Source organism: Battus philenor, unplaced genomic scaffold (assembly GCF_028537555.1).
Source record: "Battus philenor isolate CCGP_79_NKW_IND1 unplaced genomic scaffold, ilBatPhil1.0.hap1 SCAF_27, whole genome shotgun sequence".
Lineage (NCBI taxonomy): Eukaryota > Metazoa > Arthropoda > Insecta > Lepidoptera > Papilionidae > Battus > Battus philenor.
The window spans coordinates 3,515,109-3,587,197 of NW_027181690.1; the positions used below are offsets into that span (position 1 = coordinate 3,515,109).

Genomic DNA, 72,089 nt, shown 5'->3' on the forward strand with positions numbered 1-72,089 from the left:
ACTTAAACACACTAACTGATATGGACACAACAATTTTTTAATAATCAAGTTATTTAATTATTAATTTACTAAGCCGTATATTAATCAAATAATATTTATTTATTAAAAACACGATGCGAACTTGCCATATGTTGTGTCGCAATGCGACAAAATTCATCGATATCGTAGAAGCGCAGTTGGCACGTCACTAGCCTATCCGTTGCTTTCGTCGTTGGGTCGAAGCGGACCAAGATTATTCTTCAAGCAGCCACGAAAGTACGTGGTGCGAGCGGAGCAGAAAAAATCTTAGTGTTAAGTAATTTATTAAGTTCATATACAAAATGAGGGAAATTGTACACATCCAGGCTGGCCAGTGCGGTAACCAGATCGGCGCTAAGGTAATCACCGTTCATCTTTTGTTTTATTTAACCGTTTTTCTTTTCACGCCCGTCTGGGAATTTGCGGCCGGCATCTTGTGACGCCAGAGAGCCACAACGAAACACTCGCCGGATTTAAACCATTTTAAGTTCTCTTTTGTTATTTTAACACTAATACTTTTGCGTTTTAATTTTGGCATAACTATCGTACATCGACAAAATACTCTTGTGATGTATTATGTTAATTTTGGTTAATTTTAATGTTCAAAACTTTTTTACTGTTTAAAAAAAGCATGTTATTTAAATATTTTACATTGTTTAATGTGAAATAAATGTATTTTAGTTAACAAAGAATGTGGCGTTGCCGGCCCCGCCTAGTTATCGATCGAACGAGACTCTTCTCGTACCGCTTAGTTCCACGTGTTTTGTCGCCATTTGCCAATCCGCGGACCTAATTTCACATTTCCGTCCGCATTTTTGTAATGTGAATATGGCGTTAGTTTAATATCCCGTTCCCAATTATCCTACTCTACACCACTACAGGAATTCTATATTAATTACTTAACCAATGTTTCTATCGCACTATGTTATTATAAAATTATGAATGTTAAAACTTTGTTAAAATGACCGTTATACCATGGCCTTCGATATTTAAATCAAAGACCCACCGGCTGGCGTCCCCTGATAAGGGCCGACCAATCACAAGCCGTGTTCTGTAACGTTCGAAATTCGAATAGAGGGAAAAACATAATCAAATAGGGCCGTATGGGGAAGACGCCGCGGTAAAAAAAAAACGTCTTTGTTACTTCAATGATTCATAACCGAAAGTTCATTTTGAATAGCATTGCTATATAGCGATGTTACTTTGAATTAATATCGCAATTTAATTGGCTCCTATGGCCATGAAAGAAAAATAGTTAAAAATTTTTCGTGGTTATGTCGACATAGTTGATAACTTTTTAGACTCATTATTTTATGAAATCAAAGTATACGCCGCAACATATAATATCGTTTAAAAACTTAAGAATTTTTATTCAAAACGCACAACATTTTACGTATCTAACATCGTATCAATCAAAGCTAATACCATAACATGCGCAAATTATTTTGCGTCTTTACGATGTTAACCTAACCTGTATTTACGTGGAGGCATCATTATAAATTTATGAAAAAGGATCAAGATTTAAAGTTTTTATATTAACAAGTAGAAAGCTTTGTTAATGGTAAAAAAAGAATTGGCTCTACTTTTTTTAAAAGTAAACATCTTAAAATTTAAAATAAATCATCATTCATGTTGTACAACTTGTTGTGTAACTTTTTACATCAATTTTTTACTTTTTCTAGCTTCTTTAATCGAGATTACAAGTGATAGGATAAATTTATCCGTTGAATCGTAAATTATCTAAAACCGTCCGATTGAAACGTTTTTCAATGAATAATCTGACGTTACTTATATTTGCATTTTTTACAAAGTTTTAACGATTTGGTTCTTGTACGTTCGTATTTTGAAATATGAAAAAAAAAATATTGATTTTATAAGTAATGTACATTATATTAATAACATGAATCGTAAATTATCTCAAACCGTCCGACTGTAACCTTTTTCATAGAACAAGCTAAACTTGTATAAAGTTATAACTCAAAGATGAAAAATTACATATGTTCGTATTTTGAAATTTAAAAAGAGAAATAATACTGCGATTATAGAAATATGTAGGTTATATTAATAACATTGAATAGTAAATTATCTGAAACAAACTGATGTTTTTCAAAGAACATGCTATGCTTATTTATATTTTCAATTTGTACAAAGTTTTAACGCATAAAAATTTTATGCTTTCGTATTTTGTAGTTTTAAAAGAGGTGGCAAATTTTATACGTTCGTAATTTGAAATTTGAAACGGGAAAAATAACTGCGTTCATAGAAGTATGTAGATTATGTTAATAACATTGGAGAGGAAGGAAGAGTTGCCGACGAGTGAGGTTCAATGACCGCAATTTTCTTCCGCATTGGCTAAAATAAGCCCGTGTTATACTCGGAAACTGGACGTTTTATGACGAAACCTCTGAAGCTTTACGACTGACAGTCGTTTATCGTCGGCGAAATGTGGGGTATTTGTAAACTATTTTGAACGTCTGACAGCGAGTGTACCACCTGGACCTGTAAAAACTTTTCATCTAGTTTTAAATTAAATGCACATTATCGCGGGATGCAGAATCTGAAATTTATAATAGCGGTAGAATTGTACGTAGCATATTTGAAAGCAATGAATATACAACCACACATTAAAAAAAGTAATTTTGATGAATGCTAAAAATAACGGCTAGTTGCGTTAATTAAAAAAAAAATGACCATATTAAAAATTATGTATATCTATCTGAGTATTGAAGTCGCTGGCACCACAATGGACTTGAAATGAAACTTTCTAAAATTTAACATGAGCTTACGCTTTCACTTTCAAGAAACGGGATCCACAATTATCTTGAGATAATGCTTTCAAGGCATTCAAAGTTCTTTTTTATAGACATGAGTTATTATAAAGGAAATTTATTGATCCAAATAGAAAAATAATAAATTTTGTCTAAGATATACAATTTTTTTAATTGAAAAGGTATTTTTCTCAAATATAAGAAAAATTTTCTCTTTAAAATGATCAATTTAAGTCTAGAAGCATATCGATCCAATAGTCCATTGTATTGGATATTGAATTTTGCAATATGGATATTGAATTTTAAAATATACGTACTTTTGCAATAAAGGAAGATAATTAAAAAAGTGTTCTCTATTTTGATTATCTTCGTCGGTCGGTTGTATTAAAATTTTTTAATCATTATTATTACCATAGGATGTTCACTATTGGACACGGGCCTCCGCTATAAGATATAATAAAACTGTTTGCAAGCGATTTTCATCCAGCTTTTTCCGACGACTTTAATAAGATTTGTACAATGGTTTCGCTGCGATTGGTTCTACTACTACAACTACTGCCACTAAACATACTTTTCAAAAAGCGTAGTTTAAACAAAGGCCTTGGCTAGATGATGGCTTTATAATACTATATAATTAATTTTTAATTTGTTCACACGCCGACGTCACGATAAAATTAATATGTAATCACACTTTTACTCTTCAAATTTAATGTTATATAACATACAAGTTCACCGTTGTTCATTCCTGTTTACTTTTTTGTGGAATCTTATAATAAAAAGATTCAGACAATTTTTAGTTGCACGAGAGTAATAAAAACCGAAAACATGTCATGGTACGCCTCTCCAAGCTTTTATTTGTGTCGTGGTCCTTCAGACGAAAACATGGTTAAACAATTTTTAGATTTCATCGACCCTCATTGAACCTTAACATCTCTTCAGATATCTACCGAATATTGCGATTTTACTTGCTTACACAAATGCATATAATTGTTGCCAGAAATTACACCTATGTATGCGACTACGCGCTTCAAGAAAAAAAAAACTAATGGTATTTTACATTCTAAATTACATGTTCTCACATTACATTACGACAACGTTGTGATCCAAGAAACCAGCCGCGACAAATGGTCGTTAACCACAAAGTAGTTTTGGATTACGTTCACTATACACTTTTGTCGGTAAAATAAAATGTATATACACCACATTACAAATACAATAAAGGCCGTTAGAAATTTCAAAACTGAAAAATAATATAATATGACCTAAATACACTTAATGCTTCAATCTGGAACTTGCAAATGTCCTAAATTATATGCCACTCTTTTCATACAAACCTAAACATGTATAGATAGCACACATTCCAGATGGCTTTGCAAACATATGTCGAAGATCAACACACAAACGATTCTGTATGTCTAGACATCAATTAGCAATAAGTTTTACAGGTCATAAGTCTAGTAAACCTAAAGCAGAGGTATGACTATCTCCGGGTTTGGCTCAGAGCCAGAGGTTGAAACGGTTCGCGATGAAACGAGACGATTTGACGCGAATCACGTTCGTGCAATCCAAAATGTTTCTCACTAAATCCTACTCGGTTATAAAGAATGCAGTCGTTGATTATTTTTGGATTTATTAATAATTCTCTGAATAATTTCCTTTTTCGAAAAGCATTCAGATGATAGCGACACATTCCACTTATAAAGTATAATAAAATAATATTAATATGTTATTGAGTAACGTAAAATCTGACGAATAATTATTAGTTAAGCTAAATTTATTTTATTTATTTTAACTATAATAGAAACTTTTTTACTTTAAATTTCTTATGCTATCAATTTCTCAAAATTTTGGCGTATTTTATGCTTATATGCATGCATCTATGTCTAAATAATTTAAAGTGTAATGAACAGTTAAAAAGTTAAAACGTAGTCGTAAAGTTAGTGTGATTGTAAAGATTCGCTCTGACACTGTACACAAAGCGCTACAGTAACCATTTGTGTCGACATTGGATAATAAAATTACCTTCCATATTTTATTTTACAATAAGTAATAAAACTAAGGAAATCTCAATAAAAATCTATTGAGATTTCCTTAGTTTTAGATAGTAAATGACGGCTATTAATAAAAATGAAGATAAATTACGAAGAAAATTAAAATCATACTTGATCGTCAGATACAACTCGTCGGCAACGAAACGCGACAATGATCAGTATTGTGTGCGGGGGTATCTTGCATCGATAAAATTTATCGCGACTTCGACCAATTAATTGCTGCTAAAAGATAGCATCGTGGTACAAAAATAGCGGAGAAATAATTGAACTATTGCAACCATCCTTTAAAATTGACGTCGACACAATATAATATTTAATGAAGCATACAGGACTTCGCCATCTGCTGACAATACCATTCTTGGTTAAAGATCGACGAATTGTCGCGAACAGTATGACAGACGAGTTTCTGAATGCGGACCCTTATATGGCGCTGTTATGTACAGCAAGACTGGCACGTGCCGATTGTTATTCACACCACTCTAAAAGGTGCATGAATCATTGACGCGGATCGATAGCGAATAGGGGACTTAAATATGCAAATGTTCATGTTTTCGATAACTGTAGCTAAGGTTACCACTATGATTCATGTGTTAGTGACACATGTACGTAATTTAAAACCAGTGTTCTGGAAAGGTCTTGCGTTTGTACTAACCTGTACTTCTTTTTGCAGTTCTGGGAGATCATCTCTGACGAGCATGGCATCGACCCCACCGGCGCCTACCATGGCGACTCGGACCTGCAGTTGGAGCGCATCAACGTTTACTACAACGAGGCCTCCGGCGGCAAGTACGTGCCTCGCGCCATCCTAGTGGACCTGGAGCCCGGCACCATGGACTCTGTGCGCTCCGGACCCTTCGGGCAGATCTTCCGCCCCGACAACTTCGTGTTTGGCCAGTCCGGTGCTGGTAACAACTGGGCCAAGGGACACTACACCGAAGGCGCTGAACTCGTAGACTCTGTCCTGGATGTCGTTCGCAAAGAGGCGGAGTCCTGCGATTGCCTCCAAGGCTTCCAACTCACACACTCCCTCGGCGGTGGCACCGGCTCCGGCATGGGAACCCTCCTTATTTCTAAAATCAGAGAAGAATACCCCGACAGGATCATGAACACATACTCAGTCGTACCCTCACCCAAAGTGTCAGACACAGTAGTAGAACCATACAACGCCACTCTCTCAGTCCACCAGCTAGTAGAAAACACAGACGAAACCTACTGTATCGACAACGAGGCTCTGTACGACATCTGCTTCCGCACGCTCAAGCTGTCCACACCCACGTACGGCGACCTCAACCACCTTGTGTCGCTCACCATGTCCGGCGTCACCACCTGCCTTAGGTTCCCCGGTCAGCTGAATGCGGACCTCCGCAAGCTGGCTGTGAACATGGTGCCATTCCCTCGTCTGCACTTCTTCATGCCTGGGTTCGCGCCGCTCACCTCACGCGGCAGCCAGCAGTACCGCGCTCTCACCGTGCCCGAGCTCACGCAGCAAATGTTCGACGCCAAGAACATGATGGCTGCCTGCGACCCGCGCCACGGCCGCTACCTCACCGTCGCCGCCATCTTCCGTGGCCGCATGTCCATGAAGGAGGTCGACGAACAGATGCTCAACATCCAGAACAAGAACTCGTCCTACTTTGTGGAATGGATCCCCAACAACGTGAAGACAGCCGTGTGCGACATCCCACCCAGAGGCCTCAAGATGGCGGCCACCTTCATCGGCAACTCCACCGCTATCCAGGAACTGTTCAAGCGCATCTCGGAGCAGTTCACCGCCATGTTCAGGCGCAAGGCCTTCTTGCATTGGTACACCGGCGAGGGCATGGACGAGATGGAGTTCACGGAGGCCGAGAGCAACATGAACGACCTGGTGTCAGAGTACCAGCAATACCAGGAGGCCACCGCCGACGAGGACGCAGAGTTCGATGAAGAGCAGGAGCAGGAGATCGAAGACAACTAAACACCTCTCCCCGCCCGCGTCACCACCACCCCTCCCTGTTACCCTCCCTAACCCCACGAACGCCAGCATTGTTTGCTTCTGTAGTTTTGTACATGTTCGTAAGTTCGGATCGTATCTCGCCGTGCCGAGCGCGCGGCGTCGCGTAGTGTATACATTCCCAGTATTTTCCTTGTTCGAAGGGCGCCCTCTCGGATGTTTACGGAAGTAAACAGTCAACCCCACGACGCGGCCCCTTCGCCCCACCACCCAACACCCCGGTGCTGTGGACTCGCTGATGACACAAAAGGAAAAAGATCTTTTGTTTGATAAGGCTGAACTTGATTTTTTTAATACCTAAGTTTAATTTTTATTCTTCGTGAACACCAGTGATACGAATTTTTATTTTTTTTTAGTTGGCTTTTTTCGGACAGAGCCCAACTTAATGTCGTACAATTTTTGGAAGTCGATCAATCTTTTTAATTATTATATTCTAGCTGGTCAATAATAAAATTTGAAGATTTTATGTTTTGATGTTTTATTTTTATCATCCAACAAAGTCGTTTCTAATTCGTATCGACATAAGTAACAGATATAAGTTTAGAACAAAAATAAACGCTTCGTTGTCCCATTTCCTTGAAGCAAATTACAATATTAATTTAAAAAGACGAGTTGCCTATAAATTTGTGTCCCTTTTTCGACAGGAATTAAGATATGTCAATTAATCTAAAGTTAACGTGACATTTACAGTATCCGGTTTTTAATTGCATTATGTACAAGAAATGACAGTGAAAGGCTTTTTAATGTTTTAGCTATAATGCACAAAGCTAGATTTAAGAAGCCATGAACTAGCATTTCCAATTAGTTGTTTTTTTTTAAATCCCATTAGAGCAAGCTTTGGTAAACTGACTTCGGTGTGGTTTTTTGATTAATTTTGAATGCCTTAGTAAACAAAAAAATATTCGTGCCATTTTGGTATTTCAATGTATCGAGAAAAATCGACTATTTATTTGAGACAAGCTAGGGAAAGTACCTACGTAAATGTATCCCAAAAATATTGGTATTTAATTATTTTTAATGTCAAGCTAGCCTACCACTGCCTTCTGTGTAACTAAGCCAGTGGATATGACTTGTAAAATGAAACTTTGAACAGCTATTTATTCTATAAGGATCTAGTAATCAAAGCTGCCATTCATCAAGTGATTCAGAGATAGAAATATATACTCGCAATATACATACGTTTATAATAGAGGAATCAATAGTCGACCCGGCGCTGCACGGTCAATGCGCCATTACGACGTGAATAGATTATTTTATAGCGGCAACAACCATCTACGCATCGAGTATTCTTTATTGTAAATTATTATTAATTTTATGATTTTGATTTTCTATTCTGTCAAATTCGATGTGTCATCGTTCAATTTGTGACAGTTTTTTTTTTAATTTAAAATACTGTCAGAGTATTTTAAAATTTAAAACAAAGGTGCATTTTTTTTTTAATTTCTTACAATCTGTGAATTCAATCCAGAAATCTTAATGATGTACCTCACCGGTATGTTTGCGTAAGAATTGCTTTTTTGCGGGCACAACCCAGGCAATTACAATATGTTCGCTTGTTAGATATAGAAGACGATGGAATTTCTTAACCTGAACATCTAATTGCCTTTGTGAAGATGACGTGTTTCAGAAAATTGCCATTGTCATTGTCCAAGGGTTAATATTAAAAATCCAAAAGTTATATAACATCGATCAATCTCATAGATATAACGTGATGTATTTGTATCATGTAAGCAGATGAAGAGATATAAAAAGTTTTATATTTATTCTTAAAATCAATGTTTGTCTTTGTATATATCTATTATCTACATAAATGGTAATTGCTTATATGTGTAAGAGCTTTGAGGAAGAAAATGAACACCTCACTGGCTGTCAATTCTACGGTACACGCCATCCAAAACTCATGGTTTCAGAAATAAAAAACGTAATGATAATATATTAAGAAAAGCGTTTTTAAAAATTTGTTTTTCTATATATTAAAATTAAATATTGTTTACTTTTTGCAGATTGTACTACTACCTGAAGTTAAAGAACTAGCATTGCAATAGAAAAAAAAATATTTTAGAAAGATATCTTAACCTATCTCAGAGTGATCATTTTATATAGGTGATTGGTTATGTGTAAAATTGTTAAACCTTTTACACCCATAATTAATCACGCACACCCTTATCACACATCATCACTGGCTAAGTTTGTGTTATAAATTATTTTTATACTTAAATGTTTGTGTCTACATATAAAACAATAGTAATTAAATTCCGATCCGTACCTTTTTTAAGAAGATGGTTATATTCCAGCAGCTGGAACATACCTGGTTAATAAAAATAGTATAATGGATCAATGGCTGCGGACTACAGGCGTTGGCATTAAGTTTATTAGGTTAAATTAAAATTAGGCTCACTAAAGGTGAATGAACGAGAGATTATCGTTGTTCGATATAAATGAACTAACTGTTTGTTCGTTAAACATTACGGTAGTTGAAATATACCATTAAATCATATCGTGATTTATTCTTAATTTCTAATTTTGATACTCTTTTGTTATCATTGATAAAGCTGCTTGTCTATGATCATTGATTTGATTTTCCGTTCATTGGTAGGGCGCTGAAGACACGTCATTATCATTTCAGCCGTAAAACGTTTACTACTAGACCTAGGCCTCATCCTTGGATTTCTAATAGGACCCATTGAAAGTCTACATCTAGCATCTTTCCACGATTTTAACAAAATCGTCTGTCCACCTTGTTGGACGTTCTACGCTGCGTTTGCTTGTCTGTGATCCTCACTACAAAACCTTAAAGACTCAGCAGCTATCTGTTCTGCGGGCTTTGTGGCCTGCTGCCACTTAAAACTGCCAATACGCTGGACTATGTCGGTAGCTTTCGTTCATATAAAGATCTATATAGCCCTCTCCATGGACCGTTAAGCAACTATGTACGTGTTAATAAGAAACTACTACGATAATTAATTATGTAAAAATAAAACGCACGTCAGCCATTTTTTATAATTATCCAGAATTTAATAAAATTGTTAAAAATGAACGCGTTTGCACGTGCATTAATTAAAACAACTCGTTAGTTGGTTATTCACATGCGCTGCAGAAGATGTATCCGCCATTTTTTCACACATGCTATTAAAAACCGCGCCGTATGCAAATATTTAGTTTTAACTTTTTATAGCGGTGGAAATTTATTCAATTGTAATTAAACAATAGTATGAAATATTTATTTATTTAATTATTCAAAACAATATAAACACAAAAATTAATATAAGTTAAATTGTATCGGGCTATTCCGTTCCGGCCGGTGTATATTCGGTAAGGAATAACGGGATACGGCAACGGGACTTAAGCCCTTTTAATTTATTTAGATTGCTTGCCCGAGGTCCTGTTTTACGCGAGGACAGTTATGGTATTCGATAACTTGTTCCGATAAGTACTGGTAAGTACGTGTTGTAATTTCAGGTCATACAATATTCGATTTACTGTAGAATATAGGTATACAGGCTGGTTGACAAAACTTTAATTGATATATTTTACAGTCTATCCTAAAATCAATGATTTCTTATAATATAGTAAGAGAAGCGTTTTAAAAATTTGGATTACTACATATTTAAATTAGTTAATGTTTTATAGACTTTACACTCATATAGGTTATTCGGTCTGTCAAATTCAAATGGAAAAAAAAAATCTTTTTCTTATTAACTGAAAGACACTCACTGCAAGACATTAGGCTTCCGCCAAATATCTCCAGGATGTCCATTCCTGCACATCGCACATCCAGCGACAACCTGCGACTTTAACAATGTTGTCGGCCTAAATTCCATTAAAATAGTTTGGAAGTAAAATAACGTCCGAATTTTACATTTTTATAATAAAACTAATTAACTTACATTTGTGGGATCATATGTAATTAACCAGAACCGCTTCAGTCATCGCTTACCAGCAAAACACTCAACTTCACATCTTATTAGAACATTTGAAATTATTTCACCAATTGTCACACCTCAAAACGGTGGCGGAACTGGAAGAGCAACAAAAGAAGCTGTTGCTCGAGTGCCTGAGGAGTTTCTTAACTTTTGAAAGGTAAATATGCTACAGCTGTTTCGTCAATAAATAGCGGAACTTGCGAATATGGTGGATGCAAGTGAAATGAAGCACAGGTGAAAAGCTCTTTTTTTCTTCGGGGTCTCTGACATCGAAAAGGAAGACTGCCCCGTTGTCATCTCGAATATTATACACAGGTCGATGGGGTTAACCGTCATCCCTGCTTTATGCATCAAGTTAAGTCATCCTATTGAAGCTTCAAATGAAGATCATCTTCGGCGTTTCCTTTACTAATGTAGATCTCTGATATGCTGTTTGGAATCTAAGTCCAAATTGTAAGGATCTCCGATGTCACTGAGGGAGTTTTTATCAAGAAAGTGACAGGCTGCGTTCGCCAGGGCCCACAGGACGGCATCATCTTCATCAAGGCAGCCGACAGAACTCGCCATAAAGTTAACACCACGGAGGAGCTAACTTCACTAATGGAAAAATATGCGAAGGCACAAGAAAGTTTCTCGATTAGCAAAAGGTGGTATCCGGAAGCACAGGAACAACGGAACTTTTACAATCACGTAACAAGCAATTCACCTAATATTTTTAATTACTTCAATTGTTACAAGTACACGCATCTAATTGTTAAATCTAGTATCTGTTTATCGGTGTCGTCAGGTTTGTTGTTGTTTTAACAGTCGGTATATTTACATATTGTAAATACTTTTCATGCATTACAAAGTGTGGGTGGAAATTTTATTTATTCTCGTAATGTCACTTAGATGTATAATGCCAGGAAACTGGCAATGAATTACAAATTCGTTCCATCGACACTGATGCCGTTTTTGTTGGGTCTGTTCGTTATTTTTAAATTTTTTCAAAATCATTTCGATTTTATCTTCAATTATCATGTATTATAGTGTTATATTTAAGGATTTGGACATAAGTATTAGTACCTTAACATACACCGGTTATTTTATACGTAGATATATATTTTGTAAATCATACAATCATATTTATTAATTTGTCAATATAGTATAATTCAACATGTCTTCTGTCAACAACGGTTTTAGTTCTGCTACAGGTGATGTCGGTGATTTAATGTGGCAGCCGTTTGATACAAAGTATGACCAACTTTTCAACATATTGCCAATTGCCACAATGCACAGAACGTTCCCAGACATTACTCTGGTCTTCTTGCAACTTTCAACAACGTCAACGTGCATGCGACTTTCATCTCCAAATGGTAATTCTAACGCCATCTTTCCTCTTAGTCTTACTCTTAACCTCTCTCAGAATTGGTTTTATAACGGAACGACCGCATTCAAAGGAGAAGTGGTGTAGCTATATATCTTCATAATCATATCGGCTATAAGATTATTGCTTCTTCTTCTCCCACCTATTCTGCAAGTGCAGAGTATATCTTCTTTGAGGTTTCTGTCACAGGCGTAAATATCTTACTAGGTGTTACCTACTATCCCCCCTACGTGGACTATTTCTCCAGCATTGGAGACCGATTTTAGCACTGATCACACCACCCACTGTTCTCCACAACCCTAAAACTCTATTGTTTGATTAAGTCAATCATATTACATACTTCAGATTTGCAAGCTACCCATCATAACAAAAATGGTGATGATACGTGGCTGGACCTGATACTAACCAGTAGTGGTTAGTCCTACCCTTGTTTCTTATCATGGTCAAACATCCTGCTCCGGCGATATACCCCATAACCCTTTTTTAGCATCGCACTTCCTAAATCTTACCTAAATAAAATAAAACCTAAATTTAACCCTAAGACCTTACATATACGTGGTTTCGCACGTATATATCTAAAGTTTTTAAAGGTTTTTTGTAAGACTGAACTGGAACTATGTTAGATCCTAGCTTCGATTCATCAGATCGAACGCGCAAGAAAAATTTAACATTAGTTTTATGTTATTAAATCATTGTTGTCGTACTGGCCACCTGTACTTAAATGTCATTCAAAAATAAGACAATTTCACTATTCATTTATTATCAATTAATTGTTTATTTATCTATTATATTATTATAAAGGCAGATACATTAAAATTGTATTATTAAGTTTTATACTCCTAACAAATAAAATTCTGATGCACCTGCTTATATAAGATGTGTACACGTTTTTTAAATTGTTATTGTTCAAAATAAGGTCAAATGGCGTGTTAATTTATACCCAACACTAATTCACGATAAGAAAAAAGATAGTTTTAGAGTCATTAACAATAAATAGGCCAATAATCACAAGGCCTATCATAATCAAAGTTAAATTAAGCTGATCTACCAATGGGTTGTTTAATCATATTTTCAATGCTCTGCCAGCCCCGTTTCATATAACAGGCGTGAAGGTGTGAATTTATGAATTCGAAATGTTAATAGCAAAGTAGTTCGCTTTCTATTTAAAACACCCGCATCTTCGTATCTGATACTTGCGGTCAATGACTACTCTATTTAAACACGTACAACAATACTGGTTGCAAACATTATTGGTATTTTACTATTTAAATCAATAGATGCTAATAAAATTTTCGATAAACATTTCTTTTATAGATGTCAGAAATTGCTTTGACGCGTTTGAAAAATCGGTGCTTATATTATTTCGGTTTATATCAATTATAATTTTCTATATTTTAAATACTTATGTCAAAATTGTGACAGACGCATGTTAAATACAAGAAAGAAAAATAAATTTTTAACGCCGAAATGTTTTCAAAAAGTTAACAATTCCTGCATGTTTTTAGTGTACGCAATCAGACAGTTCCACAACATATTTTAGACCATCCTTTTGTCAGTTTTAAAATGTAAAAATGAAAGTGTATTATTAAATAAATGTTATAGGATTTTGAGTTTTAAGTTGATGGAAATGTGTGGAATTTTGTTTGTTGACTCATAAGCTTTTTTATTTTATTTACTTATTTTTAAAATAGCAACTGTTGAGTTTCTGGCCGGCTCTTCTCAGGTGCTCACCTTAACCCGTGGTAGGTTACTACTTATAATGTTAAAATATTTAATTACTCAAAATCGCGTGAAAATGCCTGCTTGAAGTAATATATTTTAAATTTGAGTTTGAATATTACTGTCTGAATCAAAAGACACTATTAATTTTTCGATGAACACAGATCTTTAGATGTTGGAATTGGCTTTGGCATGACAATTTATGACCGAAAGTGGCCAGTTAGTTTTTCAATTTGTGCCACCTCACATAAATTCTTTAAGAACGTCCGATGTGCATGGTTATTTTTGCTACGGTAGATAGTTTCGTCTAGATAAGTATAAAGTGGATAATTAAATAAAAGTGGTTAAATTCTGCAGACCTCATCAAACATTTTATATGTATAAAGGACGTCCCATTAATCAATGTCAAGCGTAAATAAATGGCTAACTAAAGAAAACTAATTTTATAAATCAACATTACATATGTTTTTAAGTATTGGAAGCAATATTAACCTATATTGTTAGACAAAAACTGCTTTTTTCTTTTAAAATCACGTAATTGCAGTGTGAATTTGCCTCCTTTACAGAAGGGTAATGTTAAAGGAGAAGGAGCAATGATAGCCAAGCTGTAAGGAACTGAGATTTGCGATAGCAGGACCCGGGTTCGGTTTCCGAGATACAGTTCCCAGAGAAAGGGCAGCAGCGTTCTCTTCGTATTTAGTATATTAATTACTGTATATCCCCCTTAGCAATGTGGGGGAGGCCTATACCTTGCAGAAGCATCTATGGGCTAATAAACGATGACGGCGGGTTAATCACGACAATAAAATGAAACATATAAGAAATTAAAAAAAAATATGGAGAAGTAAAGAGATGTTGTCATATTAATAGAAAGAATATCACTGGGTATATAAAATGAATTTACTAATCTATGAATGGCAATTGTTTTAGCAATATGTGACATATTTATAAAATTTTTAGTTAATTTTCTGGGGTTGGCCACTAATTTTGGCTGGACGTTGACTTACTGAGTTAACTCTGTATATAAATATTCTTTATATATTATTACTAATTTCCTAACATTTTTTACTGTTTACAGCATGTAATGCCCGTTTAAATTAACATTTCTTACCATTTTATGGTACAAAACTCTATAAGTGTTATGTCGACGCTTTTTTCGTATTTCAACTCTATTTCTATTATTATAAATCAAAATATAAAAAATATACATTAACAAATAACGTTATATATATATATAAATTTTTACTTAGAACTTAACAGAGTTCCTTGTCATATCCATTGACAACTTTGGCGTAGTATAGTTACTCTATGTTTTTGCCTTTATCCATATGTTGTTAAAAAAATTCCCTTCAAAATACTCAATTGTTTTTATTAAATTAACAATATTACGGTATAAATATAAATTGAAAATAAAACCATTTAAAATGATCTTATAATTAACTTCACCATTAAGAATATAATTTTAAAATATAAATTTTGATATTAAATAAAACTTGTATGTGCTCTACAATTGTTTTTTAAATAAATAAGAAATATCTTTATATTATCTACTTAACACAAACATATTATGGATATTCTTAGATATAGTATCCGATATCTGATTCGTCACACCGGAAATATTTTTGGTCTATAAATATACTAATTTTTAATCTTTTGTAAACACAATCGGTGATGTGTGTATGCATATTTATAAATATTTTCGACCGAATTTATTACCGCTGTGCCAAATTAAATGTCGGGTAATATAAAAACCATAAATAATACATTGTTAAAAATTACTTTTTTATTTAAATTATGTCATTAAATATTAATAAATTAACTAATACAATATTAATAAAATTATACACTGAAAAATAGGTTCAGAATATATGATAATTGAAACCTTTATAGATAGAACTCACATTAACGCCAAAAAGTCGGAACAGTCTACTGCAATATCGCAATTTTACATGACAACGCATTTAGTTAAAAATGGCGGCCATTTTGAGACTTTAGTTTTCCGTGATATTTCTGTTTGTATATTTTTGTCGAAATAACCATTGATAATAATTGTATTACAGGTTTTACACAATTATTATAAAATGTTAATACTCTGGATTTTTTCCACTGTAATGTCAGATGTTTATTATCAAAAAAAATATTTATTTTCGATCGAACACATTCAGCGTTGATAACCTTATTTGTGCAAAAATAATTGGCTTGAAGTTCCTATGTACTTTCCTGCGATCGATATAGTACAAACGTAACATTTAAATACATAATTCTCCAAATCTAGCTTTCTGATAAGAGAGAAATTGATTATGTTCTGTAACAAATTTAAAATGGTGCGAGGGACAAGTCATTATATTTCATTTTATGCAACTTTATTATATAATACTAGTTAGCTTGACTAAATTGGCATTCCTTGATGTGGTCGGACACAATTTCGGCTGTTTCGTAGCTTATCCGACCGGCATTGTGAAGTATTTCAACTAAATTGGTCATTGTATATACCGACAGTATTTCTACGCCGTGCGATTTCAGCACCTTAACGCCACCCTGTTCGCGATCGAGAACTACTACGGCATGCGATACTTTCAAACCTTCTTCTCGTAGAGTTGTTACAGTTTCTAAAAGACTGCCGCCAGATGTCACTACATCTTCAACCACTAAACACGTTTGTCCCTTCTCGAAAACTCCTTCTAGAATTTTCTTTGTCGCGTACAGTTTCGTCTCTTTTCTTTTCATGATCATGGGAGTGTTAGAGTTGACAGACATGACGGCTGCGAAGGGTAGCGCTGCGTAGGGTACCCCGCAGAGCAGCTCGTGTGGAGCGCCCTCCGCCAGCGACTGAAGCTGTCGCGACACCGACATCTGGGATAATAAAACAAGCGTTAATTGTTGAGCAATAAAATAATTATCCGATGACCTGCACCTTTGATAATTCACACATTACACATAAGAATAAATCTTATAAAGCGCTAATAAGCCCATTTTTATTGAAGATTAAAATTAGCTGCATCTTAATTTAGTAAATTTAATTTTGTTATTAATTTTATAAATAGTAAAATTGTATACAATATTCAATATTATTATCTGTTTTATAATTATCATTGGTTTTATAATGTTTCTATATTTCTTAAAAAAAAACTAGTCTGACTAGAATTTCTTTTGATAATACAGGAATTTATCTATACAATAACAAAACACTAACAGTGGAATTATTCTGGTTTAGTTCTGTCCGTAATAAACAAACATACTTGTTATTAAACCAATACATAGTGGCAAATTTAATTTTTATTTGTATTTTTATGTTTTGTACACATAAAATGAATTCTTTGCGCTTTATAGATACTTATCCCATATAGATTTCGTTATTATTTATTTAGCACGGTTTTTAGGAAAATAATTAACTTTTTTCATCTCACACGATTTTTAAAATTGCCGTACATTATCCACAAATTCAATAGATTTTTGAACGCTTTTCTAAGGAATATCTCGTGTAAAAACTACTTTTCAGTATATTCTATGACTAGTATTTATGATGAGGACGCCACATAATGGAGTAAACGTAAAATCAAATTTGACTATAAATACTAAAACATTTTTAAATCGCTATATCTAAATAAGATTAAGAACTGTTTTATATCCAAAATGAAAATGAAAGCTTAATTCAGTAAATGTTTGACAAACAAGTAAGAAGATTTTACTTTTGATATTATTCATTGATATTGTTCAGTATAACAAAAGTTTGTACAAAACTATAAATGTATCATTTGCTTGAAGCAATGGTGATGATTTCACCGTTAAATACTGTAATAATATTGCAATGAAGCTGTTACATAACTTACAAAATTTTTATAATCATTTTATTTGTTCGACAAAAGTAAGATCTCCTTGTCATAGCATGTCTATAAACGCATAGATAAAAAAAAATTACGAAATTAAAAAAAATTGAGACAAAAAATATACAAGATACTTTATAATGGATCTCGCCTATTTATTTTGTAATTTTCCAGGTTATAACCTCTTCATAAAGAAAAATGACAAGAAAACTTTTTTTTGGACTTTCATTATAGACATAGATTAAATATGGTTTTAAAATTATACGAAATTTAATTTATTTTAATAACTATAAATCCTCTATTAGAACACTCGATGTACAATTTGGACATACGTATTGTCAAAATATTCCGATCACTGATATTAACATGTGCTCAGAATAACAGGTAATATATGTTATTCTCAAGCCCTATTAGTTATGCGACACGTTATCGATCATCATAGAAACACATGGACTGATCTTAATGTCTGAGAGAATTTCAAGGTTTTGTATTATTCGTCAGGTGAAGCTTGAGTTAGTAACTATTAGTAACTATAATATACATTATAATATTGAAATATGCTAGCGTGTTCGTTGCCTGTGGCCAGAATTGCCTTTGGTGAGTGTAATTTCAAATCCACTTTCGATTATTTTCAAACATGCCAAAAAAACTTATTAAATTGTTTTATTTAAATTTACAAATATATCTATGAATATAGATAACACATAAATCTATTTTTTGAACTTCCTGTCAACCCACTAGTGATTATAATTTTGTTAATTCCGCTCTTACCTCGGTGGAATATTCCTAACAAATTTTAAGTCTCCTTATGGTTCCATAGATATCGTGATAATTTAGTACATAGGTGGTAATCTCTCATATACAGGATGATCAGTTTTTAATTTTGTTTTATGGCCTCCGCTATTGGGGACCTTCTTCCTCTATCTTATTTGATTAATGATTATAACGATGAATCCAATGTAATGTTTACTTCCTTCTGTCCAGATTTTCTTGTTATTTTTTTTTTTGAGAAGAAATATTCTAAGATTCTTATTAGAAATTGAAGCTTGTAACATCGTTCATTTTTACGTCATTGCCGTTTTGTGACGTACGAATTAATTAAGTAATGATAAGAGGAAATTTAGTTTTAAGAGTCTGTTTTGCAATTATTTTTAGTTTTACAGTAAACTTACGCGTTCGAGTTGGGATCTTATGAAACGAAGCTTCTTACAACTTTAATATTAATAATTATAGAATTACCTGAGTAATGATAAGAGAAAATTAAGTCTTAAGAGGTACTATAGCTACAATTACTTTACATCTTTAATTTTTTTCTCACCGCTAACTACACAAGTACTGATTTTTTCCTTCATTATTATCATTACCCAATTGTATTCTTAATGTACAATGATTTACATAACTAAGTACAGTCAAACCTACCACTAATACATCTTTTTTGGAAGTAACTTCCCCTCGGAACTATAGAGTCCGCAAACTATGACATGTTCAAAAAGCAGGTTCGAGACCTATTCGCCGCAGAATTGTCATAACTTTCTTTAATAACGAATTATGTACACAGCACACACACACATATATGACTTCTAATTATCTCTGCCACCTTGGGATGACTGGCTGTGAATGCTTCAATGAATGAAAAGGGTAAATAAATAATAAGAATAAAAGTAATATCTGACCATAAGTCTAGGATGCGATACCACGACCCTCAGGTCGAAGTAGATGGGCGTCCGACGCCCAATCTTCGCCTCGATGTCCCCCAGGCGCACAGCTCCAGCGTCGAACAGCTGCACAGCCAGCTCCTCCAACGTGTCCGAGGTCATGACCTAGAATGATACGCGCAATTATTAATATAGATTCTCTCGCAGTCTGATCATCACTGCTTGATGGACACAGGCTACCCTTATAGATACCCAGTGGTATCGGGTGAAAGCAGCCTGCATCTAGAATCTTCTGATGACGTAACCTAGGTCATTTTTCTAGTTTGTGAATGGAACACCTACGCTCCGCTTGCAGGTCTATGATCTCCAATATAGAAACAACCGTCTTAAATTCTTTATAATCTAGTTTAAAGCCGATTATTTATATCTAAGATCTTCATTTGAATATTTATAAGTTGGCTGTATTAAATAAAGATAAGGCGTCTTAGCTTTTAATTTTTGAAGTAATATTTATGTTAAATACACGATTGAGCACCTTGTTATAAAGTGTCATGACCTTTGATACCTTCATAGTTTTATTTTATGTTGAATTATCGATACGAGAGAACTTAATTAGATTATTTGTGGTAAGAAAAACGTTCTAGAGTGGAGGCAACAAGCCAGTAGACTCGGCTTGGAAACGTCCCCTTATAGATAGACCGGACGACACATGATGCGGGCAGCGCAAGACTGGCCGTGGCGATCTTTGAGGGTCTATGTCTTGTAATAGGAGTCTATCAACTGACATAATCAATATAAAAAAACAAAATCAAGTCAATGTTTTCGATTCCTCTTTGAAATAAGTCATTAGAGGATTTGCAAAGTGGATTGTATACAACAATCTGTAGTCTGTAGAAAAAAATCGCGTCGCAAACCAATTCAAAAGCAAATATTAACTAAAACAAGGTTTTACTGTAGATAATAGGATCGAAAAGGTTCACTGTATGCTGTTTTTAACAAACCATACCATTAATTTGGTGGTTTTATGTCGGTAAGCATACAAATTGCAACGGTCAAGAAAGAGCAAATGAAGTTGGTATATCGCGAAGTTTTTAATTTCCACCAAGACATTTATGGATATCATAAAAAATAGATGCGGGAGATATTTATTCGATAAGGATCATAGCTATCCAGAAAAAAAATGTATATAACATATGCACATATATATTCTTTCCGAAGAAAGTGTACCACAACGTACCAGGTCGAGAGGCAGACCTGATGCCAGATAGCTGACGAGATCCTGGGTACAGCAGATCGCGGGTTACTCCAATTTGGCAAAGTTATATAAAAAAAGTGGAAAGTTTTAGAGGAGGCTTTTATCCCGTAAGGGACCATACAAATTTATTATAAATTATGGAAATTATTATCTAACATTTTAAATTACTATTAATCCAATATTCCGAAGTAGATAATCTTTTGAATAAATAATGTCGATCGTAATGTAGATTTCCGGTTTGCGGAGGCCACAGCTAATAATATTTAAGTTAATGAGGTGTATTGTATTGTTTCTGAAGATGTTAATGTAGTTAGCCTAAAGGCTTTTATAGCTTCATCGGTACTGAGTGCACCGAGCGGAAGGGCCCGTGAACTAGATTTAAAACTAGAAACTAAAAGCTTGTAGAGCGCCTACCAGTTGCACGGGGATGTTCGCACGTTGTTAAGGCTCTTCGCGATAGAGCTTTGACGGGGTGTATTGCTGGTGTGTGCTTGCGGCAGAGTGGACCACAGGCGAGCCAGTGGGATCTGGATCCAATCACGGTTTGCTCACGCTGTTCGCGGTTAGCGAGCGGGCGGCCGCTCACTAAAAACGTGTGTTGTGGCGTGGTGGTTGATGTTTTTGTTTTGTTATGTAGAACGCGACGATCTGTGTAAAGTGTTGCAGGTGCAGTGGTTGCTGATGATGTTGAGTGGTTTGCGCTTGCAGTGTTGCGAGTGTCTGCAGGGGGTGCGGTGTGGCGAGTGTTCTGTGGGAACCCTCTGATGAGCGTGAGGAGAACGTCTTTAAGACTTCTCTTGGTCTTTACTGAGGTGCGAGTAATGAGGTGTGTTACAACAGACCTAATATTACAACTTGACCCTCAATACTTTTTTAAGGCTTCATAAAAATAAAAAATGTTAATTGTGAGCAACCGTGTTTAATATTATAATACCGTAAAACCAAATAAAAATTAACTATAAACAAAATAATAACTGTAAAACAAAAAAAATGTAAATTTAAAGAAAAAATATAAATAATAATTGTAAAACTAAGTAATGAGGTAAAGGAATTGGAAAAGAGGGAAATGCAATGAAAGGGTAAGATAGACGAAATGTGGAAAGTAAGAAAAAGAATGAAAGAACTTAAGATGAATGGATGAATAGTACGGAAATAAAATAAGATATGAAAAGATTATTAAACGAAAAGAAATGACCCTGTCATTCCACAAGATAGAGAAACGACAGGCTCTAATAACAAGGAATATAAAAAAAATTACAATACTCTACTATTTAATGCCTCTAAGAATCTTATTATAGTATAAAGTTATTTAAGTAACAATACAGCTTGAGAATGTGTTGCTCTAAATTAAGAGTGACTGTGACTGTAACTGTGACAAAAACCCGTCTGAGTTTGTCGTGGACTCTTAGATCAAAATACTTTAAGAAACCTTGTAGTTTTAATAATGCCTTGTAGTGTAGTTACTTTGATTCTAGTTTGTATCAAATATGGGTTCTTCTGATCTTTTACTATAACCTACAAAAGTGGTCACTTTAAGTGTTCCTGTGTGGATAATAAAATGAATAATATAAATGACCATTTATCTAATTATTATTGCAGTTCATTAAATATTGAATTGAAACGAAATAAATAAAATGACACAAAATGAATTGAACCTTTGTGTAATGCTTTCATTCAAAATTAATTTTAACTTGTGACGTAACACCGCGCGCAGGATACAGCTAGTAAAATTAATAAAATAAATGTTACCGTCTCTAGATATTATTCTTGCATATCTTTGTAATATTGATGCATGAAACACTGTTCCTTTTTTAAAGTTTTAATTTGTTAAGTTTAACTTTTCACGGAATATTTAAATGCCAGTACGTCTTAATGATAGCCTAGCGGTAGAGGACAGATGCTTGCGATTGTAGGTTGCGGATTCAATTCCTGGGATACAATCACATATAATTCATACTTTATGAATTAATTGTACAGGATTACCTCTGATTACAAATGAGATTCCAGATGATAGGCAGCAGTGTCTTTTGCGTACAATAATACCACACTACCATCACTAACCCACCTACCAAGCGTGGGGATTATCGTATGGCCCATAGTTATCTTTGGAGAAGGCGTAAACCTTACAGTAGACAATACTGTGAAAAAAACTCCCCCTAGTAAGTAGTGCATAAATTAAAAATAATACTTTCATTCCTTTTTAATAAATCGATTGGAAATAATCGATTAAAATAAAAATAAAATGATCATTTTCTCACAATACAAACCAAAACCGCCCCAATAAAAACCATAATTCCCGGTTTGATAATAACAAGATATTGTCACGATAAAATACGTAAGAGTGGTTAGCGAAAGGATTTTAACGAGAAAGTTAATGCCAGTCTTTTAAAAGTCAAGAAAAAATATTAATATACACAGTGCACCAAAAGCGCTTGTGACATTTTGTTCACTGTTAATAATATAATTATATACTTAAAATATAAATATAAATAAATAAGTTAATAACTTAAAACAATAACCGGTTTTTACTGAGAAACCGACGAGTCTCTTTGCCGATTGTCACAACCTATACCATTAAATATGTTATTAATAGTATTTCGTAACGTGTTTTTATTTATATATTATATATTTATTGGTTAGGTTTGCTATTTTTTACTTTTATACGTCTGTTGCTATCTGTATGCTGTCGATACCTGTACATTATCATATCCGACAAAGATATTGTGCGCGGTAAAACTTTTAAAAAAGAATCACGATCCTCAATAGAGAGGAATACGACGCACGGTCAATAATTCGTGTAACAATATATAAAAACTACATATACCTTAGAGCGATCAAAATATTTATTGATTTATGGTATAACTAATTAAAAAAAAATAATTAGAAATATAAGTTTTATAGTTATGTAATTAAAAAAATATCATATTAGCTGTAGGATGTACTTTTGCCGAGGATTTAAAAAATTGATCTGTCCACCTTGTGGGTGCATGTTCTACGCTGAGCTTGCCGTCCTGTTCTTCATTCCAGAACAATCAGGCCCCAGCGGTCATCAATTCTACACTGTATATGGCTTCTAAGTTGCATTAATTATTTACGTTCGTCTACGTAACATTCTGCATTCGATCTCTTAGAGAAATCTTGAACATGACCCTAATCATTGACTGTTAAGCAATCAAAAGCCTTTAAAATGATTATTGTATTTAAAGAAATATACGTATAAAGATACGATATAGACAGATAAAATATATTTGAATGTATAATTAAAAATGTTGACGTGGTTACATTAAATAATTGTGACTCTATTACGCATAGGTGGTGCTTCTTTTAAACAGTTTTGATTGGAAGGTTTTTTGGCCTCGTTTTTGTGGTCTGCCATTCTTCCTGTCCTAGTTTGTCATGGACGTCTATTTCAGTCATTTTTTTATTACTTTTTTTTAAATATTTATTAGTATACTCTACTTTCAATCGCCATATCTTCTGCCATTCTTTTACCTTTATTCTACACATTATCTTCCATTCTTCATACATTTATTTATTTACAATCCTTTTGCCCATCGTCTCTCTTCCTATGCCACATTTTCTGTAATGTTGCAATATGTTTGAACCATGTTTTGATTCTTATTTTCTATTTAATCACATTTAAGTTTTTATTTATTTTTGTGAGTACAGGACTTTTTTTAACAATTTGCAATTTTAGGAATAGGTAAGAAGAAAAACCAAAAATTAAAATCAAATAGGAATAGAAGACGCGTAACAACAGTGTAATTCTAGAGTTTTTTTTTACTCTTACTTTTATCCAAATGTCATTTGCAGACTCTTTGATTCGAGACGTGAAGGCGCTGAGTGCTGATAAGGTATCTCGAAGGCTTCCAGGGAAGCGTTTGCTTGGGACGCACCTTAGATCGACTAAACTTAATAACCCCCACAAGGGATCCTTGACTTTTGTTGTAACTTGTCGATAATACCCGCTTACCATTCCGATACAAAGGCGCCCGAGAGGGCAGAACTAAAGTTTGGTCGGTTGCTATTGCCTGGCCAATATCACTACTATCGCTTCGGAAAGCGTTAGCGCTAGGAGAAGAAACGGCGGAAGAAATTCCTGCAACGCTTCTATTTAATGTCATCGGACGTCCTCTGCGATGTGCGCTCCGGCCTTGTTTCCGATACTGGATGGTTATCGAAAGGCGACGATGACGGTGTAGAGCAGTGATTCCCAAAGTGGTCTATATCGACCCTTAGGGGTCTATGACAACCTGCAAGGGGTCTACGTCAGCGAAAAAAAAAGGACACAAGATAATTCGGCGTTTGAATGTACCGGGTGTGAATGTATTGTAGTTTGCGGCACATATAATCAATGAATTTATGTGTTGAACGTACGAGTCAAAATGCTGAATTGATGTCCGTTTTAAGATCTGGCTGAATGTTGGCAGTTCCAGCTATTTATTGCGTACGTACCACGGCGCGACCGCTGCCATACGCATAAATTCTGTTCAACCTAGAGTCTGTAAATGACGGATTAGCCCAGGCTTGCTTACTGTTTTCGACAGAGACATTTAACTCCCGCTATTAAGCAATGTGAGGAACGTGAAGCTTTTACGGATATTCATGGAGGGACTAGGTTAAAAGGCCCCCAAAAGGGGACCTCGGCATGAGCTGCCAATTATGGATATCCTCAAAAAGATACTTGTTGACGGAATTTTCGGTAAATGTGAAGTGTAAATGTATCCATATAAATGTACTATAGAGCTGATACTATCCCCGAAATATGACAGATTATAAAATAATCAGCAATAAAGTAAGTTCAAACTGCGTAAAGGTAGTGTAATCTGTTAAAAAATAAACAATATAGTGACTCACTTTCGTTTTCAAGCGTGGGTCATCAATCTCTGACACTTATAATAACAATTGATTAGTTCACGGCACTGTAGACGTCCATGGTATGAAATATTGCACCAGTGTTTCGTGTATTGCGTCTCTCAGCGCACAAACGAGCCGACAGATCCTCTCTCGAGTCAATAATGCAGTGGCAATGAAAGTTATCCGACGATATCCCTGTGGTCAGATTGGCGGGGTTGCCAGCTTATAAACTTACCCGGTATATCGGGTAATTTCAACTAAACGTAAGATTATCCAATACTTAGTGATTTTTTATGCAGCATGGTAATGAAATAATCCACCTAAGTTTATTGTGAGCTTCTTCTTCAGATCACGACTTTCGTGGAACCAACGTATCTTTCTTTTAATTCATTTATTCATCATCATTACCATATATAATAATAAACAGTAAAAGTTTTGCCTTTAAAATATATATACTAAGGTCTTCGAGTAGAAATCAAAAACCAGAAGATGCGGTTCGTGTATTCGCCCACAAGGTGGACAAACGACATGTAGCCACCATTATTCAAGAACAAAAGTTCATTTTACGAATGAATATTTAAATGTAGAATAATGTCTTAACGAAAGTGCTTTGCAAAGTCTAGACGAAAGAATAATAAAATAACCGTTAATCAATTGGAATATTTAAATGGTAATTAATTTTAAAAAGCTTGTTTGTGTAAAAATCTTTAAATGCATACAAAGGTTGGAAATAAATTGTTCCACTGTATTAAGTAGATCGGTCATCATGGCGATCTTTGCGAGATGTCTCTATACCTTGTAATGAGTGTGTAAAGGCTGGTATAATTATGAATATATTATTTTCTATATCGTAGCACCTTAAAATTATCTGCGCCACGGATTTTTGTCCATATTGCTCGCACGTATTTCGTTTTATTATTATGTTATTTTTACTGCGGCAACATTTCATCAGCAATATTCATTCGATATACGTGTGAACGAATCTCGATACTGATATCAACGGGGGTGACCAAGCTCCTCGTTAGTCCGGGCCATTTAAAAAAAAAATCGCGAGATGTAATTATTTTCGTACTTGAATATTTGAAAATAGAATACATATAATTTTTGTAATAAATAAAAATGTAAAAGTGCGAAATTCATTCTTTTATTCATGTCAGTCGATAATGTCCATTGCAAGGTCTATTCCGAAAATCGCCTCGAACGACTTCGTGCGACTCTTCGGTCCACGTAGTGGGGTGCCTATCCGCGCCACAAATTGAATATGCTTAATACGTGTATTAAATTTAAATAAAAATATTACACACATTATATTCATATCTCTGAATAATTCTTTAAAATTTCTTAAATAATTAATGACATTTCTCAGTAATTCTTTAAGACGCAAATTAGTTAAAAATGGTTCACATAACATAACGGTTCAGTATATTTCGACTTTTCTAAATTTCATGAATCGGCTTCGACTTATATTATAATTGTAGTGCTTGATCTTTACGCACCTACCTTCATTCTAATTCTTTACATGCTTTTTGGATTATCATTATATTAGAAATCTAATTTGTTACAACTTTACATATTTGTTGTCAGTAATTTAAAAGAAGTACCACGAGTCGGTAGACGTGGCGTGAGTAGGCTTCCCACTAACAAAGTTCGCTGCGAGATCAGAAATAAAGAAGTCCATAGAAGAGCTAAGGTCTCCGATGTCGCTCGAAGAATGGATCGTCTGTAGTGGTTGTTGACGGGAATTATCGCTTATGAAAGCGACGGCTGTTGGTGCCGAAAGGTTCTCAAGGGCGACAACAATTTGGTAAATGCGCTTTGGATAGACCCATTATTAGGTCAATCGACGACAGTTAAGATCGCGTGAAGCCGGATGCGAGCAGCGCAAGTCATGGTAATCTTTGAGGAGGCGTACGCCTTGCAGCAGGCGTCTCTTGGTTGACATGATGACGATGAATTTTTAAAAAAAAAACTTTTTAAAACAAATACAGTACCAATATATTTGTTCAAGATGTAAAAACAAAAAAATTAGAATGGGAACTTAGGAACATTTATCGACAATCCTATAAAGAGTCGTATTCGCCTCCCGGACCGCAGGTTTGTATCCCCTGGAACATAATTACATACTAGTTGTAGCACGCATTTCTGTCTGTTAAGTTTGCGGTTGTAATCTTAAACATAAGGATTAAATTTATACTCTTTTATTTACTGATTTGATACATTTTAAAACGGTAAACCTAATACATTTTAGACAATTTCTTCATTTCGATTTAGGAATGTTAGTTAGCAGAAAGAAAATAACTTTCAGAATACGTATCTCTTCAACATTGACGCCATAACTTGACAAAAACGTTCCAGATTTAATTCATCTTTTTTATAAGTATATCAAAATATACAAAAATCTTGAGAAAAGTTTTTAAATAAAAAACATAACAAAATGCGTAGAAACTCTTCGTAAAATAATGACTAATAAAAGTACATTTGACAGTTCGCTTTGAACATCGCGCGTATGACAGTATTTACTGTTCACAGAATAATTTATTTACTTCATATTTAATAATTAAATAAAGCGTTTATTAAATGGAATGCTACTGGTCCAATATCTAAAGGCGATCGGGACAATTTGTAATAGTGTAAATATAAAAAAAGAAGATGCCTGACAACAGATAATTAACGAGAAATGTAAATAGGACAGATTATACAACACGAGAGTTTGTTCAGAAACTTAATTGTGCTGCAAACCGTAGGGTATAAGAGAAACAGGACAAGGCTGAATTTACATAACGTGATTATGAAAAATAAATATCGTGTCGTTCGTAATTAAAATAAGTCACCTTGAATTTATAGTTACCGAATGTCGACTAAGGGCAGTGAAACATGGTCACTTACTTTGGGTCTTATAGTAAGGTCACAGTAACTCGATGAACACGCAAAGGGCTATGTAACTTAAGCTGGCTAAGTAACTAACATAGTATGGCCAGTTGAAGTGAACATAGATGAGGTCCGAGGGATGCGGGTAAGATAATGGTCACACGGCACTTATAGTTAGAGCCTTAAAGTTCTGGAGTGAAAACCATGGACCACCGTCTCAGATATCGATTCATCAAAAGTCATTGGAGAAGAGCATCACGCATTTCGCCTTCGCCTCGTTAATTAGTCAAAACAATAAAACAGGCGTCATATTTGGCATAGGTTTTTTTTTTTTTTATTTAGTCAACGCAGAATCTGTTGAAGCTTTAAATTCCAGAAATGGTAACAGCGCCTAATTAAGACGAAATATAATCACGGCTTGGAAAGTGTACAGATGACTCTGTTAAGATTTTGGAATACGCTAAATACAAGCTGCTTGAAGGCTATGTTTAGCAGTGAATGTCTTACTGAAACGATGAGGACGATCAAATTATGCCCTAGGTGGACCTAATATCACTGGGCTTCGACCGTTAAAGATTTTAAATACATTTTTATTTAATGGAATCAGGCGTTATCTTGCGGAAGTCCATCGTTAGTAAAAAAAGGACCAATATTTAGCCACTTCCGCACATGCAGTGGTTGTCGTGCAACAAAGTGCACCGCCCGCCAGCCCGCTGATAAATGCGTATGTGGCAAACAATGCGAATTACACAACCGCCACCTTCAAATCACTCAACACGTGCTTCGCCCCTCCACGGGGCATCTTCAGGAGTTATGTTACACCGATTAATGCCAAACACAGAGTCAAAACGCCTGATTCCATTAAATACACATCATTCCGATACTCCGACCCTGTGATTCCAATGAAGTCTCGTAATAATTTTTCGTTTTCGAAATAAAACATCTTACGATCATAGCCCGCTTTCTTAAAAGCTATGTCCGCTGTATGTACCTACTAGGTATCTGTACACATTAAGTTTACTGGTAGAGAATGGCTGTAAGGCACTGTTAGTTCCGCCATTACAAAAGATGTAAAAAGTGTTAATAAATATGAAATGAACATTTAAAAGTTTCAAAGACAATACAAAATTTGAAATTTTGTTTTCATAAGTTTTATAATACATATATTTCTTTACAGTTTTTAAACGTTGATTTACAGGATGCCAGGAGAGTGATAATATTTTCGTACTGGAACTACATAGCATAAGATTCCCCTTTCAATTTGATCTTTTAATTAAACCTTCCACTTAAAGTGTGGTTATTACGCCAGGCCCATAATACTAAACGTGAACTAGAATTAGCGCCACCTAGTACAGAATAGATGAATTATCGTATGACTTGATTATATTCTATGGAACATTATTATAGGAACGCAGTTATTCCGATTATCGCCGATAGATGGCACTAGTAGTAGATTGACCCGCGGTAATAACTCTGATGGGATTAATTTAAGCAGGTGCTTAAAACCGCTGAGTTATTAAATAATTTACAGACCCTTCCGTTTCGTGAACTCTTCATCTTTCATCAACTTCATCAGAAATTATAGTACCGCTTAGTCTTCGCAGAATCCAAAGCTCTAAAAGCTATAAAGGGCTAACAGAGTCCAGCACAAATTGAATATAGCCTGCCTGTGTTAATTGACTCATAATAATCAAAGAAGACACATGTATAATAATAGCAATATGTTTGTATTAATTTATATGAAATATACCCAACTAATTAATCTATGATAATTTTCAAATTTGCACTTAAGAAAGCGGCATTATAGGATTTATTTTATCGAATTGGAACACTGCCTGGCTCGAAAAAGTTATTACAAAGTTTTAAGATTTTAATTTTACGGTTTTTTAGTAAAATAATACTTTGATCATTCCCCTTTAGGTTTTATGACAGGGCAAAAGGTCAAATCGATCGATTTGTATTATAATTGCTAACCGGCCTGCCATAAGTAGCGATTATATGTCCCCCATATTTATCTTTGAGCGAGGCCTATGCTTTGCAGTGAGCGTTTATAGGCTGAAATGACAACGACTTATTTCACAGTGTACACTCTGTATATTGAATAAATATGAAATAAATAAAATAATTTTTGTATCAATAAATATTGACCGATGCTGCAATACACGTTTGCGTCTCGTGAAATGCCAAAGCGAATTGTCAAATGCATGACCTTCATAATGAACTGTTAAATGCGCAGTTTCAATAGCAACTGTACTTTTTCAAGTTTCTATGAAATTTCTAATTGCTGTCCTTACACGATGTAGTAGAAGACTTTAAAATAAGGTGAAATAAAATCTTTAAAGCCGTTCTCAACCTATGGCGTGACCAAGAGAAATATGGATGAATTTATAAATATACTTAGTATCGTCATAAATATTGTTACGAAGGAAAAAAAAACTATTTTACACTGTACATAACATTTATTATACTATTACAGTGTGTTAGTTTAATATATTAATTTAAAACCCATAAAAATATAGAAAACTTATTCGAAACGGCCTCCAATCGCTGTAACAATCTTTTAAACGCAGTAGCCAGTTATCCGCTTAATCGTCTTGCAGCCGATCCTATTCTTTTATTGGCCCCCGCTGTTGGAAACTTCTTGTACTCCCCTATCTGATTTTGGGACAGGGCATTCACATTTTTAGTAATTTTTTTCACATCTTTTTTATTTCTTTACTGTTCTTTTATTCGTTATATGATCTAAATATCTTCTTCTCTCTAAGTACTAATTTCCTTTCATGCATCGCCTGTCTTCTTTCACCTTGTTCCTCAAATATCACAGGTTAGGTTAGGTACTTATGACAATTTTTCGCTTTGAGCTTTATTTCTTATGATATACTATTTTGTATTCTTATTTCTTATACTTATTTAATACCACATTTTATTACAGTTACAATTTTTAATTTGTTTACATTATGTATGTATATTATATATATTATATTTTATTTTTATCTCCCTTTTTATTTGTGATTCATATTTTTTTTTGTTTTGATTACGTCCTATTTATTTAATTACTCACCCAACTTGTTTGATTTATCGTTTTTTTTTTAATTCTTTCCTCAATTATTGCCCTGCAGCATTTGAGGAATGCTGGCCTGTGCTGATCATGATTAGTTATGATGAGGCGATGCTGTCCTCACAATTTTTTTTACCAAACCGGAATCCGGAGTCAAACCGAAGTCCTCCGGATACGGGACAGCTACCTATCAGGTGTACTAGGATCCACCGCAGGGTCACAGGTACACGAAAGATTCTCCCCGAGTTTAAGCCTATGCAGGTGGTCAGTGAATCCCTCGTGCCCAAACCGATCCTTTTGAAAATCTACTTAGGAAGCCTATGTCCAGCACTGGACGTCTTATTGTAAAAATGATGATCGTGATGAGTGAAGCTTGGAAATGAATTACATTGATATATAAAGGAAGGTGGCGGTAGCTTTGGGGGATGCAAGTAACTTGCTGTGGTTGTTTATCAACTGATATGATGTTTTTTTTGTTCTTTTTGGGGCCTCACGTACGGAGAGTACGTGAGGCCCCATGTGTGACAAGGTCTTTTTTACAATTATAATTTTATCTGCCAGTCTCTGTGTTAACCTAGACTAGCATTCCATTTTTAATAACCCAAAGACGGGACAGCTTATGATTACTTACACCATGCTCTGGAGACACTCTCCTTCAGTTTAACCCTGTAAAAGTAAGTAAGTAAAGGACCAATATTTAGCCACTTCCGCACATGCAGTGGTAGCCCGGCACATCAAACACAGGGCGTTTCACTCTGTGTGTCACTCTGTGTTTGGCACTAATCGGTGTAACATAGCTCCTGAAGATGCCCCGTGGAGGGGTGAAACACGTGTTGAGTGATTTAACGGTGACAGTTGTGTAATTCGCTTTGTTTGCCGCATGCGCATTTATCAGCGGGCTACCACTACATGTGCGGAAGTGGCTAAATATTGGTCCTTTTCATACTTAGGATGGACTTCCGCAAAATAACGCCTGATTCCATTAAATACCTATATAAGTACTCAGGTGTACTCCTGTCCCGTGAACATTTGGACCAGCATAGTCTCCAGCTCGATCCAGCGAAGCATTCTATAGGCTGAGACGGCCTCCGGGACTGCTGATATGATGATGATGTTAAGGATATTTGTTAAATTGATTACAAAAGAATCCGATATACAAATCTGTGCGTTTTGTAAAAATTAATAGGTAAACCTGCGTGGAAACTATAGTAGTGCAATAAAATGTAGTCTACGCAAAAAGTGCGATCACCTCGGCAGATTTGCTGTGTGTTTATTGACATCGGATGATTTAGTGGTCACTGCGTCCGGTTTCAGTGTTCGCTAACGTTGGCTTCCGGCAATACATACGTCGTAAACCCACCCGTGCGTCAGAGGGGTTAGAAACCTATTGATGTTTTGATCATCGATATATAAAGTTTGCCATAAAACAACGTCACGCCAAATCGGCTTATTTAATTGTTAAATATTTAACGTAATTTCTAGATTTGTGATAGCAGTTCTGAAATTAAATATCTAGAATAAAGATAAAACCCTGAAAAAATTATTTGTAAATAAAGTCCCTGTCCAAAACAAAATAGGGATACGAGTGGCTCCCAATAGCGAAGGCCATAAATAAAAAAAAAAGAAATTACTTATCTTTTTGGTCTATGTTACTGGCAACATTTGTTTATTTTTTAATTGTTTATTTACTTGAAATAGGCACACCAATAGCAATACATAGTTACATGGATATAGATATATATCCATGTAACTATGTACGAGATATATTTACATAGTTACATACATGTAAGTTTACATGGTTACTCTGGCCAAAATTATACTAGCTTATGTCTAAACGTTGAGCAGTGGTAGCACAGCGGTAGAGAACTGCGACTTGGGATCATAGGTCGCAGGTTTGATTTCTCAGATTCAATCACATATAATTCACACTTTGTGCAATAGTTATATAGGATTGGCACTGCTCAAAAACAAGTTTTCAGAGTACGGGCCGCGGTGTCTTCTGCGTACCATAATATTACACTGCGATAACTAACTATATGTCTTGGTGGAGGTCTATATCTTGCAGTGGGCGTCTATAGGCTAAAATGACGATATTTAAACGTTAAGAACTGAATAAAATAGAAAAAAATATTTAACGATCCTTTAATTAATATAAAAGCAAGACATGAACAATCTATTGAATGTAATTTTTTTTAACGTTTATAAAGCTTTAACCCTTTCAGGACCATAAGGTTACGGTACCTTATTTAATTAATTTAGCTAGATGTAATGAATTAATAGGCATCCTAAAAACATAATTTATACTAAAAATTCAAAAAAGTTTTACATTTTTTTTGGAAATTTATGGGACATATATGTCCCTGTGGTCGCTAAGGGTTACTTTCTACTTAAACTCTAAATTTTGGTTTACTTGTTAGTAAGTCTGTTTTGTTGTAAATAATGTACATTTGTTACTTAGTGTACTTTTTTTTACTTGTTTATGAATAATATAAATATAATAGGGCAAGTTATTTGTGGTACTCGGCGAAACAATTCCTGTTGTTAGATGATTGGTTAATGATTAGATGGATTGTTTTTTTGAGACGTTGAAGGTTCAGGTGATTCTTGCCGTTGGAGAGTCGTCGTCTCTTCAACCTCGACATCAAATATCCCTTGGTCATCATCCTGTACTAGAAGTCTTTGGTCTTCGTCATCAAGCACTAAGTCATCTTCCTCATCGCTATTGTCGCCCACAAAAATTTAAAGAATTTTGTTTTTTCGAAGTTCAAAAACTCCACGTCCCTTACGAAATATATTCTGAGAAAAATATGAATAAGAAAATGATAGCGTTTTGGTATATCACCAGGCCAAAAGTTAAGAAATTCCCTATGAAAAGAATCCTTTTACGCCGACAGGGACATCCGTGTCCCATAATCTTTATAACGATTTATCACAGAATACAACATAAATACATTAATACTGAATATTTAGAATAACAATTTACTTACCAGGTAATGATAATTTGACACTTTAAAAACTTGAAAAGCACTTTTACAATATCAATTATTTATTCCAAACAGCAGATCATTCGCGCCAAAAGAACTCTAACGTTCCGATGACGATAAACAACAAACGGTGTTAGTTATCCTATATTGCTAGTAAAAAATAATAAAAAGATACTTTCCTAAATATTAAAACAAAAAAATAATTTACATTGGCTACGTAAATATTTAATTAATCCATGATTTTTGCTTGGGACACCGGCGTCCCCGTGGTCGTGAAAGGGTTAACATTGTACATACGTATCGTTCAGCTTGTTACTAAAGGCAGCTGTTCATATATTGTTTTTTATATTTCCATTGAAATACAGTGTAATCTGCTCAAATAAGGTGTGTCTGTAGTGATTACAGAAAATTAAGTAAAAAAAATTTTAGTTTTTTTTGATAATTTTTCTGTGTGTATCAACACACTTCTTTAAATAAATTACTGCGATTTATAAAAGTAAATGAATGTAATGCATCCTGTGATATTCTTTCTATTTATCATCATCACATAAGCCGATAGATGGTTACCACGATGATTGATCTTGCGCTGCTTATATATCACCGATTTCCCACCTTAACTATTTCATCGGTCTACCTAAGCTGCCTCTATCGGCTCGACACTCGAGAACCTCCGTCAGTTGCTAGAATGATGTGCCCCATCTACTGCCACTTTAAACGAGTAATACTTCAAGCTTCGTCAGTGACTTCGTCTTTTCTCTTCAGCGGACAGTATTTATTCGCGTTACAATTATGAAGTGACCTTATGCGTTTCAAACATAACCATACTGCACAAAATTATTAAGAAACTATTTAAAAAAATTATCTTCATACGTCGTAAATATTTATAATGTATTTATAATAGGAATGCCAGTGCATTGCAGTTGATGTCTATCAGCTGATATAATCTTAATAAATGTTTTGTTACGAATGCATGTAAACCGTAATGATGACTAATATTTAGAACAGCATTGTGTTATCTCAGATATTGACCTGGGGAGGATCTTCTAGATCTTCGGACACGTAGCACGAAAACCTTGTGACGAACTCCAAAAACTCATTGTCATCAGCAAAATCGACAGTAAAAGACCGAGAAGGCGTAGCCCTATGCGCTGGTCTGACCGAATACCCACCACTCTCATTATAAATGTTTCTGAGGCAGTACACGTCTAGTAAAACTGTTATAGATGGAGAAACATTGCAAGAGATAGGATCACTGCGTGTTTTGGCCCCCGTTTTTGGGTATCTCTCGTTCACCCCTACTGATTTTTATAGTTCTTCACTTTTTCTTTTGTTCGTTATCATTTCTTTCACATTATCTGTCACTCTTTACATTCTTTGCATTTCGTTCAGACTTCCTCTTACATCTCTTTCTTGCACTCCCAAGATATCACAGATTTGTTTTATTTATCATATTACCATGCTATCACAGACTTAGTTACTGGTTTATGACTTACGTCCCATATTTTGTATTTATTTTGTTCTCTTTAGTAAAGACCTTTTGAGTTCTTATCCGACTCTGTTTTGCGTAACTGAGTTTTATTACTGGTCTCTGCGTGTTAAGATCACAACATGGTCATTGGAGAAACGACGCTAAGAGAAATGTATACTTATCTATTATAATTAATAATAACATGTGATAAATTTTATTTACATGTTTTGCGTATGTGTATTATTTAAGAGGTTGAATGGATGGAATGGTCATCCCGAGTCTGAGTGAATGCCTACATAATAAAGTTTCCTTCCATCACCTTATTCTAAAATTAATATTACAAATATATTATCACATTAATTTAATATTAGCATACAGCAGTTATTAATTAGATCAACCTACGTAAAACTGGGTTTGTTGGTTCATTTACATGGTTGAAATTAATTTCAACGTTTTAAGACATATACATCAAACATTGTTAAATTTTGTTTGAAAAGAGCAACCGTTGATCTTCTAATTAACATTCTGAGCAGGTAGAAGCTAATTAATTATCATTTTAAAACAATTTACTGTATAAAAATGCGTGTAAATGTCTTATCGAATAAACATATTTGATGTACAGAACTGCTGAAAAACAAAACCGGATGATCCACGTCCCCGCAGGCGATGTGTAATATCATACTTATGTCCTAAAATAAATAAAGATAGGTTCTAGGCGTTGTAACATATATATTTTTTATACCAAACCGTGTCGAGTACACTTTCGAATTGCCTCCCTTAATAATCAAATTCCCCCCTTTGGGGCGTGAGCCCTGCGTTGGGAAACACTGTTCTAGACAATATAAAATCTGTTTATTACTTAAGAAGAGATAAATTCAACATGTCTCGTGTTTACCGCGCTTAGTATGACGTGGCAGCCATTAAGGGGTCAATGACATTTTTGGCGTCGGGCCAGATTAAATCTAGCTACTTGTTCGAAATTAGATTCCTGTTACTTACTTTGTTGTTTCTTTTGGCAAAATGTTAATCTTATTTGGTATCTAATATTAAAGGAATAATTTTGGAAAATATTTATATATATAAAAAAGTAAACGCAATTATTTAAAGCTGTATATTTAAATAAACTTTGATGACATTTGTTCCAGACTACACAGAATATATCTATATTACATAGCCAAATTATAAAAACGAACACAAAATTCACTTTAAATGTTACCATATTTTAACAAATCTGTGTTTTTGTTATTTTCTTAATTATAAGTATAATTATATAATTTATTTTAAAGTGTTTTTCTTTGATTTGAAGTAATTCGAACATAATAAAATTATGTTTTTATTATATTAAATTATGTGAAATTGGCGGTTAATATTATTAATATGGCGACCAGGAGTTATTTTGATTCTTGCTACGTTGTAAATTTAAAACATTGTCATTACTTATCTTTATGTTATCTAATAAACAAGCCAAATAAATAAATATATATTTTAATTACGTATACATGTATGTTTGTATGTACACATTGACTACACACTACTTGTCCCGCTTTTATTTCCAGACTATGGTTGTCTGTAAGAAATTGCGTTTAGTGATGACCGCCCATTATACTTTTTTATTTATTTATATTTTTATCCTTTTGTTTATATAATCTATTACTTCTATAGATATTTTTTATTTTACGACTTTACATTATCATTTCAGCCGTAAAATCCAATGGAGGACCATTTAGAAACAACTCGCCCCCCGCGCCTTCCGACGACCTTAACAAAGTCATCTGTGCACTTTATAGGTAGACATTCGACGCTGCGCTTGCTATTTGGTTGCCCGCTGCTGATATACTGAAACCCGAAATCTAATCTAAAGCGTCGAATTAGCTTTGAACTAAGACCTACCGTAGAATTTTCTATAATTTTTTTCTCCAAATTTGATTCTTTTAGTCGGTGGTAGTCGTACTCTCCTCGGGGTCCAGTTGGGTTCTGGAAAATCTGGGGTTATTTTATATAAGGTGCTTTAAATGTACATATTTGCTAAAAATATGGTTTTTATTTGTTTTCACTCAGTCATCCAAAGCTCTGTAGTCTAAATCATCATCTAGATCTATAACGTGCATATATATTTATTTAATAATTGAAATTAAAAATAAGCTCGTAACGCCTATGTATCGTCTTCAAAAAGATTACAAATCCATGATGAGTTTGTGTGTACGCATGTACAATAAATTTGCAAGAGATAACTAAGACCTTTTTTATCAGTTTTAATTCTAAAATTTAAAATAGTATTAGTTAATAAATAAATCTTAATATATCCTGAGTTATTTTTTCATGAGTTCATGTAATTACACAGTTGAGTAAAGGTATTTTTATAATTTTCTATTATATTGTATTAATTATATGGTATAGAGTAACATATAACATATGTTCTCTATATGTATACAATATTAGCAAATCTTCGAGTCGATGGGGTCTAACTTCAACGTAATAACTCGTAAAACCAGCTAATGGCTGTCAAACAATGGCGGGGAACTGAATTGCGCCATTTTTACTGACAATTTGACACCGCCGATTCGTTGCAGAGTTGCAGCATACATAATAATTCTGTACAAATAAGTTAACGCGTTTTTATATTTATAAAACGAAATTGCGTATAAAAATTAAACTAATTCTCGTTATTTCATAATTAAAAAAACCAGGTATGTACAACGGATTTATAATAGTAATATATTCAATAAACTAAGAAATTTCTTGAATTAAATTACATTAAAATATGTTCCTGCTTTTTCACAACCCTATCCCGTCATGGCGAGTATTAAAAATGAATAATAATCCAACATGGCGACGGTGTGAGTCATGTGTTAGTATTGATGAGGAAAATGTAACAAAATTTTATAGTTTATGTTATACAGTTATTCTTGGATCGTTTTCGTTCCAACTTTTTTAAGATTAGATTTAGAGAACTTATTTTACTTACTGTTCCTTAGGAACAAAAAAAGAACTAAAGTGATGAAATACTCTGACTTGTACACCAAAACGTCGAGGTAAATAAGTCAAGAGGTATAACAGCATATATATACTTGATAGTAACCTAATAACCTGCTAAATTATTTAGACTTGCTAAGAGCGAAAGCCCATTTTCGGAACGCGCTTCAAAAGCAGCATTGGCAGGATCATAAGCATTCCCCAAACGTCATGTTTGTAGAAGTTTACAAATCCAGATACATCGTACTGGCTAAATAAAAGAATTGAATTTAAAAATGGAACATTGACTGAGTTGCCAGATTAACTACATAGTTGTCATTGTTGTAAAATATGGTGTAGTATTGACTGATGTGTCAAATTTATAGTAACTTTATTAAAAGATAAAAAATGTGTAATTTTTGAGAAATGAAAGTAGACCCACCATTCAATAGTGTTCATTTATAATTCTTGAAACAATCTAAAATATTGGCAGCTAAGAATTTTCCCCTGAATACGTGACTCGTTTGATAACTGGCTGCATGCGTAGTATGAATCTAAATGGAGATACCTAATAATTCCAATTTTGAATAAGCTTCATATATTTTTAATATTATTATATCAATAGATATAGGTCTTTTGCTTTCTGTTAATTGAGACACCTTATCCAAAAATCAATGAATTCAGAAATAAAAAATAACGTAATAATAATATAAAAAAAAGCTATCACAAACAAGAGATTGCCACATTTTAAATTACCTATTCTGTACACTCTTTTATATTTTCATGATAACATATTATCTTAATCAAACAAAAATTAAACGATTAATATGTTTATTTAAACCTCCGAATAAGGTTCAATAATATAAGCAAACTACACAGAACATCAAAGGATGGGAAAGAATACGGAAACATTTCAGTTAAAGAATATATATATCTTCCGCGCCACAACACTAACCTCAGACTACGAATGTGAAACACTATCAATTTAATACGGAGATATCAGGGACATTTTTGCGGACTCTGTAAGTGCTTTTAGAGAGAGATTTCTTAAACACTGTTCGTAAATCTTACTTTACCTTTCCTTATTTATTTAACTTTAACTAAAGTACAAAATCTTGGGTATAATTAATTTAGCAAACAATAGATTGCCCCCGTCTTTGTTTTCTGGTTTATTGTGTTATTAACGTTTAGATATAAGCTAGCGTATGGCCAGGGCTGTATACTTCTACAATAGGCAAACATATTTAATTTCGTATTTTGTTAAATGAAACTAATAAAAAATTGTTTTATATGTTGCTGTTAGAGTGCCTATTTGAAATAAACTAATAAATAAATACAGAACATACATCTGTGTTTGTGGCCACACGGAAACAGGAAGTATCCAAACTGTCATGGCGCCCCATCTGCTGAGCGTCATTGATAGCTTCGATGTTACTACAAACATTATAAGTAGTTTTACTTAAATTGAAAGAAATCTAGTGTTCTTAACTACGTACAGTTAAAACAGAAGCGATTAATTAATAAATAAAGGGATTAAGTTGGGTGTAACAGTTTCGCGAGGGATAAAAAGTATATATTATACGCGTTATTTCAAAAATTGACGCCAAAAATTAATAACGACTCGGAGTCATAACGATTCCTAGAAATGTCTAATACACACACGCAGCACACGCAGCGCAGTAATTCGCCGAATTCAGATGTGCAACATTCGGTATGCTTCGAAACATCTTCTCATTCAAAATACTTCAATGTATGAAGACGAAAGTCTTTGATTACTAGTGGTTATGACTTACGGACTCTAGACGTGATCGCTTACGGTGGGACTTTAAGAAGGCACAAGGTCACTCATAGACGACGGAAAGAGGAATGCGCTAGAAGTTTCGATGCGAGACCGAATGATATATGAGGAAATCCGCCTAAGAATCGAGATGATCTACGTAGCACGAAGAATTGCTCGTCTGAAATAGCAGTAGGCGGGGTAGGTAGAAGTCGCTGGATGCGGCAGCGTAAGACCAAACATAGTGATCATCTTTGGAGGAAGGCAATGTCTTACAGTGAGTGTTGATGGCGATGATGATGATAATTTATTTAAAACATCACAGCCGTTTTATTTTACTGTTGTCTGCATTAGTTTAATAAGTATGCAAACAATTCCACTAAGATACGCTGTCACCGAAATCAGGTTACATTCAAACATAAATATGATACGTTTTGAAACAAGCGTTAACAATAGATTTGAGATTACGTAGCAAAATATAATTGTAACATGAGATGACCTTGCCGATTGATACACGTTTCTCGATATCATATTCATATATAGAATTAAAAGCAGTGCAAACCTCTTAAATATTTTGGCGACTTCAAAAATCTTACAATATGACAATATTCCGGAAGATTTTATAATGGACTAACTGTATAACAACGTCTTGAAAGATCCGGACGCACCAGCTGTTCGAGGCTCAACTCTTTCTTTCAGATCATAAGATATCGACAAAGATTTAAATGAATCAGGCGTTACCTTGCGGAAGCCCATCCTAAGTAAGAAAGGGACCGATATTTTGCCACTTCCGCACATGCAGTGGTAGTCGTGCAACAAAGTGCACCGCCCGCCAACCCGCTGATAAATGCGTATGCGGCAAACAATGCGAATTACACAACTGCCACCGTCAAAACACTCAACACGACAAAGCTGATGTTTCTAAAATTCTACCTAGTCTACTTCTCCGACATATATGTTAAACAATACACACAAATCAATCTGTAACAATTTCAAGAAAATCTGAGAGGAGTGAATCATATACTGTCTTGCTATAAATATTGTTACTAAGAAAAACAACATTTTTTCTTGTACCTTATTACAATGTGTAATTTATTATTACATTAATATAAAACAATTAAAATATTCAAAGCTTATTCGAAGAGGTCTTCGTAGGCCGCAATACAGTCCTTTAAACGTGAGAGCAGTTATCAATAGCAGCACGCACACTTTCTACGCAAAAATTCTTCTCTGCCGCTGTATGGATTGTTTTAGGAACTCCTAATTATCATGGCGTTAGGTGCAAGTTTTATTTTCAAAAACTGACCGTAAATCATTATCCAGGGGATTAAGATCAAAACTGGATGACGGACAGTCTTCAGTAATAAAGTCCGGAACGTTCGTTTCTAACCAATATTGAGTAGATAGCTTTATGATCCGGCGCCGAATTTTGCTAAAAGAACCATTCTTGGTTATTTACCATGGTTTCGTTATGGGTCTTAACTTCTTAAAAATGATTTTTTTATATCCATATCCGATGTTTTGACACCTTTTTTTGCAAAAAAATATGCCTCAGTTACTTCTTCATAGCTAACATTACACTAAGCCATTACTGAAGTCCGATAATATTAAAGTTATACTCTGTTGTACTAATAAAAAGCTTCTTTAGAGCTTTCAGTATTTGCATCAATTGTAATAATTTTCTTTTACGTAAAATTTTTTTTTCAGTGATCTCCATTTGCGTATCGCTTTAGTTGTTTTGATTTTACCATCCTACTCTTTTCTTTTAAATTACCAGGTAAGAAATTACCAATGCGACGCGCTGCATGTCCTAAGTCATCTTTTAAAATACTCGGTATGATTCCAGGTGTTATCTTCATCTCCCGAGAAAAATTATTTTGTTTCCGTTCGAACACTACCAACAGAGGAGGTTTCATTGTACCTGTCAATAGTCCGGTACAAAAATATTCGACTAATCTAAAGCGTATGCAGGATATTAAAAATTGTACTTACCACCATAACTACTTTATCAATCACAGCGATTTGGTTCTCTTTATCACCCCACTGCATTTTATTATCAGAAAATTTTGGTGCAAAATTCTACAATATATTGTCGCGGAAATAAGAAAAACCATGAACAATCACATAAAAATTACAGATTCCATATTTAAAAGTAATCATTTGTTTATTTTTAATTATAAGAATATTTATGGCCAAGGTATAACTACTATCTTGTAGATTTGCTTTTACATTTACTAAACGGCCTAAAGTTATTTTGCAATGCATTAATATTTTGACAAAGAAGCATTTAATCAAATTTTGGATGCATCTTTTGGTCCGAAAGTAACATTAAAATATGTTCTTAGGAAATTATTTCAAAGTTTGTGTTGCAGTTCGCAAAGTATGACGCATTACCAGATTGATGCTACCATTAGCTATTAATAATAAATAAAACTATATATATATATATATATATATATATATATATATATATATAGAAGTATTTCTTAAAAATTTACATTTTTAAATCATCTTATAAATTTTAGATTTGATTTCCAGCCTGAAAAAAATGTATTCTTATGAGCGTCACAACATCACGAAACATGAATAAAAAAAATTAGAAATACTAAATCGATTTTACAAAATAATTTTTATTACCGCCCATCATATTAATTGAATTTTCAGTTACCGATAAAGTATAATGTTAATATCGTATAAATGTAGCTATTTTACGAAAACAAAACTGCAACATTTGGTAGATAAAAGTATCCGATTTTTGATTATCAATTTTCAAACATATCAATTGTAGATTTTATGTAGACAAAGAATGTAATTAGGGATCCTTGAATTAATTTGTGGTTATACGGTGCGCTTACTTCATGAATCATCGCCTGTTAGGGATACCAGTGCATCACTTTAATTTTGTGATAAAAGTTTATTCGTGTTGGTATTATTACTGTTGTCGTTATTGTTACTGTGTTATAAAATAAAAATAAATCCCTTTAAAACATGAACAAGATGTGTTTGCATTTGTTAATTTAAATATAAAAATGACTTATGTATGATTGATCTTTAACTAAATAATATTGAATGCTACATTTGTTTTCATTTCAAAATATTGTGTATTACTATACTATAATCTAAATATGCACTATTGATTGATAAAACTTATCTGATTATGAAACCCAAATTACTAAAATATTTCAAATATAGTTTCATTACATTATTAATTCATAACATACAATAAAATTTGTGAGGCCGGTAATTTAATTTAAAAAGTACATATTTTATTAATTAATGGTTTAATTACCAACATAGAATTACTTACCTGTAAAAAAAATTTACTATGATATTAAACAATAATATGCCCATTGAAAAAAAACTACCAAATGAGTAGAATTTTTTACACTTGCCACATTCGCACCCCGTACGGTCATTCGCTCCCGTAAAGTTCTACCGTTCCTTATTCACTTCAGTCGTCCGTCAGTTGGTTGCGTGTTCGCGGAAACGAACGCCGCCTCAGAATCGCCCGCTAACTTCTAGACATCTTAGTAAATAAATTAAAAAACTAAAATGAGGGAAATAGTGCACCTACAAGCCGGTCAATGCGGGAACCAGATTGGAGCTAAAGTGAGTACATCCATAGTTACAATCTTCTTGTAATTTTAACAACGCTCATTAGTACGATTAGGTTAAGAACTTATAAATTCAGTTATTTTCAAACATATTATTGCCGGATTTCGCTCATAGGTATTATAATCAATAACATATTAATTAGAAAGATATCTTCGGAGTGATATTTTGACGACAAATAACCGTTATTATTAGAATACTTGAACTTGAAACATTATTACTGTATTTTTACCCTCTATAATTAAGTTGTTTTGTTACAACTAACCAGTTTTTTATTACACTTATAATAATAATTTAAATACTTTATAATATATGTTAATATTTGTACGAAAGTTAACTAAAGTAAACATCTATAAATTTATAAGTATAGTGTTATTCCGTCTTGGTTTTTATTAATTTTTGTAGTCTATACCACTGAGTCCGTCGGTCATTTTTTAAATTGTTGTTAATATGACATTTCGTATATCCCATTTTAAATCATTTAAATTTCGTATAACGGAAACAGGAATATATTATTTATTTAAAATTTTTGTCTACGATATTAGTAATTATACAATTGTTAATTAAATCATATTAACGACTTTAAGCATGTATGTTTAATGTGTTTTCGTTTTCACTATTTTTAATTTACTAGAGAAGCTTTTACAAATGTTGTATAAAAGTTTTATGGCTTTTGGGCTTTTTATTACCTTGTTCAGATGTAGTATAACCTAAGTTACCTTTTCGCAAGAACATTAAAAATGCTTTTAGTATTATTGCGCCATGAAATATATTTATTATAAAGACATAAGATTATGTAAGCATCATTTATATTTTGTTCTCTGTTGATGACTTAAGGTTCTTACATATTTGATTAAAATGAGTAAATTTGCGGATATTTAGATAAATGCCATTTTTGTTAACGTTCTAAAAACTCACATAAAAATACTTAAAACTTCTTGCTTTAAAAGTTTATTTTCGTAAAACACAAAGTCAAACGAGTTCAGTCAATTCCTGTCTTATTTCGTCCCTCTGCATGTCTGAACAAGTCGACAGTAGCGGCGCTTTGTACTGAATATGGAATATGCAAGGTTTTACAACAGTAGCTGAGCTTCTTGAAATATCTACCTACATTGATAGGTACAGTTAAGCCAAAATTTTAGGTCATTACCATCGAAAGCTTATAAATTTTCAAGAATCCCTTCTTACGAATTGTGAACACCTATTTTTTTGACACGCCAACGAAGAGTCCGTCAAGTTTCTCATAGACTGCCGTGAACTCCCGGAGGTCTGCCTTGACTACTTTGGGAACTAATGAATCGCATATTAACGCGACGGTTTTGATTAATCTCTTTGACTGTTGGGTAGAGGTTTTTTTAATTGTCTGTGGTTTGTGTATAAATGTTGTTTATATTATTTTTCCTTTAAACTTTTTATCTATAATAATAATTTTTCTTAAAGAAAATGAAAAATAAGCCGTTTTTGAGTAGTGCTTAGCATTCAAATTCATTTTTATCAATATAGATTTACGTGTTCCAAGAAAACCGTTTCTAACATTGAAATCATTTAACAATAGGCAAATGAAAGCGGACTCATAAAATAGATTGTCTGCATCGTTCGGAATTGGCGAACAGCGGACAGCTAAACGGTGAATAGAAAACCTTTTTTCATACAAATGTGGTCAAGCGTGACGACTCGAATTGCAAATGGTTCTGTACATAAAAACAGAACTTGTTTATTAAAGGTCTTCTTGAAATACAATTCTAATAATAATACGAATAAAGTAAATAATATACGGCTTACTACATGTGTACGACTTAATAAATTTTTTTGTATGTATATATTTTTTTTAAATTCTAGGGTTTCTTTTAAATTTATCAAGCAGAGGCTTTGATAAAAAGCATATTATTATATTCTATTTTAGAGATTTGTATACAATAAGGATTTTTTTGAAATAAGTAGTTCTATTTTTAAGGAAAAAAAATGTTAAATAAATTATCCAAAAAAACTGTTGTTACTTCTTTCTACAAAGGTTGCGCATTACGAACTTACATAAACTTAAATTTTAAGCTGACAATTATAAATGATAGTATTGATCTCATTTAATTAAGCTATTTTGATATTGACTATATTTGTAATGCGATTTGGTACTTAAAAAGTATTAAAATAAAACTACTTTTGTTCTGTTCCTACTAAATAACTAATCTATTAAAGTGAATGATACAACAACGAACATTCATAAAATTATCTTCGTAACCATGAGATATCATGACTGTTTTATTATTTCTCTGGAATCTCAAATGAAACATCATTTGTTTGTCATACGATAGTAAATTTCCTAGTATAAAAGATGTGAATCAGTTTCTTAAATGAAAATTTAGAAAGAGGTTAGCATAGTTTTTTGGTTATACTATTTTATTTCTAAAACAACATGAGCAACAACTTGCGCCGCGAGCTTCAACGGTGAATCGGTAGAACAAAACTGCCCCCTCCCCTCCCCCGGTGTATGCCTAAGGCGCGGTACAGTGGTTTCAGTATAAAATCCACAAGCACACAGTTCTTCACCACTGATTTCCAATAAGGTTGGCTGTATCTAGAAACTTCTGAAGAATTTATTTAGGATATCAGTACAATTTGTGGGTGGACGTCATGGTGCGCTTTCCAGTCCATGGCATCCACTACTGAAACAAGCCACAGCTGTCATTTGTTCAGCGCTATGTGGCTTAATAACTGCCACTTTAACTTGACTGTTACTTTGGTTCATCTATGTTCCTCATTCCTGATACGATCTTATAGAGAAATCCCGAGCATAACCCTTTTCATTGCTCATTGAGCTATAGCACTGTATCAATTGTAACTTACAATCAAGTATTTTATTTTATTAGACATTATCAAGGTGGCGGGAAGTCACTGGATGCGGGCAGCGAAGATAAGTCAAGTGGCGTTCTTTAGGTAAGGCCTATGCCTTGCAATGGACATCCATCGGTTTATGATGACATGATGATGAATGTCGCAACTTCAACAATAATATAAATCATACGTACAGTTCTTGGCGATATATATTGCACATCGCTATCTCCGTCGCACGAAATACGACTGACAAAACGTCACATAGGTAGTGTGGGAAAGAGATAGCGCTCTACGAAGCCGAAATTAGCCAATTGTCTCTTTCCAAAGGTCGATGTGCAATATTTATCGCCGGATACTGTACTATTTAACGAATGCGTAACCCTACAGTCGATAAGTATAGCCGATACGCTGGACCGACGGATTCAACCGCTATGCTCCGTTATTATATTATCATTACTTTCAAATATGGCGTCTAACTATCAATAATGAACGTGGCTCGATTCCCGATACATAACAGCTTCAATTACTCCAATAAAGTTAATCCATTTATATCTTTATGATCATATAAAATTCTATCGTAAATAATATTACATTGGGAATAAATAAAAGTTATTTAAATGAATATAAGTACATTTTTTATATTTTCTTAATTATAGAGTTCGCTTGTCATAGATTGCACTTTTGTGTCGAAAATTGGATGACCACAATTGTGGTCAAGCCGTATTCACTTAAAAAAATTTCATCTCTAAAATGAATTATATTTTAAACTTATGTATAATATATATAGATGGCTTATATATAAAAATATATAATAGCTACCTCCTTCCCACTTCGTGTAGCCTGCACTACATTATCTAGATGCAATTTCATAAAATCCATTCATGATAATTTTTAACGGAAATGATTACCTACGATTGCATTACACAGAAGGCCTAGTACTTAATTAGAGGCAGAAAATCACGAGCGTGAGTATAAAACTTACATTGTAGTAATTTCTCTAAAAGAATCCGATATTTTCCCAAATATACTAATTTTTTGTCGAAACATCTAAAATTTCTAAACTTGTACATATGGCGGAAATATAGATAGGTATTAAGGTCTCCCACTCCTGGGTCATGTTTGACCCACTGATCATGTTACGTCCTATATATACACTAGCCATTTCCTGCTCGCTTCGTGTAATTTTTTGCATGGCATAAATACATTCTGTCCAATTTTTATACCTATGCAAGACAGAGCTTGAAAATAGGCATTTGATCCTTGACACTTTGCGGGTGAAATTTCGTATAATCCTAAATCTTAGCTAACAACTCGACAAAATAAATATTCCTTTCAAATTTCAAGTCTCTATGCCTTTTTGTTCTAGAGATACAGTGATGAATTGTTTGATAGGTGATATCTCATATAAACATAAATAATATATTAAATATAGTTATTCACTAGTCGTATAGAACGATTAGTTTATTAAAAGTCACCAAAATAATTAATGCATAATGGATCTCAAAGTCCCTGAGAGGTAATACTGTGTCCGTACAAACTGTGTACATACATGTGTAGATATTTTCGTCTGTCTAGACAGCGGAGTGATCGATTTCCTCGAGGAAGTACCTACCCATTGTTTGAGTTGCTTAAAGCGTGCAATGCGCTTTGCTTCGGGAATTATATACTATGAGATATTTGAATAAAGAAGCAATATATATGTGAATGTTAAAAATAGTGCTACCAATTATTTTATCTAGATTTTAATGCTATTTTTGGAAAATTTATTGCGTTGTCGATACAACGTGTAACTGATAAATGCCTACAATAATTTTTGTTTTATTTATAATACTATAAAAACTAAAAATGCAGAAGTTGATAAATAATTTTTTTTGAATCGTAAAGAATTTTAAAGAGAATAATTTTACCATCATAGAGTCATTCAAAGATCCGCCTCAACAAATCAGCTTGGCGCTGTTCGTATCCAGTAGTACCATCAACTATAAAATTAGAAAAAAAAGGAAACAATTTTAATTATTATAATAGTTGCACTTAAGTAAAAAGATTATGAAAATTTTACATTACCGATTTTTGCTGAAAGTTTGATTTTGCAGTAAACCTCCTAAGTTCGCGAAGCTCGAAGGTTCCTCGAGGAACTTCGGCTCCGCACACTATTACAATTTTGCCGGATTGAGAGGGAGACCGCAGAGTTCTAAATCATTTTAGACGGAAATCACACGAATTTAAAAAAAAGATGGCTTATACTAAAATATGTTGTATATGTTGTAAAATATTGTTGTAGGCACCTTTCCTTATTGCAAATTTCCATTAGATTTCATTAAAGTGCGGGCTATATATCATGAAATGTCTTTTTTGAATAATGTTTTTAATGTAGGTACAATGAAAATAAATTCGTGCGTTCCTGTAGAACCTATGTAATAAACATTAGAGTTACTCCAATTCAAAGTGCCAACAGAGTACCAATTAAGAACGTCAACTAGCCAAATAAGCGGGTGTATGGCCGGAAATTCGTCAGCTGCGCGGTATGGGACAATGGTTTCAAGATGGCGACCGACTCCATTAACGCCTAATGTCACATTCGGGACACGCGACGCCACTTCCCCGCGTGAATCACGCTCCGACGATTTAATTCGGAGTCTTCATTTACATGCATTTATAAAAAGACAAACGAGGCGAACGCTCCATTATTTATTTATTTTACAACACGTATAAAAACGATCATGGCGTCTTTGTGACTGAGATACATCAATGTACGTATAAGAGCACTGCATAAATAAGGTAACGAAAGAAAAACTATTATGTCTTACGTATCAAAAATAATAAACGAATTAATTTATAGTAACCAATGTGAAGTCTGAAGTGTCATTGTGGGAGGCACATCGCTCGTGCAACCGATGGCTGTTGGTGTTGAAAGTTCTAGAGTGGCGATAACACGCTAGTAGACGCGGCAAGGGTGGGCCTTTTCTAGGGGACCGAAGACAGTTAAAGTCGCGGGAAGTCGTAAGGTGCGGAATACCGGTCATCGTGGCGATCTTTAGCAAAGGCTTACGCCTTGCAGTGGGCCTCAATCGGCTGAAAATAATGGTTCTCTTTTTGAACTATTATTGTTTATTTATTATATTTCTTTAACTGTTTGATTTTAATGTTCGAGGAATACTTATCTATTTTTTTATTTCTTGTAAGAAGTGTAATGATAATGAACGTAATAAAATTAAATGACAGATAACAATATTATTTAAAAAAAAGTGTCTCTGGAGCCTCTCGTACTGCTACATCCGTACCGGATTAGTAGACCGAGTTCTTAATTCGGACCTGGTGCAAAGGTGCCGCGAGTGGGAACAATAGGTTGGTCACGCAATATGATAATTTAATATCCCAACATGGGCGTTTAAGAAGGCAGAACCTCCACTTAATCGGCTGCTGTTGCCTGGCTAACTTTACTACCACTTAGGAAAGCGTTAGCCCTGGAAGAAGTGGTGGAAAGTCCAACAATTCTGGCCAGGGTAGACGGGGTAATATCTTGTTCCTAACTGACCTCGCAGCGAGGACTGAACCTTTGTTCGTTCCAACTGATACACTATTGTATTTTCTTAATGACGATGGTTTACCGAAGCCTTGATTTACATAATGGTAACACCATGTCTATTTAACAGTAGCATATAAAAACATAAGTCAAATTTCACTTTGTAATGTTTTGGACGATAGTAGCGGTCTTTCTTTATTTGCACCGACAACCCCAAGGTAAAATAAATCGGGGTATTTTTTTCCTTCGCTTTCTGTATTGTTCGGACGGAACAATAAACAGTGAATATTCCACCGTCATTCATATGTGACGCACTCATGCAAACTCCTACAACGCAAAATATGATCCGTGATTTTACAACAAATCGATTTAACCAATAATTAGCTTTGGTAACATTGTGCCGCGCCCGCGATCGTATCGACGCCATTGTTCTTGATGTAATTAAAAGAATAAAAAAAATAAGGAAGTTATCGACGTAAAAAATCTGACAAGTTAAATAAATAAATTGGATTTTTTATCTGCACCAAATTCGAGTATCGGATTGAATATATATATTTATGAATAAGTATTTCAGCAAACTAAATTGGATTTGGAGTGTATTATTTATCAAATAAAAATAATGTATTGCATATATCTAAGCAAAGAAAACAAATAAAAACGTAATGAACGAAAAATTTGTAATGCGATGGATGTTCTATTACAACCCCACATCCTTACATCGTCTCTTTCGTTGCTGACGGTCGTGATTCAGTCAAAACGAAGTTATCTTGTCTTTGGCATCGTAGACCGTTTGGTGTCAAGAGTATAGCAGATTTTATCTGACCAACCGGTAAGACTTCTACCTTTCAACGGCTTTCTACTGTCCAAAATTATTAGCCTCTCGCATTAAATAATATTACATATTTCAGAGTGATCACTATTTATTTGTAAATAGATATAAAAGCTTGAAGAAATGTTGCTTAAATATGATGAATGCATTCAGATCGTTAAATTTGGATATAGGTAACCAATCACCATGTATAAATAACTTGACACACGCATTGAATGCATTTCTTATATTTAAAATTCTTCTCCTGCCGAGTTTCAAAGGTACCCTTGGGCGCTGGGAGACAAAGATTTCTCGAAATAACCTCCTTGACATCCCGACAGACGGACAGAGGGTAATTTATATTGACGACAAATAAAATTAACTCGCAACGCATTTTCGTATTTTATTTTTAAAAGTACCCTCAGTGTGGTGCGTCAGTAAATATACTCATTCAAACTCGACTAACAATAGGAGGAATAGCAACTTCTTTGTTGCTTGAACTCGTTGGCTAGCCTGGGTTTTGAAGTTGTCCAGCTCGATACATTAATTACTGGCCTGCTATACATAAGTGGCAAATTAGTTTGTGTAACATCAAAGTGTACTGTAAAATAAAACAGTTGCTCTATCTACAGTGTTTAAGTTTTTGAAAATAATCACAATAAAACTGTCCGAAGTTACACGTTAATACTGGTTCTTCTGAAATCAATTATTTTTATTCATTTACTCGTATAGAACAATGCCAGACATTCTGCGGCTCGATTGTGAATTAAAATATCCTTTTCAGTAATAGTATTTTTTTTTAATTTTTGCACACTGGAATGAATGGATGAAGACCATATTTGTTTTTTGGTATCGGAGGAGAAAACTTCTGGATGGATGGCCATAGCCTACTTTGCCCTCTGGGTGATGAACCTATATGTGGGATCCTTACCTACTAAAACCCACTACATGGTCGACTTCGGTACCCTTTGGATGAGCCGCATCTCGAACGGAACTCGTAGCTGCCCCATTAGTACTATGCCAAGACACATCCCTGGAGCAAGCTGTGCCTTCCCCTGAATCCTTGCTGTACCGCAGCAACACGAAATCACTTCGCGTTGCCGCCCTTCAAGTTTGCATTGAGTGGACAATGAAGGCCCCCACCCTCAACAAACAACAAACTCGATGCCCTTTTAGCAACCTCTTACGACAGGCAGGAGATACAATACGGTCAAGTCCATATCTTATCTTTATTTTTAGTGCTAATCTCTTATACACTCATCGCTATTTTTCTTACATATATTACCTGCGATCTTGGTTATTGGTAATAATAACGAGAGACGACCAAAGCCAAGGTTCTTTCATAAGGGCCTTTGAGCCTGGTCACTCCATGGAGTGTGCTGAAGTCATGTAAGAACTCGGCTGCCTCCCGATCCGGCTGAATTAGTAGTATGTATCGTTCCGAATGGCTGTAACCTTCGTGGTTAACTACCTTAAAACAGGTGGTAAACTAGACGCACTTGGCTCGTTGTCACCACGAATCCGCACAATATGCAAATGCAACTTGGACTGCAAAATTCCGGTCCTAAAAAACAATTTTGATGCTAGAGTACTTAATAAAACTAAGGTAAAAATAGAAAATATAACCGGAAAGCATGAAATTTGCATCAATAGAACATTCTCGTAGAATAGAAAACTCTGATATTGAGATATCGTTGAATAAATCTACCAAGAGAGTATACGGACGTTGTCTTGCTTCGCCGGCCTCGGTAAGCTACAAGGCGTACAGATGTAAAACGTGCCGACAGCAAAATCCAGGGGCGCTCAACCTTTTTTAACTGTTAAATTTATTTCAACATTATTAAAATTACTTAATTCAAAAAGCTTGAGTCATTATACGGTTAAAGCATTACAATTACCCGTCTTAATTTCAAGTTAGCAGTAAGCAATATTAAAAATATGTTAATATACATAGGCTAATCAAGGTGTGATAATTTATATCTGTCATTTTCTTCAAGAACCAAATCAATTTAATCAGTAAATTTACGTTAAAAATATTTTAACGAAGTCTTTACTTACAGAGGCATAACTATAGATGTAAAAAAGCCGATTTAAAACATTTAAAACCAAAAGTGGCGGTTTAAAACCCCAAATAAATTTTTTTAAACGGTTTAAAACTCGCCTACTAAAATATAAGAACAGTGTTTTTATACATCATTATCGACCATACGCTGCAGATCCTCTCGACGCCGATGACGCCTTAGATCCTCTCGCTTAAATACAGGTTTAAATTAAAGCATCTGGAACTTTCCTAAACAAACTTAGTAATCCTAGACTTAACAAACATAATTATTTTATAGCTTGGGCACTTGTTTACAACTTTATAACCTATTTGTAGTAGTGTCTTATTAAATGTGACGTTATCAGGGCGAAGGGACTTTATTGTCGCTAATACAATGTGTATTGAAAAGTACACAATTCAATGGAGAATCACGTGTAGAATTCGAAAATACTGATATCTCAAAATCGACAATAAAGTCCCTTTACCCTGTTAACGTCACAAGGTAGGTAGGCAGGCCAGTTACATTCTGTCAAGAAAGTCATAAAAAGAAATAAAGTGTTGCCATATTTAATTTTAGGACAGAAATGTCAGTGTGGCGCCTCATAAATTTTCATGACTTTCTTGACTGTATGATCATCATGTTGTCGAGTGGACTGTGTAAGATAAACCGAATGAAACTGATTGATAAATCTTTTCAAAATAACCAATATAGTTAACTAGGTAATAGTTTTTCAACTTAGCCAGGTAATGTCTACGCTTGGAATAGATAGTGTTCATATTTAAGAAAAACATAGTCGTCAACACTAAACGTTTAAAATAGAAAAAATGGGTTTTTTCGGTTTTAAACGGTTTTTTTCGTTTTAAACCGATTGGTTTAATTCGTTTTAAACCGGCCTTACATCTATAGGCATAACTAACGATATACAATCATTATCATCATGTCAACCGATGGATGTCCAAGGTATACTCCTTAAAGATCGCCACGATGATCGGTCTCGCACTGTTCTCATCCAGAGACTTCTCGCGATCTTGACTACGTCGTCTGTTCATTCTGGAGGTGGGCCTATCTAGGCCGCGTCTTCGGGCGAAAACCATATTCGTGTAGTTAAAAGTATTTTTTTTTGTAATATGTGGTGCACATGTATATACGCTTTAGGTTTACTTTTTTTATTTTAACCTACTTTTATTGTTTATTTGCTGTTGTATATCATAAATATTATTAATGCTGTACATACGTTAATTGAGCAGGTTCCTCAGAACTATTATTATTTTTAAATTTAGTTATAATTCGTATAACTGAATATGAAAGTAACATCGACCCTTAGTTTCAAAAGCCCTGGCTGTAGACGCCGCGTTTTTAGTTGCATTACAATATAACTCGCGTGCATTGGTCTGGGCCGGTCATGGCCGTTCTTTGGCTGCCACGGCCAGGGCCACCGCACGATACTTTTACATTATCAATTATATCTCTAATTATTGCCTAGGACTTAAATATCATTACAATACCTAATCGATTTGAATACAAAAAGAATATTTATTATTAGTGATAAGTGTTAGAATAATAACAGCAAGTATACAAGATTAGCATTAAAAATAAAAAACAATTTATACTTTTCTCTCATTCAGCCGTCCGTCAAAGGAATTTTTTAGGTCAGGATGGGATATAAAAACTTCTTTGTCTACACAAGCATTTCAAAATAGATTCATCATCAATATCATTACAACTTCTGGACGGCCTCTTTCGGAACTCTGCCTAAAGATTAGGGTCACATAGGGCCCGATGGAAGGGCTAGTCGCCTTTCAACGACCTTGTTGATGTCATCCAACCACCCTATGGGCGGACTCCTTATTCTGCGCTTACCCTATGATTATTTTTGTAAGCTCTATTGCCTAAGAAAATCTTTTTTAGACAAACCTAGGATATTCTTTGCTAGACATAGACCTTCGCCATAGATTTGCAATAAGACCGGTTGGAAGCTCTTCTGCATCTATCGTCTTTTCATCTTGGACCAAATTGGACCACTAGACATTAGAGTATATTTATATACATAAATAAACGATATGTTTAAACATGGATGTGAAAAATCTTAGAGACTAAATAGAAATTGGTTGTTAAAGATTTTTTTAAATATTTTTATTTTATTTATTGCAATTAGGTGGAGCGACAAATATACTTAAAATCGCTGGAAGTCGCAGGTTGCGAACAGCGTAAGACAGGTCATCGCGGCGAATTTTGAAGGAGGTCGTATGCTTGCAGTAAGCGTTCAGCTTATATGATGATATTGGTGTTATGATTCGTTTCAATCATAGATAATTATATTAAAAAGTCCGATAAATCTAATTTTATTATTGTAAACACGTTAGCAAACTTATTTGAATACACAAAACATTCAGAACCGGTAATGTTTACAACATGCGACCTAGGTTTCAGAAACTATAAATAAATATTGTTATTCGAAGCGTCAATCGGTTTTTGAATTCGTAATTAATTGTACGAGGAAGGAAAATTACGTATGCTTTGGAAGGCATATAAGACAGTCGATATAGGGATACCAACTAGTAATACATTCAAACACGTACGTCTTAAAAACAAAGACGTAGTGCTAAATTTAAATATACAAATAAATATTTTAATAAATATAAACTTATTAAGACAGAACATTAATTTTAAAAAACATAGCTGTCAAATTTGACATATTTTAAAATATATTTACTCTGTGGTTTAGAATTATCTGTGACTCAAGTGTGGTTAACGACAATAATTAGTGTGATTTTAATTTGTCTGCCGCCCGTGTTTAGTCGTAACTGGTGTCTTGTGGTTGCAAGGATTGTAAATAGAATTGCAGTCGAATTAATTAGTGAGTATTTGTTTTCTACTTGTTATTTTGGCGGGAACGACATTAAAAAAATAATATTACTGGATCAATTTATACGCAGTTATATGTTTTATAAAGTTACTAGCTCATCCCGCAAAGTTGTTTTGCAAAAAAAATTAAAGTTTTTAATTAACAAATGTAAGATAAGGGTTGGTCGTAGAGGGGTGAAAATTTAGGTTTGTATGTATTTTTGTATGCTGTATCATATTAAAATAAAAACCATAAAAATTCTCTAAAAAATTAAAAATAATATTTAGGGGTGGACCACCCTTATCACTTAGGGGTATGGAAAATAGATAGTAGCCGATTCTCAGACATACTGAATACGCATGTAAAATTTGGTAAAAATCGGTCGAGCCGTTTCAGAGGAGTTCAAGTTCGAACACCGTGACACGAGAATTTTAAATATTAGATAATCAATTCTTTAAAGGGATGAATATATAGCGCATCCAAAGGTAAATAGTTTCAGAAATAATAAATAACGGAATGATAATACGGTAAGAAAGAGTTCAAAATTCGGATTACTAAATATTACAATAAATTATTTTTTATTATATATCCCTGCAGTCTTTTTACGAATAAAGGTTTTCGCCTGTTGCATTCAAAGAGAGTTACAAATATATCACTTTATTCAGAGCGATTGAAAATAGGTGCAGAAGCTTTCTGCTAACAAATGAACTATGTATATATATGTATGTACCCATTTTAAGATTTTACGCTTATAAACAATCACTGTTTATGAATTTTTTAACATATAAAAGTTAGTCATAATTTTTTTTAATTGTTAACTTTTTGTAAATTTTTACATTTTCCTCATTTACATATATATTTTACGATTGTGGGAAATAAATAACAGAACATATTAAAAAACAATTATTTTCAATGCTTTTATAAGAACAAGATACGTCGAAATTAGCTGCATTGACGTCAGTTGCCTTAATTACTGTGTAATATTTTATCACATCTGTTAATACGGTGACCAAATTTACTATGCGTTTGCGGGATTTCCTTATATTTGCCAGGACTGTCGCTGCATTTAACTTAAAAGATGGATGCTCACTGATCGTATGTTACGATGATATATTAGGGGGACCGGAAAGTAATGTCGTTTCTGTCGACTTATTTTACAGAAAAACTTATTGATTTTTACCGCTCCGGCATTGAATTTGTATACCTTGATAACGAAGGTATAATATATTGTTGATTAGAAATAAAAACTTGCTAAAAATGTAGTCGTGCGAATTTAACTTAAGAAAGCGACATTACTTTGAGGTCTCCCTAATACATATTTTTATACTCTGTGCGTTTTGCATAAATATGTCATTTTCAGCCACTGCTGCAGATTCTTTTTGGGTCCATCGTAATTTATAATTTATTCTAATATTACTGACATAATTCATTTATTCAAGTAACATATATAAATTGAAAGATGTATCATCATTATCATCTTGTCTGTCGATATACGCTCACTGCAACGCATAGACCTCACTGAAAGATCGCCACGATGATCAGGCTTGCCCTGCCTGTGTTCAGCGACTTCCAGACCTCAACTATGTCTTCGATCTACTTAGTTGGTTCGGTCCACCCGCGCTATAAAGATGAATGTACGTAAACCATAATCATATTTATTTATAGATATCAATACTAAAAGTCGTGTATCTTAAACCATGTTAAATTTCCACTGACGAAATCTAGGCTACAAGTAGGCGAAGTCATCATCATTCAGCCTGGCAAAATTCACTGTTACATAGATCTCCCTCGTAGAGTTCTAATAGAACTGATTGGAAGTCTACATCCAATTCTTTCGACGACGCTTCCACTTTATTGTAGGATATCCAATGCTTGCTGACCCGTGGTGTCCAATCCAGAACCATGAGGCCCAACAACTATCAGTTCAGTCCACTATGCGACCTGTGAATATAACTTTTTAAAAATGTTTTATCCTGGACATACCGTTAATATGGTTACACTATTGTGGTTTTATCACAGGGTCGATATACCCATAAACATTCGTTCTCGTCTGTTCGTAGACGGTGTACAACTAATCATCCTGTTCTTACTTGTACAGGATGATTTGTTATACTATACGAATGTTTAAAGGGTTTAACGTATAGCTAATTTGTCGACTAAAAAATTTAAAGCTTTTACATATATTTCCAATTACTATGTAAGTGATTACTATAAAACCCAGTAATACAACAGGCCAATAAATTCTACAGGTACGCAGGTATGTACGTACGTCGTCTACCGCTGCAGTTAGTGAACAATAATTAATTTTCATTATTAGTAATACGATCGTTTTCAACACATCTTCTTACTGTGTTATCTAATATGTTACTTATTATTTCTAAAACCATTAAATTTTGAAGAGAACGTGCTATACACTGAGCAAACACCGAATGAGCTATATATATATATGTTGAATATATATATATATATATATATATATATATATATTCAACCTTTCTTAATCTTTTACACCTGTAATCGATGACTATGTGTAAGAATTATTTAGAGCCTTTGGAGTACTAAGCAAGCCTTAGGTTCAAACAAGAACTATGTATTAAAAAAATTACAATAAAATGTTTTAAGTGATAACACAACTTTGAATTGAATTTTTAATTTATAGTAATCATGCAAGATAAATGATCTAAAATTTTTCAAATTATTTTAGTTGTCGAGTATTTTACGTGTATTGTACTTTTTGTAAATAAATGTATAAACATATGTTATGCTCCCATAAATTCATAACAAGATTATAAAAAGACGACAAGGCAGTTTCACAGGTGAATCTGTTTGTTTTTACAACTTTGTTTTGAATATTTCCGCACGAGACGTTTGTGTATGCATAGGCAACAAATAATATAAATATTATTACTTACAACGTATTTGTTTTGTGCGCCTATACTATATTTGGTTTTAAATATACATTTTTTACAAAGTAATGCCCGTATTTCATACTTTTCCCAGCTGTGCGCATAATTACTGCACAAGTTTTTATATTAAAAAGGCAAACATCTAATTACTTTAAGAAAGATTTACAGTCTAAACAATAAAACTACTAATAATAAAAAAATACTGCATAAAAATAATTTTTTGTATATAAATTTCAACACTAGCCTTTATTATTATATTAGATTATTTAATTCGATTATTGGGCGCCATCAGCCATTCTGACTTTAAAAACTTCGCCTCACTCGAGTCTCGCGAATGCGGATTAAAGTAATAATTTAAAAAAAATCGAGCCGTGCTCTCTCATGCGTCTATTTGACGTTAAACAATAGCGCGAGGCAATCTACTGCCAGCGCCATCTACCGGCGCCTACCAAAGTAACAGCGTTACAACATATTTTAAAAACTGTCGGCAGGTTGAGGGTAACTCGTGCAATGAGTCATGGACAAAAACTGAACTCTTTTTTGATTGCACGGCGTACACTTTTTTGTCTTTTTCGAAATAACTTCGCTTCCGTTTGACGTGTAAAATGTTGTTCTGTTTGTATTCTAAATTTAAATATAACCTTTGATATTTATAAAAATTAAAAAGGTTTATATATTATATAAGGTTTAAAAATAGCGATGAAAATCAAGTTTAGCACTATAAATGAAGATACGGATGTACCTTTCTCTAGGCTTCATAGCAATTCTTTTGTGTATAACTTTGTATGGAATTACAGTACAGTCTAAAACTATTAAATATCCAATTACACTGTAAATGATTTTTAATTGATAAAAAACGCTTTGGAATTATTTGCTCTACTACTGTATTAAAGACATTGTAAATGATAAAAAAACCCTTCCGAGTTTGTTCTGGGCTGTTCGCAAGTATAGGGATATCGACTAATTTAAAGATTCCTGCTCTAGAACGTTCTAACGTTCTGCGGTGGCTTTAATGTAAAAGGGGAAGCTAGTAGGAAGCAACCATACAGAACCCCAACAGCGGTTAAGTTTTCATCGGTTATGTTTTTTTTTTAACTCCACTCTCGATAAGTGGCGAATGTTTACAATAAACCACTTGGTTTATTTCAACAAGCACCGGCACGTTGCTTGTTTTCTCTTTTTTCACCACCCCCCCTCCTCGCTTTGATGTTTTTAAAATATGGCCACCGGAAGAGATGTTTTATTAACACGAGTGTAACGTATATATTTTGAGTTTAAGCTGTCAGTTAAGTTAAACAAATGTTTTTAAAATTAGTATCGTCTGTTTTAATATATAACGGTTGGCTTATTGGGTGAAAGTATCTAAGTCCAGAAGGCTCTTGCGCCAAGTTACTCTTTGGGATGAATACCTAAGCAATCGAACAGTTCGGCAGCCTCCCAATACGATAAAATTGTATACTTCTCAAGTCAGTAAGCTAGACTTAATCAGTCCAGTAAAGCTGTTCTAAGTTGGTCTCCGGTGTGAACAATGAATTTACCAAGTTACATTATCATTAATCATAGCATGGCTAAGTTGATGTTAAATAAGTTGGCTTAAGTGACCCCTGGTTAAACCACAAGCAATACAAAATAATCCAAAGATTGCGACGAATCTTCTAGTGTCTGTTGAATTTTGGATCCAGGTCGTAAAAAGAAGGTACAAAGTCTACTAAGTTTATTTAAAGCCTTTTAGATAATTACGATCGCCGGTTTCTATGAAACATTAATACGTTTTGACTGTATTATATGCAATAAAGTTATTGTGCAAGTAGTTTGTGAAATTATTTTCTTTGCGTGTGCAAACATTTCACATGAAGTACAAATATTTTTAAAACTCTAGTAAAGCATGTAATAAATTTTTCTATGCCTTATGGACACCTTATTAGTGGAAATCTCTTTTATAAGTATAGCCAGGTATATTACTTGATGTAAGGCAACTATTTTTTTCTTTGGTAAACAAAGTCCATCCAATGGTTGTTTGAAAACCTCCTAGCTTTAAGCAGAAGGATACTATTATAGGAGAGTAAATTTTAACATGCTAACCTTCTCAACCTTAGTTCTCTCACGGTCGGTTCTGGTGTTTTCCCTGCTATGCGTCGCCTCTTAGCTCGGTGTTTGACAGAGAGAGATAGAGGATTTATTTACTGACTTATTGTGACAGTTTTGATTATGTTTTATCAAGTTAACCTAGATAATATATGCACATTATTGTCGACAGTTTTTTTAATGCCCTATTACAATATTATATGGCCAACTTAATCATGTTTAAATATCAGTGAAGTCTTCAAAATTAAAAAAGACCATGTGAATTTTGTTTCTAAATTGATTTGTTATACATTTTTCAGTAGTATTATGTTACCGTTATATTATACATATGGATTGAAGTTTAAATAACATCTCACGAGCGTCTTATAACAACCGAAACATCTTAGCATCCGTTTGAGCAATATCAAATTACATGGGATTTGGTCGAGACATGGCAACATCGCGGGAGACGAAAATAATGCAGCCGATGTCAACGGCCACCACGCGATGCAATAAGAAAAAGTCTTCATTCTATTTTCAAATTGCAGTGGAGATCGTCTTCAAGATGGCGGCCGGTGCAGTGTCGCCATAATTTTAGAACCATTCTAAATAAGATCACTGTCGTATGCAGTATTATATATGTTATTTTACGTCGTATTCTATTCTAACTAAAAAAAACAATAGTTATTCCACCACATAATCCGAAAGACGGTGTAGGAAGTTCTTCTACATACATTTTTAATTGTTAATTGTGATTTAGTTAGGCAGCTACAATTAAACCTTAAAAAATATAAATAACAGATATCATAAACTATGTACGGTAAACTTCGATATCTTAAAATCAATATTCGCTGAATATATTTTAAAATATTATAAACGAACTATTCACATAACAGACATGAATACGACAAGAAAATTTCCGAACAGTAACCCTGAACGGACAGTTGCTCACAAGATGGCGGAGTTTAGATGACGGAAAAAAAACGAGGCGAATCATTCGGCGCTCCGAAAGTAAAGCGTTGTGGTTCAATGCGCACCTCCGAACACTGCCAAGGTCTGATGTGACCACTTTTGTTAACACTATTTATATTGCTTATATATACACTTGTGTTACTTATTCCAGATGTGAATTTTTTAACAAAAAATTATCAGTTTAGAAATTCATGAAATAAAACCAATCGTTACTCATCACGTAGCAATTATTTTATTTTTACATTCTTGATGTACGAGTATCGATTGCTTTCTAACATCCATGGTCACGTACAAAACTGATTATAGTAAAAACTTGCATATATCCTTGCATTCAAATCCAAACTGGCAGTTTTAAATGAAGCAAAAATGGCCAATCAAAAAATATTACATCCAACTTTACTTTTTAAAACTCTATTACCAGCGCATTCAATGAGTTAACCAATCATTCTCACTTGGCCTCAACGCAAAGTTTTGGAATATGGTTCAAATGTAGCAAGGAGTTCCATCGGAACCAGCTCAAATTTAAAAGTGGTCTCTGAGAAAAATATCTCGGGAATCTCTAGTCTAGTAAAACTTTGTTGGTTTACCATATGTCATAGTTATTATGAGGTAGATCTCGAACAGAGTTGATTGTTTAATTTCATTTAGCGTAGAAGACATTGGTCGTTTTCAAATAGATGGCGCGAAGAGAAAGGCCCGTTGTTATATCAGCTGAGTCCAGACACCGTAGCGAGTGCAAAGTACCCATAAACACGAAACAAGAGAGCGAGACGCGCTGATAAAATATTATTTATTACTATGTACTGCTCGTGTTTTAAATTTTTATCCCAAATAATTAATTGAGATTATCACGCAAATTAGTAACTTTTAAAATGAAATATTTACAAGAAGCTCCTAACAATCACTACCCACACTTAGCCATTTAAGTTTAATGATTGCATACATTTGACATTATGATAAATCTGGAGCCTGATTTGACAAAAAGTGGTATCCGTGTTGGCTTTATTCAAGTAAAACTAGAAAATCTTAAACCGTGTCCTGACTGAAAAGCGCCTACGAATTTGTCAGGACTTATTGACCAATAACACACATATTCTTAATACAGTCGAAACACCTACGTATTGTACTAAATTAGGTAAAATAATAAACATTGATACCAAAATTACCGTCGTTGCTTGAAGAATTGCTCGTCTGTCATGGTAAAGAGCGAGGTACATAGTTTTTGTAACCAACGACCGATAAGGCCGAAAGGTTATTAATTTCGACCACTAGACGGTAGACGCGGCGTTGAACCCACCACTAGGTGGACCGAAGGCATAGTCTAGGTCGTGGAAGTCGTGGAAGACCAGTCATTGTGGCGATTTTTGAGGGAGGCCTATGCCTTGCAGTAATTGTCTATTGACTAATGTGGTTATGATGAAGTAAAATAAAACGGTATGTCGGTGTCAGTTTTAATTTCCGAGAGAAGTTAAACCTGGCTTCATCGTGCAATAGCACCATTAAATCTTTTGTGTTACTGTCATCGCTAGGCTCTTTAAACCTGGCTACATAAAGCATAGCCATCTTTGTAGCGTTCAAAAATGCAATCCGGCCATCATTCAAGTTATAACCGTCACGGCGTTAAGAATTAATTCGGTCCCGTAAGCCGCGTCGGCCATTACGTGTCCGTCTTGCCGCCATTTTCTATTACGGTACTTCCGGCGAATCAAGAGCGAACTGTAGACGCGCCGCAAGCTTAATTACCGCTACAGTTATGTTACGGGTAACACCTGAAATTTAATTGTGGGTAAAAAAATGTATAAACTGCTTTTTATTGTTGGTTTTTGATGCGATGAAAGCTAGAGCTCGTGTAATGGCTTCGGCGGCCAGTAGTTATAGATAGAGCTTCGCTACCTTAAGACTTCTTAGGCTAGGCGCCCTTTGCACCCTACCGCGCGGAATCTGAAAAATACATTTGTGCAGCAGCGACAGTCCGGGTGTTAGCGACTGATTGGGCCGCTTAAAACCTTTTTTTATATTTTTATTTCTTTTATACTTCTTTTATTTGACAGTTTGTGTCGCTAGGCGGTCCTTACATGTGCTTTTGTTTGGGTCAGTCTATTATTACGCGTCAATTTACTCTTATCTAGTTTTGTAAAATTATACTTAAATTGTCACCATCATTTGAATTTATTTAATTCGCCAAAACCGGTCAATAAATAAACGTTATTAGTGACAAAGTTTGGAGGCTCCTTCAGTTAGGCTCTTAGACAAGGCGTTAGCTTATAGTGCTGAAACATTAGCACACCAATGTTTCACCATTTCTAGCATTACACTGGATATCCCTAACACTAGAATCATGTTATGAATCACCCAGGGTTTAATTACACCCTTCGCAATTATAAATCGATTACCATACCAACCGGGAACCATTTCCCGGAATCGAGTGGACACTTGGGGGGTTTCCCGGACAATGTCGCCAGTTGTAAGACCTCTTTGTGAGTGGGGGTCGTTTTGACTTCGTATTTTTTAATCCCTCTTTCCCTTCGCCACGCCATTACAGGAAAAGGACTTCACCGATGTACCTTACACTTTCTAGAAGGTTTTTATGAAAAAAAAACTAAGAATTGCTAAAACGTATATCCATTATCCTTCGTAACTTGGCAAATATATGAATTTCTTTGCTTGAAGACTACCTCCCAATAGTTTAGCGTTGACATTTTTCAGTTGTAATCTGTAATTAGTTTTAGTTATGCTGGACTATGTCTCGGTTGCCAGATATAAGAACCTTAAATTTTTTAAATTGATGACTATCAATTATTTTCCAATTTGAATGAAATTTTATAAATTAAAAAAAAATACAGGCTTGAGAGCATGTATGAATAATTTTACAACGACGATGTTTTTTTTATTTCTCTGCGCGTAAATTTTCCTGGAAAATATATGTCAATAAGAAATCGATTTACAAATGACTGTACCGGGCTTACCAGACCCGGCGCCACGGCGTCGCCTGCCGGGCAGCGAACGCCGTGTTGTCTGCATTAGTTATGAACCGGGGAAAACGGTTCTCGGGAAATTGCTACGGAAATTTGTTAGTCAACTACTAGTTTTTATAGCCGTCAATTTATACAATATGTTTTATGCCCTTTGTTTATTTGTTTCACTCACTTCTATATACCATGTAATTAACTTTAATTGCAGTAATCCTTTATCAAAATTTAAATTTCCCATTTTGAAAAATATCGGCACGTAAATATTGCACAGTGTACCACTTATATCATCATCACCAACCACTATAAAACTTATAGTTTATCATAGGTCACACTCATGGAATGTTTATTAGTTGTATAATAAAACTAAAAAAAGCAAACCACTTAAAATCCATATTATTTTCGAAAGTACTATTTCGCAGTGATTTACCGTGACTGACTATGTCGTCGGTCTATCTAATGGGGAACCCCCGCCGCGCCTACTAGCTTGTGATCGCCACTCCAAAACCTTTTAATCATAATTGTTAAAGGAGCGATGTCCTTCGCCCACTGCCACTTAAAACTAATAATTCTTCGAGCTACGTCGGTGATCTTGATTCTTCTGACCTCCACATTTTTGATTCGATCTCACAGACCTTGAACTTTCTTATAAGGACCACCGCTTTAAATTATTTGTGTTACTTAAATAAATATGTATAAAACAATCAAATCATGTAAGAAAAGGACCAATATTTAGCCACTTCCGCACATGCAGTGGTAGTCGTGCAACAAAGTGTACCGCCCGCCAGCCCGCTGATAAAAACTTTTTCTTTGGCACTAATCGGTGTAACAACTACTGAAGATACCCCGTGGAGAGGTGTAACACGTGTTGAGTAATTTGGCGGTGGCGGTTGTGTGATTCACATTTTTTGCCGCATACGCATTTATAAGCGGGCTGGCGGGCGGTGCACTTTGTTGCACGACTACCACTGCATGTGCGGAAGTGGCTAAATATTGGTCCTTTTCTTACTTAGGATGGATTTCCGCAAGGTAACGCCTGATTCCATTAAATAATCAAATCATGTGTCCTTTATCATGTTTCATGTGTCCTAAGTGACAGTTATTAAGCGGTACAGTACATTGCAATAAATCCCTTGGATCTCATAAAGCAATTGAGATCAAGCCGCAGCCCTAATGGACCGCCGAGTACTCAAATTGATCTAAATTGAATTATCCTTCTGGACTTCGACTCATTGAAAGGATAATACGGATGATATGTTTACATAGCTTCACCTCCTGACTTTGTCCGGTTAATATATATTCATTTAAAATATGGAATACCTCAATAAAAAAATTTAACTCGTAAGCTAGCTGACTGGTTACCAATAAATAACAAGTCTTGATGAAAGCAAGAAGGAATGAAAGAACAAAAAAAAATTTGCAAGATATTGTGAAGGATAAAAGGAAAGAATAAAAGAAATTGAGATGAATGAAAGTGAGTGTAGAATAAAGATAAAACCATGAAAAAATTATTTGTAAATAAAGTCCCTTTCCCAAACAAAACACCGGTACGAGAGGCTCCCAATAGCGGGGGCCATAAAAAAAAATAAGTCAATTTATAGCTAGAGATGAAGAGATAAACAAATATACTGTAGCTAATGAGGTGATTTACAATTTAAATTGAATATTATGGGCAATAACACAGATAAATAAGTCATCAACCGTAAGACATTTACTGTTGGACATAGGCTGTTCCCGTTAATTTTCTTAAATAAACGATAGGACGAGACAATCCGTTTTATGCGCTGTGTTCTGCCTACTGGCACTTGAAAATCCATCATCAATTGTAAGTAAACCCCGAGTCTACTACTGAATTTGTTAGTAAAGTCAGAGACGATGTACGATGATGAACCATAAGGCTTTAGTACCTTATAGCCGAGGACACACTGATTGTATTACATATTAAAACATGCATTGGCACGCGTATGTTGTTTGTTTATAATTTAAAGACTCTTTCGATAAAAATAAAGATTGACTTATAGTATTAGTAGTAATAGTGTAACATTTATAATTTATTCGTCAAATTATAAGAACGAGTATTTGAAAGTTACTTCTATATACATTTTTAATACTTTCATTTAAAAATATCGCGCGCCGGAGAATAAAATTAAGAACTCTTAATGGGTCACCCAGAGAGTAATGGAGAGTGCTATGCTAGGAGTTTTGCTACGATATCGATCACCGACGTAGAACAAAGAATTGCTCATCTGAAGTGGCAGCGAAAGTCTTTGGGGCTAAAAGGTTCTCAAGTGGCAACCACGAGCTGGTAAACGCGTGGGCAGGCCGCGCACTAGGTGGATCAACGACATAGTTAAGTTCAGGAAAGTCGCTAGATGCGGGCAGCGCAGGACCGGTCATCGTGGCGATCTTTCTAGGAGGCTTACGCCTTTCAATGGGCGGCCCATCAGGTGAAAAGCTGTCTAAAGCTGTAAGATAGATTTTCCTATCACGATCACTTTTCTCTCGGTATTTGATTTTTTTTTAGTATATTTTGAATATTGTCCACCTTTCAAGGAGTACATTAGAGAATTATTATTTAATTAACTTTACGGTATAACTTTTAATAATTCAATAAAATAAAAATGTCATTACGAACACGCAAAGGAAGTTTCACAATGGTTGTCACTTTACAGTGCTAAAATAACAACAATAAAAGAAAAAGAAAATAATTGTATCATCGCTAAAATGTTAAAGTTAAAATTAATAAAAAGGCAACACTTAAATTGGTTAATTAATGGAAGTGTGTCGTGTTAACTGACTATAGCAACACCGGTTCGACCCGATTCCGACCAATTAGATCGATGTTGCCACCAGTTATGTAGGAACCTTTTCAGTCAACGCTCCCTTTTGTGATTAAGTTTTATTTACAATTCATTAGTGTGACCATAATGCATATTATTTGGTATTAAAATATTTTCCATGTTTGGGAACAAGTCGTACTGGTAGTCTATGAACATCACCATCCCAAGACTAGGGATCCTGAACTCCTTCACCTGTTCTGGCTCTCCGCGACGTGTATGGCCCCTTTAGTTGAGAATGGTGCAGATTTGGTTAGACCAGCGCTTACTTATATGTTTTGTATTAACTATTTAATTCTGCAACACTGTAGATTGATTAGTAGAAAATGTCTTGAAGAACGTCAAGTTAAAAAAAGTTTAACCTAAAATAAATTTCAATGAAATGTCATCCGATGTAATTTAATCAATTGATTCTTCATTTAAGTCAATAGAAGCACACTGCAAGGCATATCATCCCACAAAGATCGCAACACAATGACCAATCTTGCGCATTAAGCAACTTCGCGCTATCTTAACTGTTATTGGTCCACCAAGTGGCAGAGCTTCCAAAGCTCGTGGTCACTATTCGAGAACTTTCCAGCGCCAACAGCCGTCTGTTGCGCGTGCGTTGAATTTACCTATACCTAACTTTCTATCTAACTTTGTACCTAAAACATCAACTATAGATAAAAAAAAAGTTATATTGTGCGAGCGAGCAATCATTTTAGGTCTCTTTAGGCAGCAAAACAGATCCATTTTCGATCACTGTTCGAAGGTGAAGAAGAAGGTGTCGGTATAAATTTACTTCAGTTTCTATTTATAATCTAATGTTTCCTTGATTAATTAGAACTCTGTTTTGTACATATGTTAACCAATATTTTTATTATATCAGCCTCGCTAAATGTTTGCGAATGGTCACCCTAGCCATATTCACAGCGCACGCAACGCCACACTGGAGTACAACATTGTCGCACTGCCATATATAAACAACTGTACAGGAATTTTAGTTAATAATGCATGGTGACACTGTTTTAGGTCATTCACGGCAGGCCATGGCATGTTTGGTACCATAAAAATAAGAATAAATAAATACACTTGGGTGATTAGTTGTAGATGACAAAACTTTAAAGTTTTTATAGCTTTTCCAATTACCCTGTATTGTCACTATGTCACTATGTACTAATATGACACATTAATTTTTTTCTAATCATTTCTAGCAGTAGTCTTCTGGGATAGATAGTGTAAAATAATTAATTTCAATAAGTAGTAATTTGAATTTTGCAAACGCTTCTTAATATATTTTTACGTCATAAGTTGAAACCGTTGATTATTGGATAGAGCGTACCGTATATTTAATTAGTAGAAAATGAGCTACACATCCTTACTTTTAAAAGCTTTTATATCTATAACAATTAGCTTATATAAAACTAACAAATAAATATCCTTTGAAGGCATTGTCCAAATATTGGTTCGCTATGGGTCATTTATTTATTTCTTCACGTATACTAAAGACGTTAACGAAACATTAAAAGGAAACAGATGAAATAAGCAAAAAATAAAGTCCTATCGAAAAATTAGATTTTATTTGAACAACTATTGTGCTAATGATCACTCGGGTATGTCATCAAAGTAAGGGGCGTGAGAGCCCAATTTGATGAAAGTTAGAATAAAATTGATCTCCCCTAATATGGCACGCTCCAATTTAAAGTTATGAGGGTTCCAAATGCGACTAAATTTGAAGAGTCCATAACAAACTCACATAAATACCCTTAGATCATGGTTGCACAGACTTATTAAGACTAGGGGCCACTCGGGAAAATCATGAACTGATGGCGGGCCGGCCGCCAGAAGTATAGTTAATAATTTTTTTTGGTTTTATTCTGGAATAGAATTCAATATTTTTCGAATGTACGAGAGTATTATTTTTGCTGTCGGCGGGCCACCAGCATTCGAGTGGCCAGCCGCGGTCTGTGCATCGATGCCTTAGATACATAAATATAATATCAATAAAAAGATTCTCTTTGGTTTTAATAAACTTAACTTTTTTACATGATTATTCAGAGGCATTACAATACTGTCGTCAACAAAGCAATGTTCACTAACTGTTATATTTTATCGTTGAAAAGAAGATATAACAGATAAAGAATTTAATGACAAAAGATTTAAATATTTTAATGCACATAAATGTACTGCTATTGCAACTGTATAGATTATAAGTTTCGAGAGATATTAAGAACTAGGGTAACAGCGTAAGACAGATGGACTTTTTTAAGGTCGTCGGAGACACTGTATGCAGGCTTCTTCCAACCGGTCCTATGTCAGATGACTTGATACGGTTGAAATGATAATTTTGAAGAATGCTACATTTTATTAGTATGAGTTCTCAGAGCGACTGAATCTGAAGACGGAAGGTCTTTGACATTTGTGTGTTTCCAGTGAAAACTTACGAATCGAAGATTTACCTGTCTGTGATAGGAAAGCGGGGTCAAGGTACAAGTCAACAGAGAGCAGTTGAGAGAATCGAGAAATCGGACCAAAAAGGAAGAGATCCGTACGTATTGTTTGTCTGAAGTGGCAGTGGGCGTGGCACATTGCTCGTGCAACCGATGACCGAAAGGTTTTCTAGAGACGACCACGAGCCGGTAGACGTAGCGAGAATAGGCCATTCACTAGGTGGGCCAATGTCACGGTTAAAGTCGTTGGATGCGCGCGCGCAGGGTAAGACCGGTCATCATAGCGATCTTTGGGGGAGGCCTATAAGGGCTGTAGGCGTGTATTGGATTTGATAAGGTATTCATTCATGTTAAGTTTTATAAAATAGTACGGGAACGATAAAAGGTTGAGTACAATTGACCTCACACACTAAGGTCGTATTATTATTAAGAACATGTGGCGACAAGTCACGTCCACCGCCGACACGTTCCTGTCACCCTTCGCGCGACACATTGCTAGAATACGAACAATAGAAATCGGTATACTATTTTAGAATTCTCTTTCAGATTAAGTATCAGTAAAATAATTCGTAAAAAAAACAATATTGGTACAAATTGCCAGGCGCAAATAAATCTGCGAATAATATGTACTATAAAAATTTAAAAAAAACGTCTTTCTTTTTTTCTACTTAAGTTTTAATTTTTTATAAAAATTTGGGATATAGCTAGTAAGGAGTTTTTTTTTTGCTAAGATAAAAGTAGTAGTAGTCGGTAGTAGTAGTCGGCAATGAGTGTATCATACGATCAAAATTTATACGATGATAATTTAATTATTTATTTATTAGAAAAAATATAAATGATATATACATATATATATATATATGATACAAATAACAGTTCTACTCAAAAATAATATTTTATTAGTAAAATCGCATTATGTAGTTTACATGTTTCTTCTCATTATTAAAAATAATATTCATTTTGTTTTCTATATTTTAACAAGTATCTACACATGTACACGTGTAGTCTATACACATGTATAAGAAGTTATTCTCCAAATTTTATTTCTGATGATAAGCGATTCTTTTATACGTAATTCTCGAAAATTGAAATTGTTCCTCTGCAATTTCAAACTGATTAAGTTATTGAGTCACAAGCCTTTTCCGTACCCATTTACGTCATTCGCCCAGTTCGGCGTGCGCAAGCGCAGTTTCCATACAGTCCAGCACCGTCACATTTCTTTATATGGCTTGTATTTGTCATTCGCCCACTGAAGTCGACAGTAGTCGGGTGTAAGTACTTTTGGTTCTTTATCCCTTTACGATGTCAATTCCCTAATCTATCTTTTTCACTTAATATTTTGGATTCTATCTCAAATTTCAATTAGGAGAGTCCAAATTTGGCTTAGTTTTTATTTACATCAAATGCTTGATAATTACGTGTTATAATTTTGTCTTTTTGAATTTTTTATTCATGTAACAGCAATAGCGACGTCTTCAGAGTTACGAACAGTTCGGCGTTTTAGTCAATAACTACTTTGTGCGCCGGCGCGTCACAACATGTCGAAATATTCATATACCCTCAATTACCCTAAAATTATGACGAAATTTTTGGCAATGGTCGACTATCGCCTGACATCTTAGTTTAAGGTCATGTCAATAAGAAACAAATCAATGATGAAAGAAGTAAATGATGGCATGACCTGTAGAATAATGATTCAACAAAACTAATTATC

General features: G+C 34.3%; 3 protein-coding genes across 4 annotated transcripts in view; 2 read left to right on the forward strand and 1 right to left on the reverse strand.

Annotated features, from left to right (window-relative positions):
* Positions 1–229: 229 nt before the first annotated feature.
* Positions 230–6,899, forward strand: LOC137925538 (tubulin beta-1 chain). Its single transcript, XM_068768997.1, has 2 exons — positions 230–377; positions 5,508–6,899. Exons 1-2 carry the CDS (start codon positions 321–323, stop codon positions 6,792–6,794), a joined length of 1,344 nt encoding a protein of 447 aa, XP_068625098.1. The 5' UTR covers positions 230–320; the 3' UTR covers positions 6,795–6,899.
* Positions 6,900–16,176: 9,277 nt separating this feature from the next.
* LOC137925601 (uridine 5'-monophosphate synthase-like) lies at positions 16,177–25,573 on the reverse strand. Its single transcript, XM_068769068.1, has 3 exons — positions 25,430–25,573; positions 19,336–19,482; positions 16,177–16,691 (listed from the first exon to the last, which is right to left on the reverse strand). Exons 2-3 carry the CDS (start codon positions 19,477–19,479, stop codon positions 16,215–16,217), a joined length of 621 nt encoding a protein of 206 aa, XP_068625169.1. The 5' UTR covers positions 19,480–19,482; positions 25,430–25,573; the 3' UTR covers positions 16,177–16,214.
* Positions 25,574–43,971: 18,398 nt separating this feature from the next.
* LOC137925623 (tubulin beta-1 chain-like) overlaps positions 43,972–72,089 on the forward strand; it is a 32,541-nt gene continuing 4,423 nt past the window's right edge. Inside the window, exon 1 of one of the 2 annotated variants that reach the window (XM_068769095.1) lies at positions 43,972–44,145. In XM_068769095.1, coding sequence (XP_068625196.1) covers positions 44,089–44,145 — 57 coding nt within the window. In that variant the 5' untranslated portion in view covers positions 43,972–44,088. Of the gene's footprint in view, positions 44,146–56,128; positions 56,208–72,089 lie in introns of those variants that run through there. The other variant, XM_068769096.1, reaches the window with a different exon arrangement.

Excerpts from the sequence above, each read along its gene's own strand:
- LOC137925601 (XM_068769068.1), bottom strand. The coding sequence starts at position 19,479 with ATGACCTCGGACACGTTGGAGGAGCTGGCTGTGCAGCTGTTCGACGCT. Across the intron at positions 16,692-19,335 it reads TATCGCATCCTAGACTTATG|ATGTCGGTGTCGCGACAGCT; the intron begins GTCAGATATTAC and ends TTATTATCCCAG.
- LOC137925538 (XM_068768997.1), top strand. The coding sequence starts at position 321 with ATGAGGGAAATTGTACACATCCAGGCTGGCCAGTGCGGTAACCAGATC. Across the intron at positions 378-5,507 it reads GTAACCAGATCGGCGCTAAG|TTCTGGGAGATCATCTCTGA; the intron begins GTAATCACCGTT and ends TTCTTTTTGCAG.